This window comes from Vulpes lagopus, chromosome 5, assembly GCF_018345385.1.
Source record: "Vulpes lagopus strain Blue_001 chromosome 5, ASM1834538v1, whole genome shotgun sequence".
Taxonomy (NCBI): domain Eukaryota; kingdom Metazoa; phylum Chordata; class Mammalia; order Carnivora; family Canidae; genus Vulpes; species Vulpes lagopus.
In genome coordinates, this window is record NC_054828.1 from 125,957,327 (window position 1) to 126,028,904 (window position 71,578).

General features: G+C 51.1%; 1 protein-coding gene across 1 annotated transcript; it reads right to left on the reverse strand.

The window, feature by feature from the left end:
* Positions 1-37,017: 37,017 nt before the first annotated feature.
* Positions 37,018-39,035, reverse strand: KCNF1 (potassium voltage-gated channel modifier subfamily F member 1). Its single transcript, XM_041754227.1, has one exon. The coding sequence runs from the start codon at positions 38,889-38,891 to the stop codon at positions 37,350-37,352; it is 1,542 nt and encodes a 513-aa protein (XP_041610161.1). The 5' UTR covers positions 38,892-39,035; the 3' UTR covers positions 37,018-37,349.
* Between the last annotated feature and the right edge of the window lie 32,543 nt (positions 39,036-71,578).

Below are 71,578 nucleotides of genomic sequence, written 5' to 3' on the forward strand. Positions count from 1 at the left end.
CAATGAGGTGAGAGGTGTTAGGTGCTTAGAACAGCTCTGGGCACAAATGTTAGCGATTGGTATTAGTCTCAACAACTGTCTGCGTTGTTCTTCCTCCGGGACTGGCCTCAACCCCACCTCCTCCAAAGCATCTTTATAGATGCCCTCCTCCAGCTTCCCATCGCGGTCCGTCTCTCCCTCTCACAGATCCCACAGTCTATGAGCCTCTATTTTAGCCCTCACGGCCATCTGCCTGGCCCACGGTTATTTTTGTAGGAATCTTTCTCCTCCGACGGAGCTTCTGGAATACTGGCCCAAGGCTTATTCACCCCCAGCCCCAGCGCAGAGGAAGCAGCCTCCTGTGGCTGGCCCGGAGGGTAGGGACAAGCAGGGCTGAAACGGGCAGGAAAGGTTTGTCCCCGTAGCTGTCCAGGCCAGCAAGAATGAGGAGTGGGTACGAGATGTATGGAGGAGTGTCAGGTGGCCCTGGGGCCCATGCAGTCACTCTATGGGACCACTCAGGGCAGCGCCTGGGCCCCACCCAGCAAGGGGCAAACCGTGTTCCCCTCTTCACTGCTTCTCTCCATAAACCAGCAAGGAGATTTCAGCTTTTTTCTCTTTATCTCTTTATAAAGGTCATCCAAATTCAGTATCAAGACCAGAGTTTGTGGACGGGGTGGCACCTGGGTGGCTCAGTGTTTGCCTTTGGCTCAAGCCCTGATCCCAGGGTCTTGGGATTGAGTCCTACATCCTGGGATTGAATCCTCCCCGCAGGGAGCCTGCTTCTCCCTCTGCTATGTCTCTGTCTCTCATGAATAAATAAAATCTTTTTAAAAATCTTAAAAAATAAAAAATAAAAGACCAAGATTTGGAATGCTTGGGTGGCTCAGTCGGTTAAGTATCTGCCTTTAACTCAGGTCATGATCCTGAGGTCCTGGGATCAAGCCCTCCATTGGGCTCCCTGCTCAGTGAGGAGCCAGCCTCTCCCTTGGGTGGTCATGCCAGAAAACCCTCCCTGCAGGACTGTGTCTGGAGAAATCACCGCTCTCCAGGTTTGCCAGAAACATAATATAGCCCGGGCCACAGTCGGAACGCTTCAGTCCTTTCTGGATGTGCTGGAAATCGTCACAGCACAACACCCACCGTGTCGGCTCCGGAAGAGAGGGAGTTACTTCTCCGGTCTGGTGATTGCCTCCAATGGGAAGTGGCCTCGCCAACGGCCCCTCGCTGATGAGCTTCTTAATGAATCCATGGCTGAGTGAGGCAAATGACTTGCTTTCCTCCCAAATGGGAAGGAAGTCTCAGAATTATGCTAATTGTCTAAGGTTTAATGGGCGCATTTAAAAATAGTCCCAAATATCAAGTGAGCTGGGATGACCCTGCCCAAAGGGAAGTACTGGGCGGTTGGGGGGAGCCAGTGGGGGGCGGTGGGGGAGTGATAACCAAACAAAGGAGAGACTGGCACCTTTGAAGGGGGTTCCAGGAAAAGGGGAGGAAACTGTAAAAAGTTTAATATCTGTGCTTTTTGTTGGATAAGAGCACCCATTCCTACCGGCTGAGGAAAGAGAGAGACTATCGTGAGGATTTGGGATGGGGGGATGGGGAGGCAAGGGTTAAGGGAGATGGAACCTCAGGGAGATCCAAAATCAGGGATCAACTCAACTACAAAAAGATGAACAGCCAAGTAACAAATGGGCAAAGGGTCTGATAGACACTTCTCCGGAGGAGCTCTCCAGATGGCCCATGGGCTCGTCGAAGACGCTCAGCATCGTGAGTTGTCCGGGAGACGCAAGTCAAAGCCACAAGGAGCCACCACTTCACCCCCACTGGGAAGGCCACAATCAGCGCCATGAGAAGTAAGGGGTGACAAGGACGTGGAGAAATCGGGACCCTCATACATGCTGGTGGGAGCGTAAATGGGGCAGCTGCTGGAAAACAGTCTGGTTCTTCCTCAAAAACTGAACCCAGAGTTATCCTCCGACCCTGGAATTCCACTCTGAGGGGTACACTTATGAGAAATGGAAACCTACGCCACGCAAAACTTGTGCACAAACGTTCCTCCCGGCAATATTTGTTTCGAATAGCCAAGAAGTAAAAAGAGCCCAAGGGTACGTCAACAGGTTCCTGGACCTCCACACAATGAGCATCGAGAGCTGGAGAAAAGCATGCGGTACTGACACACCGTCCAACGCGGATGAGCCTTGAAAACGTATGAAAGACGCCGGACACAAGAGGCCACGTGTCACATGACCCCAGTTACCTGAAATGTCTTGAAGATGGGAAATCGATTACTGTTTATCAAGAGCTGAGGATGGGGAGAAATGGGGGCGCTGAGTGCTTAACACAGTGGGGTTCCTTTTGGGGGAGACGAAGATGTTCTGGAAACAGACATATAGTGGCATAACACTGTGATTGCACCAAAGGCCCTTGAACTATATACTTTAAAATGGCTGAAATAGTGAATATTGTGTCATATGAACGTTACCTTAGTAACAACTAACAAACAGGGGCTGTGCTCATCACTCAGGATTTGCAGGGCCCAGTGCAAAATGAGAAAACAAGAGCCCTTGTCCAGAAGTTATTAAGAATTTCAAGGTGCTGTGGGGAGCATTGCTGGAGCTTGGGCCCCGGGGTGTGGGCACAGGTCACACATGCACGTGGGAGCAGGTGCCAGTCCTGGGAGCACCTGGGGCCTCAGACCTAGAGCCAGGATGCCCCAGCTCCTCAGCCACATGGCTCTCCTACGGCAGCTCATGTCTGCCCTTCTGGGCCCCCACGCTGCTGCTCTTGGGGCTTCCGCTAGCTTGTCTCTCTTTGGTTCCCTCACTGTCATCTCCCCCTGCTACTTAGGGTTCTCTTTGTGCTGCCACATTCACATCCCTAAGGCAGGGATCCGATGGGCCAGCTCACCCGGGGGCTGGTGGCCGTGTATGTGGCATTGTCCCCAGCAGCTTCCTTCAGCTGTATCAGGGATGGGGACCCCGTCGTCCAAAGTCTGAGTGAGGCTCCTTCAGCACAACTTGGGGTGGGACCATATCCCACTGTCAGGATGGGGACCCATGTGAAACGTCTGTTCTACCCAAGGTATCACTCTCACGTTGAGCTTTATCTAGCAGAGAAAAGGCGCCCCGTCTCTTGGATTCCAGGCAACTCTGTGCGCTGTGCTTGAGTCTGGAAGCCCAGGGTGATCACCTGTGGGTGACGGGAAGATCCCCATCAGAGCTACCTCCCTGGACCCAGGCGCCAGTGACCAACTGGCCACCCCATTTCCATCCCCAGGTGCCAACGATCTCTCACACCAGCTGTGCTTCGGTGCAGCCCTGGGCTGAGCCCATTGTCTCTCTGAAGGGGATCTCCCAGGATCAGGGGGGCAAGGAGGCCAGGGGAAGGAAGCCAAGCCCACACCTCCTGGGGAGGCTGCAAGTTGCAGCACATACATCCCAAGCCCTCGCTGTGACCCCTGCCCTCTGTCCTGGGGCCACAGCTCATCTTCCCGGCACTGGCTTCCTGTGTCGCTGGAGCTAGTTTTCCAGCCTTGCAGCTTTCCTGCCAGTCCCCACCCGACTCACCCAACCCTGCTAGTGGCCACCTGACACTCACGCCGTGATTGCCCATCTGGACGGTGACCACGGCCAACTGACTGGTGAGAGAACACAGAGAACCTATTTTATACCCAGATGGGACTTTGGAGGCCATCCTTGGTCCTTCATTATTTTTTTAAAATTTTAGATAATTTACTTTTCCAATTACAAGAAAATATTATTTAAAAAAAAGATTCTAGGGATCCCTGGGTGGCGCAGCGGTTTGGCGCCTGCCTTTGGCCCAGGGCGCGATCCTGGAGACCCGGGATCGAATCCCACGTCAGGCTCCCGGTGCATGGAGCCTGCTTCTCCCTCTGCCTGTGTCTCTGCCTCTCTCTCTCTCTCTCTCTGTATGACTATCATAAATAAATTAAAAAAAAAAAAATTTAAAAAAAAGATTCTATTTATTTATTCATGAGAGACACACAGAGAGAGGCAGAGACATAGACAGAGGGAGAAGCAGGCTCCATGCAGGGAGCCTGTTGCAGGACTCGATCCCAGGATCCGGGGATCATGCCCTGAGCCAAAGACAGACGCTCAACCACTGAGCCACCCAGGCGTCCCTACAAGAAAATATTCTTAGATGAAACCTCTAAGTCAGTGGTTCTCAAGAGGCGCTGTCTCTCTAGAGACGTTTGGCATTATCTAGAGAATTCCTGGTTGTCGCAACAGGGGCATAAGAGGAGATACTACTGGTTTCCAGTGGGCAGAGGACAGGGGTGTCGCTATATTCTGCAATATACAGGACAACCTTCTGAACAAAGAATCATTTGGCTCAAAACGCCAATACTGTCGAGATTGAGAGAACCTGCACTAAAGTCATGAAAATTTTTAAATTGAACAAATAATTATAACCATGTGTTTAAACTTTAAATAGCATCTCAACTGACTGATACAGATGATGAGTTTACATTCTCTTACTTTTGTACAATGTATAGTTTTATTATTTTTATATCTTATAAAATACAATTTATTTTGGGGGCCCCTGGGTGGCTCAGTCAGCTAAGGGTCTGCATTTGGCTCAGATCATGATCCCAGGGTCCGGGTCCGGGATGGAGCCCCACATCGGGGTCCCTGCTCTGCAGGGAGTGTGCTTCTGCCTCTGCCTGCTTCTTCCCCTTGCTTGTGCTCTCCCTCTCTCTCTCTCTCTCTCTCTCTCTCTCTCTCTCTCTCTGTCAAATAAATAAATAAAATCTTTAAATATATATATATATCCAATTTATTTTTAAATCATAATACTCATCTCACAATGTTCCCAAAATTCTTTAATCCTGGCTCTAAATTTAGATGACTTGAATATGGCCCTTTACTTTAACATATGCTCCTGTTTCACTCATTTTTTTTTTTCCAGAGTGGAGATTTTGTCACCAGATGTTCTGTTTTACTACCTTCTGGAGGAGGTATTTTCATCCATAAACCCATATTCACTTTGCACTGATCACCTTCCTGAACTTACATTTCGGAGATATACTTAGGACGATATAATCGGCAGTAGTCAAAGTGGAGCATTCTTTTCTTTAAATAAAAATTTCTTAAAATAAAAATTTTGTCTTGTTGCAAAGTAATAAATATTCATTGCAGAGAAAAGCAAAAAGATGCTGAGAACCGAATAGTACAATATGAAAATGATTCTCTTGAGATCACTGCTGTCAATGTATGTACAGTATTACTCTCTCTGCATATATGTACTCAAAAAAATGAATTAGGGTTTATAATGAACACCTTACTAGTGTGTAACCTGCTTTTTTTTTTTCAGCTAACAATATACAATAACTTCTACCTGTGGTGCTGACTATTCACCCATATTATTTATATACATAATCATATGTACATGTAAATGGCAAAGTGTATATGAATAATATACACATGTATGTTCTCCTGTATATTATGTCTCCACTATATTATTTTAACAATCACATAACATTAAAGGTAGTGTCACGTCAACCCTCTCTTTTGTGTACATTTTTTGCTTTGATGAACAATGCTGCCACGAATGTACTTGTAGCTAAGCCTCTCTATATAATCATGATTATTTCCTGGAGATGAAAGTACTGGGTCAAAGGGTATGAAAAAATTAAAAATTTTAAAATGTATCACCAAAATGCTCCTATAAAAGGTTTATCCATTTATATACCCAAGAGTGGTTTATGAGAATGTCAATTTATCTCCACTTTTGCTCACCAAGTACTGCCAACTGAAGAACAGGGCAAAACAATAATTCAGCACTTCTTTGATTAATAGATGGTTGAACATTTATTCATATATTGACCAATTATATTTCCTCCTTGTGAGATTTTTCTATACTCTTTCCTCATTTCTTACTGGAGTATTTCTTTTCTACTTATTTTTACCAACTATTTATATATCATGGCTGTTGGACCTCTTACTACCCATGTTACATTATAAATATTTTTCCAAGGTTCTAGATTGCCTTTGATTGTATTTATGACCAGTTTGGGAAGTAGAACTATTCTCTTTTTATGATCAAATCTACCTATTTTATCTTTGATGGTTTCTACCTTAGGCATTACGCTTTGAAAGTCTTTTTTCACCTCTAGGATATTTAGATGTTAAACAATATTTTCTCCTGCATTTTTAAAGATTTCTTTAACACATAATGTTTAATCCAGTTCAAATGTATTTAGTTCTATGGTATGAGTTTCTTTTACTTATTTTGTTTCACCACATATTTCAAATGAAGATAGCATATTTTGACTTGTATGTCTTCCCTCCACCCCAAACTCCCATGGCAGGCAGGTATTCTCTGCTCTGGTTGCATATCTGGTTTTTGGCTGCTATTTGAAAACCACCTTTGGTTTGTGCAACTGATCCTTCTGATTCTCAAACATCCCCTGGTCCTGGATCCTGGCCCCAGCCCTGATGTGAGCCACAGCACCTGTTAGAAGCTATACCCAGGTGGGATGTGAAAGGGAAGGAGAAGCAGAGTTTATTACATATTATTTATGTGTTAGACCCATACTTAGGTAATTTGGGGGTTGAATCCTCAGACAACTGTGAGAGTATTACTGCTTCATTTTATGAAGAGGAGACACTAGTGAACAAGATCTTATAACTCACCACTGTGTTCCTTCAGGCCAGTGGCTGAACTAAAATTCATCTCCAGTTCTCACTCTGGAACCCCCCCAAGACCCTTGATCTCATAGACCTCAAAGTGACCTCAGAGTGGGGTCAGGAGAGGAGGCAAATTCTCCACTTCCTGTGCTGACTGCTGCCTGGAAGACAGGACCCATCTGGGCCCAGCAGCTGACGTGGACTGAGTGTTCCACAGGACACAGAGGGGACCCTTGGGAAAGAGAAATGTCATATTAAGGACATGGTGTGTTTCTCAGACTTCATTTTCCTTTGCAGGAAAGGAAGATGTCTATAAATTCTGTATTGTTGCAAGATGACAGAAATGGGATCCTGGTGGGGAAGTGAGAGGATTGGGGAGGCCATCTGTTTGGTGATTTTGTATCTATTACTCCTCTGGAGTCAGAAAGTTCCTGTATCCACTTTGCAACCTTCCTGGCAAATGGAGCCAAAGACCCATTTCTGATGTGGAATGTCCACATGTCCCTGCCAATTAGCTGCTTCCACTACCTCTGATTTCACAGTGGGGCGGAAGGGCAAGTGTGGCCTTTGCATATCCTGGAGATGGAATGAACCCCACTGCTGCGCATCTCGTGTTCTCAAAGCCCATCATGACTGATGAGGGCAGAGAAGCCCTCCCACTGGGCAAAGGGCTTCTCACAACATGGGTTGTGGATTTCAACTTGGGAGAATCCAGTATGTCTCTTGCAGCCCCTCATCAGCCAACAGGCACCTACTAAACTTGTGCCCTGTACTAGGCCATGGCCAGGTACAAGGAGCTCACAGGCTGGCCACCCCAGCTCAAAGGCCGAGGACAGCTGAGCAGGGGATGGGGTGAATGGCAAAGGGTTAGGCCAGCCTGGGGAGACGATCGGCAATCAGTAAGGCTTTCTCAGAGGTGGCCTATAGTAGCCCCTCAATAAATGTGCATTGGGCCCGACTGAGAAAAATCTCGGAAAGAGGAGAAAGGGCAGGTGTGGCAGGCAGAGAGAGCCTGCGTGTGAGATCGAGGCCGGCAGAGGACATGAGCTCTGGGGGACACAGAGACATTGAGGGGTCCCAGCTTGTAACCCTAGTGACTGTAGCTTGGCCACCCCACTCTTCCTGCTTCTTCCTTAATATCCCATTAAGGCGGCTCAAGCCTACATCTGAGGGCAGTGGGGAGTCCTGCTAAGAGCTTCCATGGGCTCCCAAGAGGGCTTTGCCCAACTCAGGGTGACTCTGGCCACCCTACCCTCCCAGTGCATCTCCTGCAATGCTGTCTCCTCCCTCGCCTCCTCCATGTGGGGACACCTCCTCTTCCCTAGTCCCCAAAGCTCTGCTTATACAAGGGTGCCCAGCAGGCTTCTAAAGTTCTTTCTCTTATACATTTTACAAAGGTTATGTATGCAGAGAGAGACAGAGACTCACCTCCCAGATCCCCCACGCTCACCAAGTCACATATTCAGCCACTGTTGGATCAGCATACACGCGAGCATGCCACCCGGAGTCGAAGCAGACCCAGACCGTGGCCTTGGTACATTCCTGGCCTGGACAAGGGTCCAGAAGCACACATGTCCCGGCCACCCTGGAGAGATGTAGGAAGCACAACTAGGACAGTGGAGGAAGGGACTGATGAGCGTTGGCACCAGAGCCGTCTGTCAGGAACGAATTGCTCGGATAACGTCCAGCCGAGGTGTTAGCTAGTGAATGGGAATGTCCCCAGAGCCAGAGAGGTGCCAACAGCAGCCCCAGCAGAGGCAGTGCGTGCAGAGACCTGGAAGAGAGGGTGTGGCAAGTTGGGGAGCATCCCGTGAGCCCAAGGACTAGGGCCCAGCTGGCGAGGGGCAGGGCTAGGTCCCTGCTGGCCATGGAGACAGACAGGGAGTCACACTGGAGAAACTGAGGCCCAGAAACTCATATGTCTGTGATCAATAGCTGGTGGGGGGTGTGGGAGCTAAAAGAGGCTCCCTCAGGGCCAGGAGTCCAGACTCAGGGTATGTTTTCTCCCCAGATGAGTTTGTGCAGAGACGCTGAAGGCGTGTGGGGCTGTGAACAGGACTCTAACTCTTGCAAACAGATTCTCCAGTGAGTCTTTGAGTGCAGATGGCAGAGGAAGAGGAGTCTCGCAGCTGGAGCTGGGAGGAAGAATGGGTCATCCAGCAGGAATTGCTTTGCAACCTCAAATAAAAGTCATTAGGTATTCAGGGTCCTCTGTCTTAGTGTGTGGGGGAGCCATGGGGCAGCCACAGAAGCCCGCAGCCTGCGTGCCATCGGGAGGCTCTTCCCTCGTCGGGCACGAAGCTTGCGCAGCCACCCCTTGGGTCCCACCGCTGCCAGCGGTAGCCTCCCTTGACCAAATCCAGCCACCCCACCCCCCAGGAAACTCACGATCATCCTTCCAGTCTTCGAACTTTCGTAGTGCTTTTCATAGCATCTGTGTGTCCGGGGGTAGGCGGTAGATCTTGCTATTTAATTAAAAAACAAAACAAAACAAAACAAAACAAAAAGCCAGACATTAAGGAGCAGGAGAGAGAGTCTGGGTCTCCCAGTAAATGATGAATCCTGTTTTGTCTTAGGCAGGTTACTCATTCACTTAGGGGCTCAGTTCCCTCATCTGTGAAATGGGAACAAAGGTCCCCAGTTTGCACGGTTGTTGTGAGGACACAGGTGGTGTATTTGACGTCCGTGACTCGGGCCACGCGCGTGCACACATCTTGTCTTCCTCCGCAGCTGGCTCCCATGGGACGAGGACCATCACTCAGCCTCCTGGCCCTTCCCGCTCCCCTCGCCTCGTGCTCAACAAGGACAGCATCGTGCTGGGCACCTGGTGGGAATTTCGTGGCTATTTGGCAAATGCTGCCCACACTCAGCTTCTCTTTCTCTCCTGTGCTCTAACCCCTCGTTTCTTCGGGGCTTGGGGCAGCACAGCCCAGGTGTGCCACCAATGTTTCAAATCCAAGACGGCAAAAAAAAAAAAAAAAAAAAAAACAAATCCAAGACAGCAAAGATGGAATGCATCCTCCGGCCTGTGGCTCCTCCTCCCGACCACCCTTCCCCAGACGTCCTTGCCACACCCTCGTCATCTCCTCTTCACCCTGTTTCTGGAGTCTGGGCTGCAGGGGGCCGTCACTCATGAGCAGCGCAGAAAGGCTATCCATGGTGGGCATTGGGAGGACTGCTGGCTTAGCTAGTTTCTGGAACCTTCCTTGTGTGGCAGGCCCCAGACAGCATTAGAGCTGCTCTCTGATGGCAACTACTCCCCAGATCTCTTGGGTGATCTGAGATCATCATGTAAGTGGTGGCAATGAGTGTCCAAGTAACTTCTGAACCTGCTTCCTCCCCGATAAGCAGGAATTGATAACAGAACCTATGTCTTTGGGGCACCTGGCTGGCTCAGTTGGTTAAGTATCTGACTTTGGCTCAGGTCATGATCCCGAGGTCCTGGGATTGAGCCCCACATCAAGCCCCACGTCAAACTCCGAGTTGAGCCTGGGGGGTTCCCTGCTTAGCATGGAAGTCTGCTTGTCCCTCTGCCCCTCCTCCTGCTTGTGCTCTCTCTCTCTCTCTCTCTCTCAAGCAAATTATTAAAATCTTTTTTTTTTTTAAAGAACCTCGTCTTTAGGGTTTTTACAACAATTGAAGGAGATTATTCTTATAAAACGCCCAGCAGAGACTTAGGTACAGAGAAAGTAAACATTAGCTCTGGTCACTGGTGTTCTTACCATCACCAGCATCACCAGCATCATCACCAGAGTGATTTCACACCCATACTCTCAGCTTTGCCTACTTTATAGGATTCTTTTGAGAATAAAATGTAATAATGAGCACAGAGCATTCTGAAAAGATCCAATAGAGCTGTAGAGGAGCTAGATAAAAGGCAAAGATCTGGGCCAGCACCCCGCTGTGCGACCTCCAAAAAGTTACCTGCCTCTCTGAGGCTCCATCTCAGAGTCCTCCAACTCTGACACGCTGTGGTTCAGGGGTTTGTTTCGTAATAGGGACCAACAAAAGACTGGTGGTTCCTGATGCAAACAAACTGTAGTCACGCCAGCTGCCTCCTCAAGGCAGGAGGAAAGGCGGGCAGACACACGGGCTCCCTGGGAATGTGCTGGAACTCTGCTGGGATAACTTCCTGCTTCTGCACATTGCACCTGCAGGAAGCAGTCCCAGGGCAGGGGTCATTGCCACGGTCCCCCCACCTCCCCGCCAGGCCTGGTACCCTCAGGCCAGCTGTAAGAGGCTGCCAGAAGCCCAGCTGCCTGATTGCTTAGTAACAGGAAATTGGTGAAGGGCTTAGAAGCAGGGAGATGGCTTTCTGTGGCTTGGTGGGGTTTAGCATTTAAAGAGCTTTCAGGGACGCCCAGGTGGCTCAGTGGTTGAGCACCTGCCTTCGGCCCAGGGCGTGATCCTGGAGTCCCGGGATCGAGTTTTGCATCGGGCTCCCTGCATGGAGCCTGCTTCTCCCTCTGCCTGTGTCTCTGCCTCTCTCTCTGTGTCTCTCATGAATAAATAAATAAAATCTTAAAAAAAAAAAATAAAGAGCTTTCAGCATCTCAATAAAAAGAGATGCCGTTTTTGCCTTTTGCATTTGCAATGTTTTTTTTAATGCTCAAGATGGGCCATGCTGTGGAAAACAGGCGCTCCCTTTCAGGTCTGGGAGGGGGGTGAGCGTTCAGCAGGTGCCCTGGCCTTACGGGATCCCACCCGCACCTCTGGTCCCTGTGTAGCACATTCTCCAAATATCTGCCGAGGTCGGGCCCTTGGCCCCAGGAGGGGACAGCACAGTGCATTTCCCACACGCTGCAGTATTTCTGGTGGAGAAACACAGCACACCCCGGCGCGCACCAGTGTGTTTTTATATGATGGACTATTGTCGGGCCGTCTCTAAAAGTTATGTTTCTGAGGAATTTTTTATGCCCTCCCCCCAAAAAATACAAACGATGTTACAATATGTTATCAATTATAAATAGTTTATGCATATGGACATATAATCCATGTGTTGGATGTTTATGGAAAACACGTATGAGAGTATTTTGTAGATATAGGTAAGGTTGAAAGTATGTCAACAGCACTCATCTAGCTGGTTCTACTTTCTTCCTTACGCTTTTTTGCATTTTTACTAAATGCAAATTACTTTCATAATGAGAAAAATGTATTTTTTTGAAACTATGTTCCGAGTAGTTCGTCACATGGCACCCAGGGGCAGCAGTACAGGGCCAGGCGTCCTGGGGGCCGGTGTGACTTCCCTTGTCAAGGCCCCAGGGAAGGAGGGGGTTGAGGAAAGGGCCCCTGGGGTTCCCCTCCCTCCGCAACATGGTCCGCATCCCGTCTAGAGCATGCCTCGAGGAGCATCTATGTGATATTGAACAATAGTCGGTGACCATCTGGATTTATACCCACGATACCCACGTAATCACATGTGCCAGATGAACGTTTCCTGATGGCCCATGAAAATACAGACGGGTCTGCCGTGCAAACCTTTTTCTGCCATCAGCGCTGCTGTGCAGAGAGAGAGGGCTAGAGCCCGGCCACGGGCTGGTCGGAGCTGACACCTGCTGGTTCCCGTTACTTTCTCAGCTGGTCCCCCACCTCGGGGCTGGGAGGTGCTCAAGCCGACAGCCAGCTTCCAGCAGCCCCCCTGCAGCCATCGTAGGTGGCCTGCAGCTCCTGGAAGGGGTGACCGCTCTCTCAGCTCCAGAGCACCCCCTACCCCCACTACCTCCTTCCTCCTTTCTCTCACCCCTGGCTCCTTACCCTTGGGTGCATGTCACCTGCTCCAGTGACCCAGATGCTGCTCCTTGGAGGACGGGGCCTGGAGACTGTGTCCTTACCTCCCTTCCAGAGAGCTGGGAATTTGGGCCGGTGGGGAACGCCGGCGGTGCCCTGGACATTCCCTGTGCTGGGCTGCAAGCCCCAGACAGCTGCGCTCTCTGAGCAAGAGCATCACCGTGGCAGCTGGAAGGAGCCCAGGCTTGGGATCAGGAGCTCTGGGCTGGAGTCCTGCCTCTTTCCCTCACTCTGGCTGTGTAGCCTTGGCTAAGCTGCCTTCCGTCTCTGAGCCTTGTTTCCTGTCTGTAAAAGCGCAGCCTAGACACAGATGGGGGAGATTCAGGAGTTGAAGGGAACGCACTTGGCCACAGTGACTGTTTATTAAGTGCCAGTTCCCTCCACCTTTTCCTTCTATCTTTTGAGGTCTGAACCAGGCATTTCAACCCTCAAATCCCTGAGCCAGTGTAACCCTCACATCCCCAGCTAGTGAGAAGGACTTCCTAAAATAGTGGGTTTTGTCTTTGTATGTCTTCCTGTGCAGCAGTGGGATCCCCGGTTTTCCTCGGGGACGATTTGGGTTGATTTTTTTTTTTTAAGGTTTTATTTATTTATTCATGAGAGACACAGAGAGACAGAGGCAGAGACACAGGCAGAGGGAGGAGCAGCCTGCCTGCGGGGAACCCAATGTGGGACTCGATCGGGGGACCCAGGATCACAGCCTGAACTAAAGGCAGTTGCTCAACCACTGAGCCCCCCCAGGTGCCCCCAATTTGGGTTATTGAAACAGAAATGAGAGAGAGGAAGGCAACATTCAGAGTAGGATTTTGGGTCCATAGTAAGATAGTCTCCCTGAAAACCAGGATTTGTCCAGAAATACTTTCTGAATCCTAACCTCTTACTAAATATCAAGAACTAAACCTGGCCAGTAGACGGGGAGAGAAGTGGTAACTGAGGATTTGCCAGCTGGGGTCCTGGGAATGGACACCTGCCCCTCTGACCTGCAGGAGAGGAGCAAGGAGGGAACAGGGCGATGAGTTGTGCCCCATCCTCCCCACCCTGTACCTAGCCTGGGTCTGGGGCAGATACACAGACATCCAGGAAGGTGTGGGGAGCCTGTGTGAGCAGAGACCCTGTGCCCACACCCCTGGTTCCTCTTGGTGTGCTGGAGCCAGCGTGTGGCCCTGGAGAGGGAGGCGTCCTGGCTATGACAATGGAGCAGACACCTGTGGGCACTGCAGAGGGTCTGGAAGTTCCCAGGCTCCCTGGGGAGGGGACACCCAAGGAGGCTGGTGGACCAGAAAAGGCCCGTGGACAGAATGGAGATGCTACTGGGGCAAGACAAGGGCCAGAATCCCACGTTTGGCATTGTGGGCCCTAGAAGGTGGCCAGACGCAAAGCCAGCACCAGAGCAAGGCCAATCTGGGGACTGCAGCAGAGAGAGCCAGGGACCCAACCCAGCTCCGTGAGGCCACAGGAGGCTACACTCACATTCGTGCAGACGCACACATGCACATGCATACACACGCACTCACCCTCTCGTACTCACACACGCAGGCTCACACTCACAGACACACACGCTCACACATTCACACACTCTCAGACACACACATCACCTACACACAGTCGCACCACATCGAAGTCTGAGCCTTTACTCAAACAGAAAAAAAAATCACCCTGAAGAAAGCAGGCCGGAAGAGATGAGATGCATTTATTGGCAAATTAGTTTCTTTCTCCACCCACCCATGCACCCATACACCCACCCAGCCATCTGTCCCCCCATCCAAGCAGCCGCCAGCCACCCCTCGGCCTCCCCTGCCTATGCCACACCTGAGTCAGTGATGCTCCCGGGGCGGGGGAGGATCGTCGGCCAGGGCCAGGAGGGGGGAGTTGAAGCCTGGCATTCCCACTCACTACTGGGCAGCCTTGGGCGTGTGGGCCTGAGTCCCGGCTTACTCACGTATACAGTGTGGACAGTGGTACCTCCCTACGGGGTTGTGCAAGGACGAAGAGAGACCCTCTGCCCAGGCCCTCGGTGCCCCCCAGCCGTTCCACTGAAGGCAGGTCATGGACTGAGCCAGTCCCGGAAGCGGAGCCCAGAGAGCAGTTGGAAGTTGCCCAGAGCCCAATAGGGAGCTGACCTCGGGCCTGAGAATAGATGGAGTCGTCATCCGCCAGCCCCGGGTGCCTCTGGCCCGGGGTCATCACTCCCAGGACAGGCTCCCCTGCACCCTTCCCCGGTGCTCAGGCAGCCTGGCTGTGCCCTGCCTCTTCCCTGCAGCCGCACCCACGCCCAGGGCTCTCCTGGCCCTCAGGAAGGCTGGGCCTTCACCTTACCACCTCCGCTCACTCCTCAGCAACCCCCACCGTGTCCACCCTCGCCACTGACCCCCCAACAGGTTCTCAAAGCCTTCGCATCTCCGCGTCTCCGGTGCTCCCTCTGCACCTGACACCTGCCGCTGCCCTCGCCCTCTCCTGGACCTGCTCTGCCGGCTCTCGTGCTCCTCTTGGTCTCCTGAGCTGTGCCCCCCTCCAGCCCCTGAACGCAGGCGTCCCTAGGACTCCCATCTGCGTGGCCTGTCCTCCCTCTGGGAAGACCACCCGTTGCTCGGACTGCAGTCACCACCCCTGGTCACCACTTGATGGAATGTGTTACTGGGGCGGGACACAGAGGTCCCAGATTCTCCAAAGTCACATGGAAACAAAACTCCAAATGATTCCCCCATTACCCATGCTCTGGCGAATGCCCCGGTAAGGTCCGCAGAGATCTGCCTGCTCCCCTGGGCAGGTCCCTGACGCCGCCCCCCACCCCGTAATCACTGCGTGGAGCCCTCACAGGTCTCCCTGCTGTATTCCCTCCCCCGCCACCCCCCCACCCCCCGCACCTTCCAGCCCCACTGCCACCCTTTCTTGAAAATTTTCCTTTCAACCAATGATCTGATCCCGTCCGTTCCCTGCTTTAAACTTCCCAGGCGCTCCCCGTGGGTTCAGGATGGAGTTCACCCTGGTGTGAGGCCCCAGATCCTTCTCCACACGATCCCCCCCCCTCCCCCCCCCCCCTTCCTCGTATGCACCCCCTGGACGCGCTGTGCTGCTGCTTGCAAGATCCTGGCTGCTCAACTCAAACGTCCGTGCCCGCACCTCTGACGCACCCAGGACACCCACTGCACCCCAGCTAGTTGGCAAGGGCGCAGGTCTGCAGGGTTGGAGGTGAAGTGCCGGGCAGGGAGTCAAACTGAGTCTCAAAGAGCCCCATGCGCTCGGTGAGCAGCAGAGCCTGGGCCTGAGGCTCTGGGGTTGAAAATGCTCCCGAGAAATCTCCAAGGGGTTGGTGTTGATTTTCGCAGGAAATAGCTGGACCGGCTGCTGCAGTAATTACCATTTCTCTGCTCCCCGAGGGGCTGCTATCTTTGGCAAACTAATTACTAATAAGGTTTACTCAACAGCCAGTATAATCGCTAGAGAAAACTATCCTTAAGGACTTATTCTACTTGATTTGAGGCTTGATGTCACAAGCCACAACGTTCTGAGAAACCCCTTCTATGACTCGAAGGGTCAGTGCAGGGCGTCTCCTGGGCCCATGAAGCATCTGCACCTGCCAAGCAGCCTCCTCGGTCCATTCCTCCGCAGGGGAGCCTCTCTGTGGGCAGAGGTGGGAGGGGAGGGTGCAAAGGAGGGGCCAGAGCTGCCCCCCAGCCCTCTAATAGGGCAGCTCCTTTCCCTTGGGGCCATTTTGGGATTTTCTTTTTCATGAAACCACTTAGCAGCAAAAGGGGCATCCTTGTTTAAATTCCAACTTTGCCTCGAATCTTCATTTCTTTTTTCATTTTATTTTATTTATTTATTCATGAAAGACACAGAGAGAGGCAGAGACAAAGGCAGAGGGAGACACAGGCTCCCCCTGGGAGCTCAATGCGAATTCAATCCCAGGACCACAGGCTCGTGACCTGAGTCCAAGACAGACGCTCAACCACTGAGCCACCCACGTGCCCCAAACCTTCATTTGTTGATATGTAAAATGGGGACAGTAAGACATGCTTTTCGGAGTGTTCGAGGACAAATAATCCAGTGGAAGCAAAGCAGCAAGCACCATGCAGGGCACACAGTCGGTGCCTCATAGGGCACTTCTGTTAGGGACAGAATGTTTGCTTCTCCTCAAAATTCATATGTGGAAGCGCAAACCCCTACATGATGGCATTTGCAGATGGGGCCTTTGGGAGGTACTTGGGGTCAAACGAGGTCATGGGGTGGGGCCCCAGGATGGGGTTAGCGCCCTTATGAGAAGGGACACCAGAGTGCCTGCCCTCTCTCTGCCCCTGTCACAGCGAGGACAGGGACCACATGAGCACCCTGCAAGAAGGTGGCCACGTGTGGGCCACGAGGAGCCTCACCAGACACCAACCCCTCTGGTGTCTGATCTCAGACGTCCAGCCTCTAGAGCTGCAAGAAAACAAATTTCTGTTGTTTCAGGCACCCAGTCAGCGATATCTTGTTATGGTGGCCCATGCTAATACCTGCCCGGGGGAGACAGCAGTACGGCTGTGGCCTCCTCCCTTCTCGCCCTCCAAGGCTCCCTGAGGGCGGAGGGGTGGGGGGAACTGTCTGTGCCTGGAGCGAGATCCCAAGAATGTTCTCCAAAATCGCCGAAATGTGCGTGATGCCTCCTTATCTCCATGCAGCTGAATTTACGCTTTTAATTTATACCTATAGGACTTATTTAAATTTTGTATAATAAGCATATAACATGTTTCCAATAAAGAAAGAAAGCTGAGGGGCGCCTAGGTGGCTCCGTGGTTGAGCGTCTGCCTTTGGCTCAGGGCGTGAGCCCAGGGTCCTGGGATCGAGTCCCACTCCCCATAGGGGGCCTGCATCTCCCTCTGCCTGTATCTCTGCCTCTCTGTCTTGTCTCTCATGAAGACATAAATAAAATATTTTTAAAAAGGAAAAGAAAAGAAAAAGAAAGCTTAGTACTCTGGGTGAGCCACCTAGAGCGCTCCCCAGAGCCCGCTGCCTTGGGCTGGAGAGACCCCCGGCGGCTTAGGAGGCACAGAGGGGATGCACCTGTGGGCGCCCAGCAGGTGCAGTTCCCAGCTGCCAGCATGGAACCAGGCTTGTCGCTCCTATTCGGTCCTACTCTGCCCTCCTTCTCCTTGGCTCTTCACCGTGTTCAGCGCGGCACACAGGGCTGGTGGCCGGAGCCTCCCGTGTCGCAGGTCGCAGGCAGAGATACAGAAATCACAGGCTTCTCTTGTCAAGTGCTCAAAACCCAACGGAGATGACTGACTTTTCGTAATACGTGCATATTTCCTCCCCCAAATCAGTGCCTATTGATCTGTTTCTAGCAGTTGGTGTAGATATTCTTTCTCGTTGCTATTACAAATCATAAATATGGATTTCAGATGTTTTTTTAAAAAAGGCTTGGAAATATTTCCGTGTCCCCAGAGTTCCCTTGATGTAAGAAGGGCTGACTGTTTTCTTGTTTGGCTTTGTCTCCAGACCACTCCCCCCACCCTGGGGTTTGGCCAGGCCCTGGGGCCATGCACACACACTCTGCTCCCATTGGTGTCTGGCCTGGTGGGGACCCCCTGGCCCTTGGAACCTCGGGATCCTCAAGTGCACGAGAAGCAGTGAGCGGACTGAGCCCCCTGCCCACCACAGGGCTGGAGCCCGAGCAGCTGGGGCCAGGAGACCTGGTGGGGAGACCCAGAGACCCTAGCCTGGGAGGATGGCAGGCCTGCTGTTCTCTGTGCGGCCCCAGGCTCAGACCCAGAGGGCTGGAGTCCTGCTCACCTCCAATAAGCTGTAGGACACTTCTTTGCACCCAGGTTCCCAATTGCAAAGCAAAGATAAGCAAAATAATACTGCGGGGCGGCGGAGGCTGCGGGGCCGGAGGGCACAATCGGTTAAGTGTCTGACTCTTGGTTTCAGCTCAGGTTGTGATCACATGGTCGTGAGATCGAGCCCCACGTCAGGCCCCACACTCAGTGCAGAGTCTGCTTGAGATTCTCTCTCTCCTTCTCCCTCTGCCCCTCCCGCCAGTGCTCTTTTTCCTTCTCTGAAATAAATAATAAATCTTAAGAAAAAATACCGCCTGGGAAGGGTTTCATCCGGACTGGAGTGGGGGTGGGTGATACATGTCGCTTGCATCGCCTACCTGGAGCTCGTAAGTGTTAGCTGTTAGCATCAGGGGAAGGTGGCCCGGGGTCAGGTGCAGGCAGCAAGAGGCCCACCTCTGCTTAGCGTCTCCGCCTGTCTCCTCCCCTGCTTCACATCCTGTCATTTCCTCCGGTGTCTCTGAAGCAGAGCCCTACAATTCATGTCAGTGCTTCACCTTTCCAAATGTTGAAAAGGCTGCACTTCTGGGGGCTGTGCTGTGAGTGGGGGAGTGCTCCCTCTCTGGCTGCTTCCCCTCAGTGACACTCAGGACTCCAGAAACCCCAATCTCTGGATTTTGGGAAGCCGGCTACCCCCCCACCCCGAAGCTGGGATCAGGACCAGGAGTCCCCAGGCCAGGTTCTGGGGCTGAGAGGGAAGCTGAAGGGGAACCTGCAGGGGCAGGAAGCTGTGGGAGCTGCATGGATCCAAGAACAGGGCCAGCAGCAAGAATGAGCAAGGCCACACATGAAGCAGATGAAGAGCTGATGTCCCGGGGTCTAAGCCCTCGGTCCCATTGGTGATCATCAGTCAAGTGGTGAGCAGGGTCTGTAGACGTCTCTGGAGGGCCTGTGGCATAGTCCAGGATGGGGAGAGGTCAGGGAAGGGGCCAGAGGGAGGAGTGGAGTGGCCACCTCCTCTGGCTCGGACACTAGGCCCTGCTCCCTCTAACTCACTCACACAGCCCCTTGAGGGCTGCTCCTTCCAAGCTCAGAGAAATCCAGTAATCCCTCCAACGTAACAGAATCAATAAGTGAGAGTGTGAACCAAGGCCTCTTGGCTCCAAAGGCTTTGTTCTTTCCAACAGACCCTGTTGTGCCCGATGGTCCAGCGGCAGGTGGTTCCAAGGACCACGTGCCCCATCCACTGCCTTTATTCAGGATCAGGAAACTGTGTACACAGATCAGACGGCCAGCATTTTCTCAGACAGTCTTTATTTCAAACGATCTGTTTCATTCACCTCATAATCCATGAAGATGTCTTGGAAACCCCAGTCTGCGCAGAGCTTTCCTGTATCCAGAAGTCATGCGGTTTGTCACCAGCCCAGGGCCCTGAACTTTGGCTTAGGGCTCCGAGCCTCTTGAGGATCCAGGGCCTTTTTTTCATCTTGACGTCCTCCCTTGGAATGGAGGGACACCCTGCATGTGTGATGTTTCTCTCCCGCCTTTCTGAGGCCAGGGCTCATGCCTTATTCATCTCAAAGCCCTGGGCCCAGGCAGCATTGGGTTGGCTGTGCATGAATCTCATGGATGACCGTGATCCATGGGTGATCCTGTGGAGAGTGGGTGATTAAGGCTGGATCCCAAGAAGCAGTTCCACCTGTGTGTCCAAGGGAGCTACAGAATCAAGAACTTCAACACTTCTAGCCCGTAAGAGAAAAGAGGGCTGACACCAGAAGTGTTTATAAGGCAAGTGTCTCCTCTTACAAGTTGGGTTGCCAACGGCGTTGGGAAGACCGGACCAGCGCTGAGGAACGTGAGGGCGTGGAGCCCTCCTCCCTTGGACTATCGCCACATCCCCTGACAGCTCACCTCCCTACACAAGAACGTACATTTCTAGAAGTCATGTAGTAGTGCCACCTGGTGGTCCCCACCATGTTATATGTCACGTGTCAGATAAGACAATTTATTAGGTTGAGCCCCCCACCCCCGACTGGATTCTCGACCTAGAGATAACCCTCAATTTTCCAGCCCTGAAGAGGATTGAGGAGCGGGCCTGATGTAGATTCTCCAGAATGGTCCTTCCCACCTCTCAGTACCAGTTCCTCCATCCCTTCCCATGACCTACAGACCCTGACAATCCAGGCCCTGACCAATCGGAGCCCCAACTGCCAACTGTCCCCCCACATAGGCCTTGCTTTCCAGCAGCCATCTATTCACAGCCCCCACCCTGTGTAGCCCAAGCCAGAGCCCTTGTGAGGTGCCTTTTGGGGTCTCCAGGAGAAGAAATGGAGCCATCTCAAGTTTATTCAAATGCTTCCTGAGCTCTCCAGAGTTCTGAGCCCAGGGGTCGGGGGCTGGGGATGGGACATCTGGGGCACACAAAGTCCCACATGGCAACATGGTGCTGTGCATGCCCCTCTCAGCCCAGCGCCTTCTCCTCTGCAGAGACTTCCCTGGCCTGGCCGGCCCCCTCCAGCACTGCCAGTCCCCTCGGGCCTCTGCACCCTTTCCTGGGAGACCCTTGATCCTCTGAGCCCATAACTCTCTGGGGGTCGGGGAAACAGTGCCTCATTCTTCTCTGCCACCATCACGTCATGAGCCAGCCATAGTGTAGACAATGTGTCAGAGCCTGCTGAATAGAAGAATAAACTGTGTCACCCTGGGCCTTTGTCTTTCCATCACTAAAAACGGAAAGATTGAACTTGGTGTCTCCAAAATCTTCCCAGCTGAAAACTTCTAACTCTGTGGTCTGAGGCCATGAAGTGGAGGCCTGCGTGTAAGTGCACTTTGTGTCTGTGTGTGTGCGCGCACACGTGTGCACAGGTGCATGTGTGCTGACGAGGGTGGGAAAATATTATTCCAATGTTAGAAATGTCTCCATCTTCCTCCAGGACACAGGCCAAGGGGCAGAGTTGAGGTGCACCCCTCTGGTCATCAATCTAGAAGTTTAGGGATTTTTTATGAACATAAGAAATCATTAACTCAATCTCCAGCCCCTTCTCATTCCCAGAAAATGGGACTGAAAGTCCCAAGCTTCTAATCATGGTGACTGGCCGGAACCTGCAGGTACTCAGGAGCCACCAAGAGTTGCCTCATTAGAACAGAAGATGCCCCCACTCCCTAGGGACTTCCACGGGATTTAGGAGCTCTGTGTAGACATTCCTATCAGCCCCCCTTACTCAAGAAATTATAGGGGTTTTAGGAGCACTGTGTCAAGAACCGGGGACAGAGACCAAATACATATTTCTGGTGGTGTCCCAGTCCCCATCCTCCTTGGAGTCACTGTCCCCTCCAGGGGCAACCAGAAGGTTAAGAGGCTGCTCTGTAGTCTCTGGACTTAGTTCTATAAGCAAGTGTTTGCTAAATGTCAAAGCTGCGGATGGCAGGTCCCAGAGCCAGGGTGGCCGGGAGCTGCTTTCCTGACCTCATCCAGGCTCCCACGGCCCTAAGCCAGTGGTTCTCAAAATGAGGTGCCCAATCAGCAGGATCAACATCACCTGAAAAACTGTTCAAAATGCAAATGATCAGCCCCACCAGCTCTGGGTGGGCCCAGTGAGGTGCGCTTTATCACACTCTCAGGGGATCCCAGTAAAGGCTCAAGTGTGAGAGCACTGACCCAAGCTGCCCCTTTATGCAACTGACCAGCCTGCAGGCTCCATCCCCAGAGATGATGCTCATCCAGGCCGGATGCAGGGTGCTGTGCAGCCTATAAACCGGGGGACCGGGTGCCCAGAGGAATGGGTGGGACTGCGGATTTGAAGGTGGGATTTGGGTTGAGTCCTGGAGGACAAGAACGAGGAGACCTGTAGGTGAAAGGAAGTGGGCTGGATGGGAATAGAGGCCCGAGCACGATGGGCCTGGAGCACTAGAAGGTCTGGGGCAAAGTGATGGTTGGGGGGTGAGGGCTCCCCTGGGAGGGAAGGCGGGAGGGCTGAGGGGAGGGGGTGTAGGGGTGAGGAGTGGAGCCGTGTGAGGAAGCTTCCATCATCCCCTCCCACCCCCACAGGATGCCCCGTGCAACGCAGACCTTCCTTCAGCACCTGGGTCCCCGTTTGAGGCCTTGATGATGATGACATTTTGGCACGTGGGACCCCATGCTCGCAAAGGCCCACTGCCCCTGCGGTTACAGAGTAGATTCGCAGTTCCTGCTCTGCCTCCACCACAGCCTCCAGTTCAGCCCCGTTCCTGCCGCAGACACTGCTGAGCCGGCGGAGGGCCGAGTCCCGGCAGCCAGCCCGCCCTGGCCCGCACACGGGCAGGCACCTGCAAGTGCTTTATTTGCTTAGGCTCAGCACTATTGCTACCACCCCCATTCTATAGAGGGGAACATCCGCCCCAGTTCGCACAACTGGAAGCTGCATGTGACCCCAGCACTTCCCTTACACTGAAGCCCCTCCCAGGCCATGGTACCCAGAGGAGGAGGTGGATGACTTGTCCCAACCCTCACACTGGGAAGACTGGGCAGGAAGAGCTGCTCCCTTTCCATCAGGTGACCTACAGCGCCCCCTTTCCACTTCCCAGGGGCAGCCACTGGGCCTGCGATGACAGAAGAGCTGAATCCAGGGCCTCAGTGGAAGGAGCTGGCTCAGCCCAGAGCTTAGAGACACGCAGGATCTCTCTGCTCTTCCTCTCCACTTCGGGGCATGGGTGGAAAGGGTGATGAACAAAGAACCAGGCGCTGGGTTAAAAGAAGAACGAAAATCCAGGGGGATGAAAAGGGCTCCTCCAGCCCTGCCAATTAGCCTCCGTTCGGCCTGAGGGCGGAAGTGTATCCGGTTTGTTGATCTTCCTAGGCCCAGACAGGTTGCGGGGGCGTTGAGGAGGCTGGCGGTGAACCACAGCCTTTGGTGATCGCAGCTATATTAAGATCAATTACACGGTGCAACAAACATTTGAATCATTCTCCATCCTAACTGCTTGGACTTGAATATGCATGAGAAGCTGCTCAGAAATGACTAAAATACATACATACACATATATAGTCAAAAAGCCAGACAGGTCTAGGGTGAAGACAAACAAAAGGCAATTTTCCACTCTGGTGAAAGGGTGTGGGAAGCGTGTAGAACCTTGTGCTGGATTGATTGATGAAGACTCATTCACAACCAATGTGCAAATCCGAGGGCCCACTGGGAGCTTTGCCCACAGCGGCCCTTTCATCCAGGTAGGAAGTATTTTCCCATTTATAGACGGGGAAGCTGAGGCTGCAGAAGGTAAGGTCGTGCTGCTGGTCTGTGCCCAAGGAGGAATTTGAGCTGTGATCTCTCTGCACCCAGAGCCCTGCCTTTTCCATGCAGACATGGCTCTGACACTGGAAAGACCCCAGTTCCACCCACCAGGCTCATGCTCCACAAAAACAATGTTGACTTCTACTTCCTGAATGTGTCTGTACAAGAGAACAGCGTCACACAGGACCATAGCCAATACAGAACAGGAGTGATCAGAAAAGAAAGAATTCCTGGAAATAAAGAGTCATAATTCTAAAAAACATTCAGGTAATTAGAAGAACTATAAAACGGGCATTAGCTGAACACCAAATCAATAATATAGGTGGTAGAGCCAAAAAATCTTCAAACATAGGACAGAAAGGCTAAAGAAAACAGAACTACCTGTGCCACACACACAAAAACAAAGTCACAATTAATACCCATGTAGAATTGATCCTCACTTTTTAAAAAGGCTTTATTTATTTATTTGAGACAGAAAGAGTAGGTGTGGATGGGAGGGGCAGGGGCAGAGGGAGAAGCAGACACCCCCCTACCCTGCTCCCTGATACCCTGCCCCTGAGCAGGGAGCCCGCTGCAGGGCTCCATCCCAGGACCCTGGGATAATGACTTGAGCCAAAGGCAGATGCTCAACCCACTGAGCCACCCAGGCGCCCCTGATCCTCACTTTCTAATAAGAGTCCTCGAAGGAAAAAAGCCCAGCAGAAACGCAGGAGGAAAAAATAAAGCAATAATGGAAGTGAATTTCTCTGAGCTGAAGAACATCTTGAGTTTCCAAACTACAAGTCTACCAAGTGTTGAATGGGAAAAGCTTAAAAAGATGCACACTTTCTAGGTGAAATTTCATGTCCTGATAGAGCTTCAGAATTCCAAAGATATAGAAAAGTCCCAAAAGCCTCGACAGTGAAAAACCAAATGACTGGTAAAAGAAGAATAAGCAGCTGTCTTTCGGCGAATCCGCCTGGCAGGTGTCATCCAGCCCAACCAGCAGTCCCATGCAAGGGCAAAGTAAAGACAAATCCAAACAGACATGGATTAGAGAGTTTAGCATCCTACCTGGTGGGTGGAACTGGGGTCTTTTCCCACCTTTCAGGTCTACCCTGAAAGATACACCCAAGGATATGTCTCCGAGAAAACAAAAAAAAAGGGATCCAAGAAAGAGGATGACGTAGCAGGCAAGAAACTAAAAACTATCTTCCACACCCAGGGGCACAGCGTGAACAAAGATCGCAGGATGACGACTGGGTCACAAACCTTGACAGCAAATGGCACAAACCCAGTCAGGAAACTGGAAGGCTCTGGAAAGAACGCCTCCAACAGGAGAAGCACATTCATCTTCAGCAAGTACTGTGTTGAAAAACCGGACGATCCCAGTGATCACACAAGAAGGCAAATCAGATTGGAGTGGTGAAATAAAAAAAAAAAAAAATTGTGTGCTGTCCCCTTCACCTGTGCTCATCTGCGGTGAAGAATTACCCACTGGTGGTATTGAAAATGCTGACTATCAGTCTAGATTTGTTTAGTATCAGTTGACGGTCAAAGCACAGAATTAATCACACAGGATGGAATATATGGTTCCATATATTCACAAACTAGAAGCATGGGGCCCAGAGAGGGAGGGGAGGCAGAGAGAACCCAATCCCACTTGTACGCCGTGGGGAGTCGGGAGATACCAGAACTGACGTGTTGAGAAGTAGAAGGTTATCACATGAAGCCCTAAGGGTGACGACAGAAGTGAAACTTCTAAAATAGGACTTTCAGAGATTGGGGTTGCTGGGAAGTGATATTCCATAAATAAGCTAAAGTGCCTCATTTCCTTGGGGGGAGGGCGGCAAATTCTTTCAATCATTCACTACGTATTTATGAAGGACTTATTAGGTGCTTGGCCCTGTGCTGCGTTCTGGGAGTTTGGAGGTAACCAAAAACCCAGGCCCTGTCCTCAAAGAGCTGGCAGTCTAGTGGGAAAGACGGATGTTCATTGTCTAAAAAAAAAATCACATAAGTAAAGGTGAAACTGCAGATGTGGTGAGCGTACGAAGAGAGGCACGTGGTGCAGGGAGAGTATAGCTCAGAAGCCTTTGACCCAGACACGGAGCTCAAGGAAAGAGGCTAATGATCAAGCCTCAGCTGGAAGGACATTGAGAAGCCAAGTAAGCAAGCAGAGGAGAGAAAGCAGAGGGAGCAAGCAGCGTGTGCAAAAGTCCTGTGGCAGGAGGAAGTGAAAGCCTGAAAGAAACCCAAGGTCCTAGAGGATAGAGCGAAAGAGAGAGCAGGCCGTGGAGGCCGAGGCTAGACGGGAGGTACGTAGGGGATGCACAGCCCCGTGGGCCAGGAATTGGTTCTAAAAGCACTGAGGTCACTACCATGTTTCATTCCAAATAATGGAACAACATAGAAGGTTTCCCAGCTCGCTCTATGAGGCTGAAGTAAGCCTGATACCAGCCTCTTCAGGGAAAAGGATGACACAAAACAAGAAAACTGTAGGCCAGTCTCACTTGCCAATACGGAGGTAACAGTCGTAAATAAAACGTCGGCGGGCAGCCTGGGTGGCCCAGCGGTTTAGCGCCACCTTCGGCCCAGGGTGTGACCCTGGAGACCCGGAATCGAGTCTGCGTCCAGCTCCCTGCAGGGCCGGGAACTACAGACGGGGCCTCCCAAATCCTTCCTGGCTCCGGTCGCACCGGGGGCAGGCGCAGCCCCCTGCCCAGTGCCGTGCAGCCCCCATCGACACGGCTGCTGACAAAGCCATGGACAAAACCCGTTTTTCTTTGCCATCAGCCTCTCAGGTGTTGGGCTCAGGTGCACACCTCATGGACTGCCCCCCCTCTGAGGGCTCTAGCTCCCATCCCTCCCTGCTCCGAAAGAGCCAGGTCCCCCCACAAAGCCTCTGCTCACCCACCTCCTCGTTACCTTACTCACTCCACGGACACTTGAGCCCCAGCTTGGGCTGCTCTGGGCCTAGGGATTGTCGGAACCCCATCCCCCTTTCAATGCTTAGTGGGCTTCCTGTTAACTCCGTGACTCAGGGAGGAGCTCACGGCCAGGAGGGGAGGCTCGGCCCCAGCGTCAAGACGAGGCTGGCGCTCTGCTAAAGGGAGGCCAAGGAACTCAGAGATGAACAGCGCACCCAGGCTGTGCTATCAGGGAGGGCTTCTTGGAGGAGGTGACCAGGAAGCCGTGCCTTGTAGAAGGAGCAGGAGGTAATCAGGTGGAGATGGGGCCGTCCTACCGCATTCCTGCAGAAGGGGAGGGAGCATTAGAGACTTTAAGGTTGGGTGGGGCCGGGCCTTGCCACTGTTCCAGCGTAATGGACACCGCGGCCGTGTGGGCTCAGCATCCTCCCTCCTCCTTGCTGCAAGCCTCCTCCACTGGGGATTGTTTCTGGAACCCAGGCCTATGGCAGCCAGGGCGTGGCCGTCCCCTAACCGCAGGGATGACCCACTTCTGGCCGGTGAGAGGCACAGGGGTGTTTGTTAGGGACGAACTCATGCCTGAGGCTCGTGTCAGCAGAGAAGAGCCAACAGTTGCTGAAAGCAATGAGAAGGGACAGGCCACTAGCGGACAGTCCCCAACCGTGTCCTGGAGGCCCGGGGACTGGGAGGAGCTGGTACCTTCCCATAGAACGGAACTGCTTTGATGGCTCATTCGGGGGCCAGCGGGGATGGGGAGGCCACGGAGCCAAGGCTCCGGGGGCGGGGGCAGGGACAGAGCCCACGGCCAGGAGAGAGGGGTTTCCACACCAAACAGGCTCAACGAGATCCTTGTATCGAACCCTGGAGCATGGAATAGACTGGAAGCCCACGAGGCAGGGAGGAGGGAGGATGTCCCGGAAACTGTAAGCCCAGCTGGCAGCAGCCTGGTCTACTCAGCAAGGAAAACGGACCCTGGGCCCCATTTGGGTACCTGCTGCACATGGCCGCGGCCTAGGAGGGGTCCCTGCAGCCACCAGGGAGGACCGAGGGCAGACCGGGGACAGTGGGGGACAGTGGACGAGGACATATCCGCCCATCCCTGCCTGGATAGCCCTCCACGTGGCTTTGCTTGCCCAGCGGCGTACGACAGGTCCTAGGGCCCATGACCACTCAGCTGGGCAAACCGGAGCTTCTTGCTGTCATGTTCCCCCCTCCCTCCAACACTGTACTTTGGCGGTGTTGGCAATACATGGCCCATCTGAGGCCACAGGTCACCAGACCGTGAGGCTCGATGTTCAGCCCTGCAGGGCACAGAGGCCTCTCACAGAGGCCTGGTGGGCCCCGGGGCAGACACAGAGGCGAGCTGTGCCTTTGGGTGCCTGGCCCTGGGAGGGAGTCATGCGAAGGTCATGTACATGCCAGTAGTTCATACGTGACACAGGCCCTGAATACTCCAGCCTGATCACAGTAGCCCTAGCCCGTGTCAGCGAGGACTGCAGAACCCAGGCCTCGGCAAACGACCTTCCCCTGGCCACAGGAACAGATCCAATGATGGGCGTAGGACCCAGTTCAGGCCCCTGGAAAGGGGATGATGGGATCTTCTGGGAGAGTTCTCTTTATTCCGGTCGCCTTTTCTCCTGGTTGTCCCTGTAGAGGTGAGCACACACCTGCTGCCGCCACCCTATCAGAGGATAGGGCCCACCTATGAGGAAGCAGGGCTAGGAGAGCTGCAGGGAGAGGAAACCAGGCTCCTGGATCAAGCCAAGCCTGAAGCCCACCTGCCCTCAGCCTAAAGCATCACCCTACTGTTTAGGTCCGTGTGGGTCCAGGTTCCCGGTGGCTTGGAGCCCAGAGCATCCTGCTGGATGGCCCGTGTGAGAGTGGAACAGAAGGGGCGAGAGAGGAGCAAGCCATACTGCCTCATCCCCAAGGCCTCCAAGGGATGACAAGGAACGTGGACTTCACCTCAAGGGCCGAGCTTGGTGGGGGAGGAGCGGGGAAGGAGGAGGGTAAACCAGGTGACAACTTGTTGGATCAGCAGTTTTGACAAATGCCTTTGTTGCACAGAAAATGGATTTCAGGGCCACGACGGGAAGCAGGGGACAAGTTCGTGAGCTCTTATAGTAAATGGGCTACACGGGATGCAGCTGCGGCCCCCGAGGTGTCCTGACCCAGACCCCTGAGGGGCCGTTTTCTCTGGGGGATGCTGGCTTTGGGAAGTGAGGGTGGCAGGGGGCTCCCCTTGTATTCTGAATGCTGCTTCGGAACATCCTCTGGGAAGAAGGTGGCTTCCCAGCCAGACCCGAAGCTCAAGACCCACCGGAAGCAGAGAGGGGACGAGGGTCTAGGGAGTCACCTGCCCAGCTCTCAGACGTGATTCCACTTCCCACAGGCTCCCTGAACCGAGTGAAGGCCCCCGTTTTGCAGTGAGGCTTCCCCGAGGAGCGGCAGAAACAGCGTGGCCTGTGCACTGGGCCGGAACCCACTTCACCCACCAGGCCCCGCTCCGGGCTCTGCTCCGGGAAACTCTGCTATAAATCCCTCATTGTTCGTGGTAGGGCCAGGAGGGTGCTGGCTTTCCTCCAGGAAGGCCCTGAGTGTGGGAGCAAGCAAGGTCTCGGGTGCCCGGTGGACCGGGCCTGGTGGACGCAGCCCTGTGGACACGTCCCCGGGTGTGTCGCAGGCTGAGGGCCCCTCCAGCACGGGGCGGCCAGGGGGCCGGGCACGAGAACAGAATCAGGAGAGTCGTCCGCACTGGGCCGAGGCTCACGGTACCTCCCACATTAGGGCTTTCTGACCAAAACGCCTTCCGACTTCCTCAGCGAGGATTCGGTGAAGCGCTTGCTCCTTCGGTGTAAACACCTAGCACCCCTCTGGGCCGGGCAGGGGCTCCTCGGGGCACAGCCACAGAGGCAAGGTGCTGTGATATTGTGATTTAGAATCAGAGTATGTGTATTCGGTCCTGGTCCCCACGGCTGGCGGGGCTCCTAAAACCCTTGGGGTTCCCGAAGTGATGAGAGCAGTCAAGGTTCCTCTGCTGTGGTATGGGGGTGACTTTTGGAACTCACCGAGGACAGAGCCAGCTGCTAGCGGAGTCAACCACGTGATCAGAGGTTGGCACATTCAGGCCCACCCCGGTGAGGGGAGGGGCACTGGAAGTTGAGTCCACTCGCCGATGGCCAACGAGTGAATCAATCACGCCTGTGTAATGACGCCATCACACCCCCCCCCCCCCCAAATAGGGTTTTGAGAGCCTTCATGTTGGTGAACACGTGGAGGTTTGGGGAAAGTGGCTGGTTCAGAGAGGACATGGAAAGTCCACGCCCTTACCCCGTGCCCTGCCCATCTCTTCCACCTGTTGTTCTTGAAGTATGTCCTTTTATAATCAACCTGTAATCTTTTTTTTTAAAGATTTTAATTTATTTATTTATGAGAGAGAGAGAGAGGGAGAGAGAGGCAGAGACAGAAGCAGGCTCCACGCAGGGAGCCCAACGCGGGACTCGATCCCGGGTCTCCAGGATCATGCCCTGGGCCAGAGGCAGGTGCCAAACCGCTGAGCCACCCAGGGATCCCTCAACCTGTAATCTAATAAGTAAAGTGTTTCTCTGGGTTCTGTGAGCCTCTCTAGCAAATGAATCAAACCCAAGGACGGGGTCGTGAGAACCTCTGATGTAGAGCCAGTGGGTCAGAAGCCAGTGACAACCTGACCGGCATCCTGAGGCAGAGGAGGCCACTGGAGCTTCCGGCCAACCCACAGCTGGGACAGCTCCCACAGCTGGGAGTCTTCTCATAGGACCAAGCCCTTCACTTGTGGAATCCGATGCTGTCGCTGGGCAGAGGGTATCAGAATTGTGTTAAAGTGAAGACACCCAGGTGGTGCCACAGGGAATTGTCAGGTTAGGGAGCCCCCGTCCCCTGCACTGGAAACTCATGACCTGTCCCCGAGCACCAAGCAACAAGACAGGCCCCTGTAGAACATAAGGAAGAGAAGGTCGAGGTCTGGCCAGGGGTCTGGCCACCCGCAGCACGGGGCCAAGCACAGAGCAGGTGACAATAAGTTCATCTCCTATTTTGTGATGCACCCACCGTGTGCCAGGCACTGCTCTAAGTGCCAGGAGATAGACCTGGGACCCAGATACAAACCTGCCCTCGGGGGCTCACAGCACAGGTCACTCACTGTCCCCCAACCAGCAGCACCAAGGAAAGGCAGTGTCCTCAGGGAACGGCACCAGTCCAGGCCCAGCCACTCTGCCGCCGTTAGTGGGAAATTGGCCGAGGCGTTGAAGCTTTCCCAGCCTCCAGTTTTTCTGGAGAATGTGCCAAGTGCTGGGCGCAGAGTGGGTTATTGGGAGAGACTTGTCCCTGCCTGCCCACTCCCTGCCTGGGCTCTGGGCAGCCGGCTAAGAAGGACATTTGGGGTCCCCTGTCACCCACGCTCCATGCCTGTCTGATCCAGGAGCAGGATGTGCTGATGCTCCTGAGGAGGGACACTGGATCTGCCTGCAGTCCCTGCCTCTGTTGGCTGGGAACCAGGTCCTCGGGGAGGCAGAGAGCTGGAGTGGGAGCGCGGGGTTTTGGGGTGAGCCAGGAGCCTTCATATATTCCTTTGGTTTAGAAGACAGGAGCTGATGTATTTTTGCACAAGAACACATCCACGCACAGACACACACACACACACACACACACACACACAGTCTTGCACTTCCATCATGTGCTCCCAGGTCTATGAAAAGTAGAAGCATGTAGACCCCTCATTCTGGCTGAGAACTTCAAAAGGTGAAGATGTGGCTGCCTGGGTGGCTCAGACGGGTTGAGCATCTGCCTTCAGCTCAGGTCATGATCCCGGGGTCCTGGGATCGAGCCCCACGTCGGGCTCTCTGCTCAGCAGGGAGTCTGCTTCTCCCTCTCCCTATGCCCTCATGTTCTTTCTCAGTATCTCTCTGTCTCAAGTGAATAAATAAAATCTTAAAAAAAAAACATAAAGGTAAAGATGTGGGGGTGCCTGGGTGGCTCAGTCAGTTATGCATCTGCCCTCAGCTCAGGTTATGATCTCAGGGTTCCAGGATTGAGCCCCACGTCGGGCTCCCTGCTCAGCACAGATCCTGCTTCTCCCTCTCCCTCTGCTGCTCCCCCTGCTTGTCAAATAAATAAAATCATAAAAAAAATAAAATAAGTAAGAGGTGAAGATGGGACAACCATAGTTTGAAAATAACTGTCTGCAAAGCATATTCAGATGGTGAACCCTGAGCTCTGCCCTAGTGCCCGGGCCACACTGTGTGCATGTGACGGGCAGATTGGGGGCAGCTTCGGTTCTAATTCCTAAAACCTCAGTTTTGACACTTGGCCCAAACCTGTAGCTAGGAGCAGCTGGGGGGCCGACAGAGAGGGAGATGAATGTGGAGACAGGATTGGGGGTCTGGTTCTGGTGACTTTTGGGAGCCCTGTGACTCCCGGGCGGTCTCTTTCCCCTGGTGCAGGGGGTAGTGGTGAGACTCCAGAGTCTCTACAGAACGGTTGCTGCCCGTCTCTGGGCCGGGGAGGGGGCAGTGTCAGCTGGGGGAAGGGGGCATCTCAGCCTGGTCTGGAAGCAGGGGTGGAATCCTGACGGTGGAAAGTTGCAAGGGCCATAGGAACGGCAGGAGTCCCTCGTTCAAAGGAGTCAGTATAGAGGTGCCAGTGTCTGGGATTTGAGAAGCCTCTGGCTCTGCTGCAACAGAGGGGTGAGGGGGTGGGGGCAGTGAGAGATGAGGCTGGAGAGGTACTCTGAGCCTGCCTGAAGGGCCTTGAGTGCCACACTATTTATGTGGGGCTGGAGGGGTGCCGTGGGCTCTGGTTCCCACCTCCCACACCCACTCAGGTGCAAGACAGGGATGGCAGCCAGTGCGCCTGGAGGCTGCAGGGCACCCGTGAGCTGGCCAGGCCTCCCCTGAGGCCTCGAGGCCAAGGCCAGGTCAGACCCAGCCCTCCAAACCCAGCGAGGAGCCACGCAAAGCCCAATGTGGCAGAGACAAGGCCCCTGGCTTCCAAGCCCAGCTCGCAACCGCTGAGACAACACGTGTGCCAGCAGCTGGCCTGTGTGTGACCCTCTGCCCCCTCTTGCAGAGCTGGGCTGCCACCGTAGCAAGCACACGTCCCGTTTAGCCAGCCAAGCCCTTGCCTGCAGGCATCACACCATGCGGGGCTGCCCTCTCCCTCCCAGCTAGCCCGACGGAAGGGCCGGCAGCGGCGGGGACAGACGCTGCTGTGCAGGGTGGCAGGCACCCCGCCGCGCTCCGCCGGACGCCCACACTCCCCTGCCTTCAGCTGCGTGACCACAGGCACCTGACACGCGAGTGTCACACCTTCCCAGCCCGTTGTCCAGAGAGGGAAATCAAGTCACGATGATGGCAGCCCTGGCTCCAAGTCCGGCCGGCGGACAGTGACCACATCAGGAACGGTGACATAACAGAGCGCCAGCCCCTTGTCCTTGTTTTAATTTCTTTCCCTTTTAGAAACCCGCAGCGTCCCTGTAGCAACGTCTTAGGCGGCTACGAGTGGAGAAAAGCATTTCAGAGGGGCTCCCACCTCAGATTAGGGGGACGGCTGAGATCCCCTTACGAGCCTGCCGCCAGATACATCCCTGCGAGCGTGGTGCAGAGAGCCGTCTGTCTGCAGTGGGAAGGTAGGAGGCCGCTCTGCAAACACCTGTCCCTCGTTTCCCAGATGTCGGGAGGCCCCGGGAGACGTTTCATTATGGTCCTGCAGGGCGGCGGGGAGGCCCGGGCTGGGGCTGAGGAGGCCCAGGGGCAGGCAAGGACCCCGGGCCTCCCAAGCATCCCCGGCCTGGCCCGTCGGCCGCCAGAACTCCCCCCTTAGCAGGACCCCTTGCAACCAGGCAATGTGCACCTGTTATGGAAACCACGGGCAACTGCTGGAGTCTTACCTGCCCCTCAGGGCTTTCCAGGAAGTGTATGTGAAATAACTCCAGGTCTTGCCATTTTCACAGATTTTCTCCCCCCACCCCGTTTTCTGGATATTTTGTTTCATTGTTTTAGGTGGTACCTCCAGACCCCAGATGGCAGGTTTTATGCTCCAGACACCTCCTACAACTGCCAACATGGATCTTGAACCGTGCATGGCCCGAGCATCTGATCCAAAGCTGCTTGCTCAGGAAATGTGTTTTCCTTCTCAATCTTTCCTTAAAAAAAAAAAAAAAACCCACCACCAGAACCAGTCCATCTGGAGTGATGGCTTTCCAAGAGATCAGATGACAGCATCTTGCACCATTAGGAAGCTCGGGGCACAAACACTAGTTGGGGGCCTGTGGGGACCTGGGTTCTGATGGAGACTGGGAGCGCTGTGGGTAAGGGAGGGCTGCAGACCAGGGGCGCACCAAGGGGCGTTCCCTCCTCGACCACCAAGCCTGTTGCTTCTACTCTCTGGGGCTCAGGTACCTGATCTGAGGTGAGGATAATTAATTCACTGCATTTGTTTTTATACACACACACACACACACACACACACACGGGCTTACACACACAATTCTATTTTCAAGATGGCACATTGCTCCCAACGTTGTGAGAACGAAGGGGGGGGGTCTCAATCCAGCTGTGAATTTCAGGCTCCTAAGGAGCACCCCCAACTCAAGTGCACAGGATGCTGTACCACATTTTCCCACCCGTGTGGTGGCGGGAGACCCGGACTAGACAGTGCCTAGTTTCCTTCTAACTTGGATATTCCGAGATTCCAAGAAATGTGTCTTTCTTTCTCTCTTTCTCTCTTTCTTTCTTTCTCAGAAACTAACAAGTCCCAAGAAGTTTGTGAGAATCACCCACGTCAGAGAAGAGGACGTGTAGACTCTGGTCCCAGGATAGGCGAGATTTGGAGACACTATGGAGGAGAGGCCAGGAAGGGAGGGACAGAGGTTTGCAAAGCAGTTGCCTGCGTTGGCAGAGAACCCAACGCAGGCAACCAGGACCTGGGGATTCTCAGAAGGAGAGAAAGGAGAGCAGGTGTGACCCACACACACACACACACCGGGACACTGCGAGGGACACGAGTCCCGCCACCCTCGGAAGTGGGCCCCATGCTCCTGGGTCTTTGCTCATGATGCTTCTGGTGCTTGCACAGCTCTTTCTGCTTCCAGGAAAGCTCCTACTCATTCTTCAAGGCCTAATTGAGATCTCATTTCCCACAGCCCCGGGTTGGCGCACTGTCACTGTAGAGGGCCAGGGATGAGAAATATTTTAGGCTCTGAGAGCCATGTGATCTCCTTCACAACTACTCACCTCCGCCCTTGCAGCTGAGAACAGCCAGAGATGATCTGAGAAATGGGCGTGGCTCTGTCCTACTAAGATCTTATTTGAATCTCAGACACTTTGCATGTGTCACAAAACGTTATTCTTTCTTTGGTTATTTTTTTTAAACCACTGAACAACGTAAAAGACATTCTTAGCTCATGGACCGTACAAACGGCAGGCTACATTTGGGCCCCAGGCCATAGCTTGGCAGCTCCTGTTCCGTCCTCCTGATACTCCAAGTGTGGCTTCAGGACCAGCTCCCGGGTTCCTGGAAGGCAGCGGCTGTATCTGGGAGTTTGGTGGAAATGCAGAATTTCAAGGGCCCAGGTAGATCTGCTGACTCAAAGTCTGCATTTTAGCAAGATCTCCAGATGACTCGTGTGCACATTAAAGTTTTTCAAAATTCTGGTGCCTGGGCGTCACCCTAGGATTCAAATGTAACGGGTGTGGGTGCAGGCTGCCCACCAGGATTTTGTAAAGCTCCCAGGCGGTTCTAATGTGCCCTGGAAAGATTCCCCAGGGAGAGAGGGCTGCCCCTCCGCCTGCCTCCCACAGCTGCCTGGCCACTCCTCCACAACTAGCCTGCCCCGCACCAGGACACAGTCTAATCCTAATTCTCGAAGTTTCTCAGACAAATCACTTGTCCTCACTGAACACAGTCCCCTCCTTCCAGTAGATGAGCTGGACTCTGAGATGCTTTCGTAGCTATAAAGATACTCCCCACCCGGCCCCCGGGTGAACCAAGGGGAAGGCACCTCCTGATCCAGGATCCTCCTGGCCTCTCCCCAAGCAGGAACTTCCTCCTCCACTTAGGCTTCAGAGCCCCCACTGAGCCAAGGTCTACACAGACCAGGACCCCAAGCAACAATCCCCCTCTCCTGACCCCTCCACCTCCACCGAGTCCCACACCCCCAGCCCCACCTCTTTCCTCTACCTCCTTTGGTCACCTGACCCACTATTTCCCTGGTGAAACTCAGGGGAGGGGCACACAATATTGGCTCAGGCCTCTGCGCCCCACAGGGACGGCCCTGACGCTCCCAAGGCCTCCCTTCCAAGCCCCTTACCGCAAGGCAGCCTCCCCACCCCCTGGAGTCCCTAACACAACACATCCTAGGCTTTGAAATCCTGGAAGGAGCCCAGAGAAATCATCCCTCTGTATCCATGTGGGAAAACCAGGGCTCAGAGAAGAGGAAAGACTGGGGGATCACCTACCCCATTCCCCTACCATGGCTCCTCTCTGAGCATCAGCTGCTTCATCAGGGGAAGGAAGAACAGAGTTCTGGGGTTCCTGGGAGATCGACAACCAGAAAGAAGGGCCTGCCGGGACCAACCCTGTGCCAAGGGACTGCTTTTGACTACAAACAGTGTGGCAGTGCCCTGTCCCCTCCCCTTGCTGCTATGCAAGCCCAACCCAGACCGTGGAGGCCAGAGTGGACGGCTGTGGGTCCCACCCCCGTGTCAGCACACAGCCACAGACACGGCTGCCATTTACTGAGCAGCTACTACGTGCCAGGCACCTGCTAAGCACCATGGTTCTCTGAGAGATTCTAATGAGTCCCCTTTAACGAATGATCCCAACGAGGATCAGAGGGGCTCATCAGCGGGCCTGAGACCACACAGCTACCAAGAGAGTGGAGGGGGAGAGAAAAGTGTTTGAGCTGGAAGACATCTCAGAGAATCTCCCTCACTCCCTGGGCTTCAAACCCAAGCCGATCTGGCTCTGTTCCTCTGCGGGTTATCAGACCAGGCTGGAGGTGGGCCACACTCGGGTTTGTCCATCCAGCCGATACGTCAGAGGCACTGGTTCTAGACGGAAGGATGAGCTGGAGGACAGGCATATCCACCCTGAGGAAGCTCAGAGCTTCTCCTGGTCTACAGACCCCCCTCCCTTGTACACCACCGTTCCGAGGCCGCCTCATAGCAAAGAGAACACATGGGCTTTGGGGTCTTCACACCTGGGACTGAATCCCTGCTCTGTGTGGTCTTGGGCCTCAGTTTCTTCACCTGTCTAATGGGGATACCCATCTAGCAGGGCTGCTGAAAAGACTGGAAAGAAGTTGAGAAAAGGGCCTCCCACAGGTGATAAATAAGTGGTAACCACGCCGCTTGGCGCTTCTAGCTCTGTGAACTCTTCCCCTCCTGGGAGCAAGCTTTTCCTCAGAAGGAAAACAGAAGGCGGGAGTCGCCAGCACAGAGCCTCCTGGAATGTGGCAAGGCTCCCCGCGCAGAGCCCTGCGCATGAACCCTTTAATTAGCTCTCAACTAAAAATAGCCCCCCGGGGCTGCACACCTACCTCCTGGCCTAGCACAGGGCATGCCTGAGCTGTGCCTGAGGAGTGGGGGGGGGGGGGGACAGCCAGCCTGTGACAGAACCTACGACACAGGTGGGATGAACAGAGCAGGAGGCTTTATTGAAAGAGATACAGAACCGGGCGAGGGCTCCTGCCATCAAGCCAGACCATGGCCTCCATCCCTCCCCACCCCCCCAACGCTGCCCGGGACTCTCGGACACCCCTCTGTCCCCACCGGCTCCTGAGAGCTGGCAACATAAAGGGGTCTTACCCAGCCTCACCAGAGGTGCCCCAGGGGGCCTTCAGAGAGTTCTGTTCAGGAGTCGGTGGAGGGGACAAAAGACAGCCCCTCCCAGGAAGTCAACCGACAGGCCCGTCACACCATCCGTCCCGTCCACTGGCCGAGTCCGTCCGAGCCCGGAGGACCCTCGTCACTTGCAACTCTGGAGCCGGGTCCTATGATGTTTCTCCTCGGTCAGGAGAGGGATGAAGGTGTCGCTGTGGGAGAGCTTCAGCCGGCTGCTCCAGCTCGGCCCCTCCTCCCCCACGGGCTCGGGCGGGAGGCTGTCCAGGTCACTGCGGGAGCACCCCACCTTGCCCTCGCCCCCGCTGCTCGAGGTGAGCTCCATCAGCTCCAGCTCGTGCTTGGCGGCCGTCTCCAGGACCCGCTGCTTGTTGTAGTACCTGACGAAGTTGTTGATGATGGGGTGGATGGGCAGGGCGATGGCAATGACCCCACACAGGAAGCTGATGGCCGCGTTGAGCTTGCCCAGGGTGGTCTTGGGGTAGATGTCCCCGTAGCCCACGGTGGTCATGGTGATGATGGCCCACCAGAAAGACTGGGGGATGCTCTTAAACAGGGTCTCGGGGTGGCTCTGCTCCATGGTGTAGCCCAGCGCCGAGAAGACGAAGATGCCCACCGCCAGGTACATGAGCAGCAGCCCCAGCTCCTTGAAGCTGCGCTTGAGGGCGTAGGTGAGGGTCTGCAGGCCCGAGGAGTGGCGCGCCAGCTTGAAGATGCGGGCGATGCGCATGATGCGCAGGGCTTGCACCGCCTGCTGCACGTTGGTCAGCTCCATCATGCGCGCGCCCAGGTGCGTGAGCGTGAGGCTCACGTAGAAGGGGAGGATGGCCAGCACGTCCACGATGTTCATGAAGGACAGCGCGAAGTGCAGCTTGTTGGGCGAGGAGAAGAGGCGCAGCAGGTACTCCAGCGTGAACCAGCCGATGCACGCCGTCTCCACGTTCTCCAGCGTCGGGTGCTCCACGCGGTTGCCGTCGGCGTCCAGGACCTGCAGCTCCGGGATGGTGCCCATGCACATGACCACGGACGAGACGAGGATGAGCAGGAAGGACAGCACGGCCACCACCCGCGCCGGGCACGACGACTCGGGCTTCTCCAGGAACTTCCAGACGCACTTCTGGCAGCGGCGCCAGCGGCCCTCGGCCGAGTCCACGCCCAGGTCGTCGAGGATGAGCTGCACGCGGCGCGCGATCTCCTCCAGCTCCTCGCGCTTCTCGCTCAGGTGGCTCTTGCAGCAGTCGTCCAGGAACTTGAGGTCCACCTTCCAGAAGTCCATCTCGTTCTTGAAGCAGATGGGACAGATGCCCTTCTTCATGTGCACCTCCCCGAAGTAGTACACCTCGATGACACACTTGAAGGCGTCCGGGTCCCTGTCGAAGTAGAATTCGCGCTTCCCGGGGTCGTAGTCGTCGCACAGGGAGAAGATGGTGTCGTAGCCCCCCGCCAGGCAGCCCATGAGCTCGGCCAGCCGGGTCTCGGGGTACTGGCTGAGCAGGTCCCCGTACAGCACCTGCCGCACGCCCCCCACGTTGACCACGATCTCGATGTCGTCGCCGGCCCGGGAGCCCCGGCTGCCCCTGCTGCCCCTGCTGCCCCGGCTGCCCGGCTCCGGCTCCGGCTCCGGCTCCGGCTCCGGCTCCGGGAGGCTGCGCTCCGCCGCCGCGTCCATGCTCCCGGCGAGCGCGCGCTCAGCCTCGGCTCCGCGCCCCGCCGCCGCCGCCGCCGCGGGTCCGGAGGGTCCGGGGGTCCGGGGGTCCGGGGTCCTCGCCCTCGGGGGGGCCGGCCCGGCGCCCGCCTGCCTGGAGGGGTCACAGCGGGCGGCAGGCGGCGGGCGCGCGCCGCGGGGGGGGCATGCACCCGGCGCCCGGGCTCCTGCGGCCGGGCATGCGGGGCCTCCGGGGCGCGCCGGCGGGGGGCTCTCGCGGCCGCCGGCCTCGCCCTGGGCGCTCACCCCGCTCCCGGCCGGCGCCGCCCGCCGCGTGGGCTCGGCCTCCTGCACGCCCGGGGCGGCGGGGCGCGGGGCGCGGGGGCGGGGGCGGGGGCCGGGGGGCGGGGGGCGGCGGGGTCGGCGGGGTCGGCGGGGTCCGCGGTCCTCCGCCCCGGGGCGCGCGGGCAGCGGCTGGCAGGTCCCCGGGGCGCGCGCGACGAGCCCCGGAGCTGCCGGACCCACGCCGCCCGCCGAGGCGCGGAGAGCGAACTTGGGCTGCCTGCGCCCGAGCCGTTTCCAAACACAATAGGAATTCCAGCCTGACGTCAAGAGCTTCTCCAACTGTACCCTCTTCTGGTGGAATTCTGCAAGGCACGCGCCGCAGCCGCGGGGAACGGGTTAACCCTTGGGCGGGCCGGCCCCGCCGCCCCCCCCCCCCCAGGGCGCAGGGCCCGCGGGGCCCAGGAGCTCCGGCTGCAAAGTTGCTCTCCCCGCCGCGGAGACGGGACCGCTGCCTGTTGCTCCGCTTGCACGCGAGCCCCAGGAAGCCCCTTCCGAGGCTGCTCCGCCCGCGCGCCCGCCCCCCTAGTCCCGGACCCCCCAGACCCCGCCCGCCGGTCCTCCCGGCTCCCTGCACCCCCAGCGCTGCGGGCTGTGGGCGGCACTTCTCCGCCTTCCCCCAGGCGCGCAGCGAGCACACCCGTTCCAGCCCCTGTAGGAAGGAAGCGACTCGCCCAAGGTCGCACCGCGCCCGGGACGCAGAGCCCGGTTTGGCCACCACTGAGTCCCCGAGCTCCCTGCGGTCCTGGCCCACTGATCCACGCCCGGTTAGCAGGTTGAGATTCCGCCTCCACGTCCTCGCTGCCCACCACTCCCCATTTCTCCGCAGCCCACCGCCACTGCCACTGCCACTAGCCTCCGGAACCTTCGCATCCCCAGGCTCCTGCCTCCCCCCCATTCCCCATTCTGTCGATGGCCCTTCCCACACCCTCCCCTCTCTTCTGGGCTTGTGGCCACAGCTGTCTTTCAGCCACTCATATGCCTGTACCATTGCAATAGCTTGCAGCATGATCTACACTGCAAATTATTGAGCATCATCTGTGACCTGGAGACTATGTTTTTTAAAAAAAATATTCTAGGGGCACCCCGGGTGGCTCAGTTGGCGAAGCGTTTGCCTTCGGCTCAAGTCATGATCCCAGGGTCCTGGGATCCAGCCCAACGTTGGGCTCCCTCCTTGGTTGGGAGCCTGCTTCTCCCTCTCCCTCTGCTGCTCCCCCTGCTTGTGCACTTGTTCTCTCTCTCTCTCTCTCTCTCTCTCTCTCTCTCTCTCTCTCTCTCTCAAATAAATAATACCTTTAAAAAGTATTTGAGAGGGAGGGGTGACCAGGCAAGTACAGAGGATTTTTAGGGCAGTGAAACTACTCTGATGATATTGTAATGGTGGATACATGTACATTTGTCAAACCCACAGAATGTACGGCAGCAAGACTGAACACCAATGTAAACTATGGACTCTGGGCAATAATGCTGTGCCGCTGTAGGTTCATCACTTGTGACAAATGTGCCACCTGGCGCAGGATATAGATAGTGGGGGAAGCTGAGCATGTGCCGAGCAGGGTGTATGCAAGAACTCTCTGTACTTTCTGCTCAATTTTGCGGTGACCTTAAAACTGCTCTGAAAAATAAAGTCTATTAAAAATATATGCTGTAGACTCACCATCAGGGAAATGCAAATCAGAACCACTACAACGTATCACCTCCCACCTGTCCAAATGGCTAAGATCAAAACCACGAGAAACAGCAAGCGTTGGTGAGGATGTGGAGAAAAAAGGAACCCCCGTGCACTATTGGCGGGAATGCAAAGTGGTGTAGCCACTGTGAAAAACAGTGTAGAAGGTCCTCAAAAAATTAAAACTAGAGCTATCATCTGATCCAGTAATTCTACTACTAAGTATTTGCCCAAAGAAAACAGAAACACAAACTTGAAAAAAGATACACACCCCCCCTGTGGGTAGAGCAGCTTTGACAACCATAGCCAAATTATGGAAGCAGCCTGAGTGTCCATTGACTGATGAATGGATAAAGAAGATGTGGTATATCTATACAATGGAATATTATTCAGCCATAAAAAAGAATCAAATCTTGCCATTCGCAACAAAATGGATGGAGGTAGAGAGTATAAGGCTAAGTGAAGTGAAAACCATGTGACTTCACTCATGTGTAGGATTTAAGAAACAAAACAAATGAACAAAGAGAAAAAAGAGATCAACAAAAAAACAGGTTCCTAACTATAGAGAACAAACTAATGGTTACTAGAGGGGAGGCGGATGGGGAGAGGGCGGAAATAGGAGATGGGTAAAAGGACACTTTCCTTAATGAGCGCTGAGTGATGTATAGAATTGTCAAATCACTATATTGTATGCCAAAAACTAACAGAACACCAGTTATGTTAACTATACCGGAGCTAAAATTTACACACACACACACACACACACACACACACATTCTGTAGGCTGGGATTTTTAATCTTAAATTTCTATCCATGAATGGATCATGAAATCAGTTTGCTGGGCACTCGTCTTTTTCTTTAATGAGCTGGTATAAAAATGAATGTATGAGAATACCTCACGCAAAATGAGTCTTGTTTGGTGAAATTTCTTCTTACAAATTTATTTCCTTTCCATTTAAAAATCAGCCTGCAACCTGTTACTACAGAGTAAGAAATTGAGATTCAGAAAGGTTGAGTAATAATAATATTTATTTTAAGCGTGCCATGAGCCAAGTACTTTCTGAGCGCTTTGCACTTTGCTCATTTAACTCCCATACGCGACTCTCCAAAGGAATAAGGTGTCAGGTAATCCATCAAGATCACTCAGCCGGCAGGTGGCAAAGTTGGGGGTCGGAACCCCCACAGCCTGTCACAGCCCACACGCCTCACTTCGCATGTTCTGGTCATACAACTGGTAATGATGGAGCTGAGATGGGATGTGAGGCCTGCTTGGTGCAAGGGCTAAATTTCTGTACCGTGTGTGTAATACAGCACCCTCCCTTCTACACACACCCCGTATCTGTGTTCCAATCCCGACTCATATTCCTGCCTTTCTCGGTTGCTCCCTAGTTAACCTCCGGGTTATGTTCAAATTGCATCTTGGTGGAAGCTTAATGGGCTTTAAAGCAGCCCTTTATTTATTCAAATATTTATCGAGCTCCAATGGAACGCTCACACACACAGATACACACACACACACACACACACACACTCCGCCCTGGGTGTGGGAGCTGGGTTCATACTCTAGTAGAAAATATGTTTTTTGAAGCTAATAATTAATTTGCAGTAATCGGTATAGCTGAGAGATATGTGGAAGGAGTGGTGGTTCCTGAATTTCCTCTACAGGGGTCATGGATGAGACCCCCAAAATCTTGGGAAGAGGTTGGAAGAGAAAGAGGCTGCATTTGCTTAGGGCCTTTGCCTGATTTAGGTGGGCATGTGGGGTGTGTGACGGTGATCCCCCAGGCAGGTAGAGGGCCACCCGCCACCTCCCAGAGCGGTCTCTAGGTTCAAGGCGCTGCCAGAGTGCAGGTGTTTCCAGATACCTGGCCAGCCCTGCAGGGCTGCAGACTCAGCACTCTGGAAGAGCCTGGGCTGGATTTGACCCCTGAGGTCTGAGGCCCTCCCGTGGCATGCCTGTCTCACCTGGGAGGGAGTGGTCTGTGCAGAGGAAGACATGTCTTTTGGAGGTGGGCTGGTACTGATGGCTGAAGCTGGAAACAGACCACACAGAGCCATGCAGATTCTGTAAGGAATTTGGACAAAAGTCAGTTTTTCAGAGCTCAGGTCACCACTCAATAGTTGATTGGTAATGCAATTAATTTACTACCAACCAGCATTTTTATTGAGATAGTATAGAAAACATCGGAGTACATCAACATGGTAAAAAAAAAAAACGGGAGTACAGGATACAATATAGAGTTGAGAAAATGTTTCACAGCAGCCCATGGCAAAGCAGGTGTCCACTGGCCGCGGGTGCATGAGAGAGAGACAAATCACAGGTCAGGGCCAGGGAGGAGGACCCCTCCTGGAGGCACTGAAGCCATCTGAAGCCAGAACTTAGAAGTGGGCCCCCAAACTCTGCCCTTTGGGGAGCGGTCCCAGGATCTGAGAGGGGAGAGCAGAAGGCTTCATGCACTCACCCCCCAAACCAGCAAACCCCATGCCCCAGCCTCTTAGCCTCTTTCCCAAAGGCTCACAAGCTTCAGAGCCTTGGCTGCCAACAGGCCTGAGCACAGAATCCTCTTCCTTCCCACCCCTCCAAGCTTCATGCACCCACCCCCCCCCCCCAGGGCCCTCTCTACCCACCTGGCCTGAGAAGCACTCACAGGTCATTTGTGGATTCATTCCCTCAGGGTACTCTCTCCAGGTCTGTACCACCACCTCCACCAGGGGCTGAATTGTGTCCTCCTGCCCCTCAAACTCATATGTTGAAACCTTAACCCCCAATGTGACTGTATTTAGAGATGGGGCCACTCAGGACATAATTAGGGTCAAAAACATGATCTAATAGGATTCCTGTCCTTTTAGGAAAAGATACCAGAGTCCTCCCTCCCTCTGCACACACACAGAGAGGAAAACTAGGCAAAGACGGAGCAAGAAGGTGGCCATCAGCAAGCCAGGAAGGGAGTCCTGACCAGAAACGGAAACAGGATGTTCATCTTGGACTTCCGGCTGCCAGAAGTGTTTTGTTATAGCAGCACAAGCAGACTAAGGCACGCTTCCTCCTCTCTCACACCTGACACGTCTTCCCTAGACCTCCCCCATCTCCACAGCTCCAGGCACAGATTCTTCCTCATTGAATCCCTAGACCCTGTCTGAATTTTTGTGGAGGGTTAGACTGGAATGCCATAGGTTAAAAAAAAAAAAAAAAAAAGCTCTGTAGGCTGTCTTCTCATCAAGGGTCACTGATGTGTAGAAACTTGAGCAGGAGGCTAGATCCATCAAGAATTTCCTGAAGGATCAAACCAGGGGAAAAAGTCTGGACTTTTTGGCTAAAAATAGAAAGTGTCATGCTGTGGTATATTCAGTCCTGCATTTGACTTCTATTAGAATTGTACATTTCATGATATTGGGGGGATGGGACACACAAAACCTTCCATTAGGCCCAAGGAGCAGCAGCAGCAGCAATTTTGACTCACGTAGGCTTTTCATTTAAATAGGGATGGAGAAAAAAACCCACAGCCTATTTAGACATTATGAGGAGTGATTGTTTGAACCATAGCTTTCTTTATTAAATATGTATTTTTTTTATTTGTTGAACAATAACATTTTGGGCTATGGAATGCTCCATTTCCACAGCGCTAATTAAAACCAGCACATGTGTATCTAAGTGATTTGTCTAGACAACGAATGATGCAAGCTGTAATCTACTCCTTTTTTATGGAATAATCAGTTCTGCTCAGTTAAAATTTCTTTGTGTTTTGCTGAATCTAATAATACCTTTCATTAGGATTTACTTCTGTACTCTCCTGGAAATTTACATTTCATTATTGGCTGTGTACCTATCAGTGCAGCAAGCTACCCCTGGGGCCCTGAAGAATTGATTGACCAGAAGCCTCCTGACTCCTCCTGTCTGAATAAAGTGTCCCTGGGAGTCCAGGGCAGGAGGTCGGCTGGGTGGGAGGGGTGTTGGATCAAGAACAGGGGTAGCGGAGAGAATGATGTAAAACATCAGGAAATGTCAGTTTTGCCTTGGCTCCTGAGCTGTTTTTTTTTTTTTTCTTTTCTATGCCTTGGTTTTTTCATCTGCAAAATGGACCTAGTGACCTTTCCTTCCTAAGTGCAAGACTTTATAAGGAACAAGTAAAACAATGGGTGTGAGCAGGCTTTATGAACTGTTAAGATGCTTAACATGTGAAGGCAAAGTGGGGAAGAAGGTGGGGACTTGGACTTCTTGGATGCCGGTCCTGCTGTGGGCATGTGCCTTTGCGCCCACACACGTCCGCCTCCCTGGCTCCATTCACTGTGACTCATCCAGCTCAGGTCGAGAGTGGGAGGACTGTGCACATGACAAGGCCAGCGCACGTCCCAGATATGTATGACGATGTCAGAGATGCTGGATGAGTACAGCTGCCCTAGAGGCTGGCAGGTAGTACCCCCTCTGGGCCTGAGATTCAGTTGCTTTGACTTTCTTAAAAGAAAAAGTACATTTAGAAGACAGATGATGGGAGGACTCTCAAGCTTCAGTCCTCACCAGTTCAGAGTAGAGCATTCACCAGGAGAGGGATGGACGCTGTTTGCTTTTGAACTTGCTTTTCAAGTACACTGAGAGTATAAAAGAAGATAATTCTTTTTTTTTTAAAGATGTATTTATTTATTTTAGACAAAAATAGAGATAAAGCACATGAGGGGATAGGGGAGGCGGAGGGGGAGAGGGGAGGGGAGAGGGCAAAGGTGAATCCCAAGCACTCTCCCTACTGAGTGCAAAGCTGAACATGGGCTCAATCCCATGACCCATGAGATCAAAACTTTAGCTGAAATCACTGGTTAGAAGCTTAACCACCCAGGCACCCTGAAAACTCTTTTAAAAACAAGTCCCTCAGCATTTTCCTTTTCTTTAATTACAAAATTAGCATACACATATGATAAAAAATTGAAAAGTGGGGAACCCCATATTTGCATTCCCCAACTTCCTATTCCCCCAGAGGTCAGTGTTATATATACCATATTAGTTTTTTGTTCCTGTGTAATGAATTATCACAAACTAAGTAATTTAAAATGATACATATGTATTACCTTATAGTTTCCATGAATGTTGCTGAGACCTAGTGAGGTCTTCTGCTCCAGGTCTCACAAGGCTGCAAAATGTTAGCTGGAGCTGGGTACTCGTCTGAGGCTAAGGTCCCTCTTCCCTGCTTATGTGACAGAACTTTCTTGCAACTATAGGACTCATGGAGGCTTAATCTTCTTTGAGCCCAGTGTCAGAACCTCTCTGATCTCAGCGAAGACCTAACTCCTCTTTCAAGAGGCTTACCTAGTTAGGCCAGGCCCACCCAGAAGAATCTCCCCTTAATTAACTCAAACATACACTATTACATTATTATTTACATTAGCACCCCCCCCAAGAAATACTTAGCTATAAATCTGACAAAATTTAAACAAGTTCTGTATGAGGAAAACTATAAAACTCTGAACTAAATATATGGAAAGTTATCCCATGTTCATGGATAGGAAGGTTCATTTTGTCAAGATGTCAGTTCTTCAAACTGGACCTATAAATTTGATGCAATCCCAATAAAAATCCCAGCAAGTCCTTTTATAGATACTGACAAACTAATTCTAAAGTTTATATGGAGAGTCAAAAGGTTCTCAATAGCCAACTTAATATTGAAGAAGAATAGTCAGAGGACTGACATTACCTGACTTTAAGACTTACTACATCTTTATAGTAAGCTATAGTAATCAAGGCAGTGTGGCTATAGGGAAACAAATCAATGGATACATCAGTGGAATAGAGAGCCCAGCAATAAACCCACATAAACATAGTCATCTGTTCTTTGATAAAAGGGCAAAGGCAATACAGAACAAAGATTAGTCTTTTCAACAAACGGTGCTGGAACTATTGGAAATCCTCATGTGAAAAAAATAAACCTAGACACAAACTTTACAACCCTCACAAAAATTAACTCAAAGTGGATCACAGACCTAAATGTAAAACACAAAACTATAAAACTTTTGGAAGATAATGTTGTAGAAAACCTAGATGGCCTTGGGTATGGTAGTGCCTTTAAAAATATAACACCAAAAGCACAATCCATGAAAGAAACAGCCGATAAACGAAATGTAATTAAAACTAAGACCTTCTGCTCTGAAAAAAACAATGTCAAAAGAATTGGAAGATGAGCCATAGACTGAGAGAAAATATTTGCAAAAGATACATTTGATAAAGGACTGTTATCCAAAATACACCAAGAACTCTTTACAATTCAACCATAAGGGATGCCTGAGTGGCTCAGCAGTTGAGCATCTGCCTTTGGCTCAGGTCCTGACCCATCCTAGGATCGAGTCCCACGTTGGGCTCCCTGCAGGGAGCCTGCTTCTCCCTCTGCCTATGTCTCTGCTTCTTTCTCTGTGTGTCTCAAGAATAAATAAATAAAATCTTTTAAAAAATAAAATAAAACTCAACCATAAGAAAATGATAACTTGATTTAAATATAGGGTACATGAGAATTTTATACTTTCCACTCAATTTTGCTAATAACCTATAACTGCCCTAAAAAATTAATTTTATTAAAAATTTTAAGTAAGTAATGATTTTAAAGCAAATGCATCTGGATGTGTATGTCTAAGTCCAGGGTCTTCACTGGAGATCATCTGCCATGTAGGAAATCCCATCCCTAGCTCAGCACAGTGGAAAGGAAACTTGAGACAGACAGACAGACAGCACCCCCTGACACCCTATGGAATTCAGCAAAGGGCCCACCACATATGTGGGCTCAGCGCCTGACATTAATACACCTTCAGAGCCCCTCAGGGTCCCGCCCTGTGAAGTGTTTGACAGATGCTTGTCTCTCCATCCCCCCAACGCTGCATCTGCTCCTGGCCAGACAACGGGAAGGGAGGGGGCATTATGGGTCAGACAAGGAGAGAAAGGGCATGGTGTGGAAAGAGGGAAGTGGTGTAGGCTGAACGGGGAGCAGAGTGGGAGGGATAGAGGAAGGGAAGGTGGATGGGAATAAAGAGAGAAAATTCAAGAATGTCTTCTCATGTTTTGAAGAAAATGTCATGTCAGGCAGGACTTGATAATTACTGTCATTTGTGGGATGTTTCCGTGCAAGAGAACCAAATAATTATGATGTCATGAGCTCAGTGCCTTTCCCCCAAGTCAGCATCCAGTCATCAATGTCTATGGTGTAAGTGTCCTTGGGAGCCTCCTGTGCATTAGTCACATCATGGGCTGCACAGTGGAGCCCCGCGGGAAGCAGAAGTTTCTTCCTCATGTAGTTATGACAATCATATAGGACTTCCCAGGTGAACCACTGGGCCCTGGGAGGCACCAGGTTTCAAGAAAGCTGGAAGGAAGCAGACCATTTAGGCCAACTTCTCACCCACGGTATCCCTCCTACCAGGCACTCGGTCTCGACTTGGATGCCTCTAGTGATGGGGAGCTCATTCTACGAAGGGAATGGGGAGTGGCACAACATGAAAATTCTCAAAAAGAAACGAGGACTTTTTCTACTTCCTGATGGTGGAGTCATTCCCTACCCCGAGACCATGAAGGCACAATCTTTCCAGACAGGTCAGATCTCTAGTGGAAAACTAAGGTTTGAGTCCCACCTCTGCCATGTACTAGCTGCGTGACCTTGGACAACTCACTTTGCCTTCCTGAGTCTCAGTTGCTTCTTCTACAACTAGAGATAATACTAGACCCACATCAGATGATTATTTTGAGCAGTAAAGGAAGCACATTGTGAACTATGATATGAAGAGTTGCTATCATTGCAACTATTTTTTATAATATTGGCAGTGAAATGAGACCTAAGTAATCAGATTCAAACTTCTTTGCTTTCCAGTGCCAATATATAAGCAAGCTCTAACGTCCTTGTCTGTAAAAACATGCTAACAGTCAGATGGAAAAAGAAGCAGAAAGAGACTGGGTATGGGGAAGATGCTCACGTTCATATTTTGTTCTGGTGCTTTTGTGAATGCACTAACACAGCATTGCTCACTGTGTGCTCCTCTCCAGCTTTCATCTGACTGCTCTGCAGTGTGTAGTAGCCACAGAGTCTGGGTAGGATGACTCCCACCCCAGCTTCAAAGGGATCCCCCTCAGTCTGGGCCACTAACATCACCCCCTCGACATGTATATTCCCCTTGCCCCCACTAATGCTCTAGACAAAGGTGAGTGGCCCAGCCTCAAATCTCTCACGGTATTTTCCTGGCCATGGGGATGAGGAGTGGACAGGATCTAAGTTGCTCCAATCAAAGTATAGCAAAAGATTTTTGTTGGATGGATTGAGGCAAGAGAAGTTCTCTCCCCTTCTGGATATGAACGTGCAAGGATAGTTTTTCTGAAGCTGGTGGCATTCATCTTGTAACTGTGAGAACTGCCAGCCATCAGATGAAGTGGACAGAGGCAAAGACAGAATGAAGAGACAGACATGAATGTCCTTGTAGCGTTAAAACACTAGATCAAACTGATCCTGAAGCCAGAACTAGTCTTGATTTTTCAGTCGAGGGAGTCAGTGGCTCTTTCATTGCTTAAACCACTTTAGGTTGCAAATTTCAGCATCACCATTACCAAACTTTGTGCAAGGGAATGTAATCATTACATGAAACTTAAAATCTGCAATTCGATGAATGGAAGCTAGCAAGTAGATAGGGTTTGGGGTTGATAGGTTGGCATTCTTGGTTTGCAAATGTAAAAACGAATATTTTAACAGTGATCTGTGGTTCCTTGGGATACAGACCATGATTTACCAGGGCGATAGCCCTGGGGTAAGCTTCGAAAGGAACTGTTAGACATTGACGTGAGCTGGGTGCTTCTCACAGCTTTCTGCAGGGTCCTCCAACGGGACAAGTCTAGGGTTGAGGGGGAACCACCTGAAAGCAGAAAGTAAGAGAGAAAATGGAACTTTGCTAAGAGAGGATTTCTCTGCCCTTTTTGCAAAATTAGACTGCCATCCTAAAGAGCCAAAGGCCCAGGAATCTGGAGCTTTTCAGAGCTGGAGAGTCGGACTCTCTTAAAAATTCTTCTTAAACTGTTACTAGAAGCAGAAACAGGAGGCAGGAAGCATAGCAGAAGAGAGAATCCAATTGAGTCTGGTGTTTCTTTTTCTTGGACCCATTGGACAGGGCTGGGGACAAAGTATATGTCACTGTCATGGCCACTGGTGAGTGCCCAGGCAGCCATCCTAATTGTCCACAGCTGATCTTGGAGCAGATTTTACTAGGTGGGATGTGATGGGACGTGGGGAGGACTAGATAGGAATGAGCCTGAGCCTGGACAGGCAGAAAATAGAGAAAGCCCACCGGAAGGCTCTAGAAAGACAAGAAAGACTTCAAACAGTAAAATATAGTGGCCAGGAAATAACCCCTGGTCAATTTGCCTACAATCCAGCCCGGGGCTGCCTATGGCAAAGAACACAGCTCTCGCTGATCAAGCTGAAAATTTGGGCTCAGGGTGTTCACCAAGGGCCCCAACGGCCAAAGCGGGATGGAATGCTCAAGCCTGGTGTGAGGGCCAGCATCGAGGTGAATGCTAACTGGGAGAGAAGGAGTGTGGCTGCAAATGGAAGAAGCAAGTGAGCAGATGGTGACCGGAAGGTCAAAAGAAGGACAACATGGGCGGTAGAAAGTGTGGCAGGTGAGAGGTCTGGACAAAGCCCAGCATGAGGCCACAGTTGTCCCTTTGATGTGGGCCTGGTGCGGAAGAGGGTGGCTAGAGGAACTACTACCCCTGCAGGGCCACTTGTCCCAGGCTCCACGACCCTGAGGGCTGCAGTGCCCAGAACACAAGACCTTGACCCCCAAGGGAGTGCAGCCCAGTAGAATGAGGGCAGAGTCCTTTCCCTCTGAGCCTGGTCCCGTTAACTGCCTGTCTGCCGGTCTCTCTCCCTGGCCCCCATCCAGTCAGGACCTTAACAAAAACCACTTTCAAGCAAAAAGTATACAGATCTAAAATCCACAAAAGCATCCGTGCATGTCTATAAATTACACCAAATATTTCCAGTCATGTATGCAGGGAAACGGCAGAGCAGATGAATAGAAGGCCCCCCCAAAAACCCATCATACATATATATATACACACACACATATATATTCCTATGGATGTGCCTACAAATAATCTGCATGTTTCCACCTATGAAAAGCCTCCAGGCTTCATACAGCCATCAGACTCCCACCCCACCCTCCCATGAAAGCACGGTTTGGAGAAGCAGTGAGAAGGGATATTATTTTGGGTTCATGAAGAAAGAAAGGCTGGGACTCAGGTGGTGCCGTCCTCTGTGGAGAGACCCCCCCACCCCGTGGCAGATTCCGCACGTCCAAAGTCAAGTTCATCCTCACCCCCTCTCCTGGGCCCCTACCTCCCAGTCACCCAGGCCAGGCTCTCTGGTTCACCCTCCACTTGCCAAAATGATCTTTGAAAATTGGAGTCTTTGGTGGCACCCCCCACTCTGAAGCCTTCGGTGGCTCTCTGCTGTACACTGAGTCAAGTTCAAGGCTCTCAGTGTTGCTCTTGAGGCCTCATTGTGCCTTGGCTCCCTAACTGGGTGCAGTTCCTGGCTCCCTGGTCTTTGTCTGCATATCCTTCCTGGCCCCTTCTGCTAGCTGCCCAGCGGATTCCCCTTCAACCTGCAACCCTGAGCCCCATCTCCATAGACCTTTGACTGATCTCTTAGACATAGGGCATCCTCCCAGGTTCCCTACCCCTCTTCGACCTGGGGTGATTATTGATTATACATGTCTGTTTCCTTCTCTAGGCAGTGAGCTATTTGCAGGGCAGATGCCCTCCATTTTGTTGTTGTGTCCTCAGCATCCAGAAGAAGATCTGGAGGATGTTTGAGGAGTGAAGGAAAGGATGGATGGGTGGATGGATGAATGGATGGATGATGAATGGTGAATGGATAGATGAATGGATGGGTAGGTGGATGGATGGATGATGGATGAATAGGTGCCAAAGGCTCTGATTTTGAGGGACTTTGCAGATATAAGTGGAAAGTACGGGCATACCCAGTGGCTCAGAGGTTTGGCACCTGCCTTCGGCCCAGGGCGTGATCCTGGAGACCCGGGATCGAGTCCCGTGTCGGGCTCCCTGCATGGAACCTGCTTCTCCCTCTGCCTGTGTCTCTGCCTCTCTCTCTCTCTCTCTCTCTGTGTGTGTGTGTGTCTCATGAATGAATAAAAAAAATCTTTAAAAAACCTATAGAAGTGGAAAGTACATAGAAAAGAGAATTTTTTCCTACATGGCATGTGCAAGACATTCCATAATGAAGAACAACACTAGGCTTCTGTAACACACTCTCTTGCAAAGGAATCACCAGGAGGGTAGCATGGGAAATGAACAGGAGGGCAGTAGCCTGGGCAGGCAGAGACCTGCTTCCAAACATGGCTCTTTCATTAAGCAGCCATGTGATCTGGAAACAAGTCACAAAACCTCCCTGCAGCTAAGATTTCTCACTGGTAGAGCTAGCTGCCTGAACCAGCATGGTCTTCTTTGCTCTGAAACGCTGATGGTCAAGTGCTCCACACTGGGATAGGTGATGCTTGGGTTTCCAGATGGGGAAGAGTCGTCCTAGTTCCACTTCCATGATCACTGGCTGTGTGGTTCAGTGCCTTGCCCATCCTCTCTGAGCTTCCTTTTCCTCACGTCTAGAATGGAGATGTAACAAGCCCACCTCAGAGAGTCCTGCAGGGGCAACAGGAGATCAATCAGAAAGGGCCAAGGACATGTGTTGCCCTCCAGTTTGCAGGTGGCGGGGGAAGTGCCCATGGGTGCTGGGTGGCCCACGCTCGCCACCTGAGGCGCCCTGTATCCATCTGCTCCGATGCTCTCCAAGGCCAAATTTGTGCCAGCATCCTAGGAAAAGTCTGGAAGCAGGGCTGTGGTGTGCCAGTTTTCATTGTGTGTCTAGAACAAAGGCTCCCAGCAGAGGGGCTGAGTGGAAGCTGAAAGCCAGCACAGGAGTGCCCCCCTGGCATAGCCAAGCTCCCGGGGCGGGGCTGCCTCTGCCTCCGGGATGGAGCACCATTTTTCTCACTTCCAAGCCATGGCCTGCAGGTGTGGCTCCATCCAGGCGATGCCTTCTCCTAATGAGCACATAGACCCTCTCTGGACTGAGTGCCTGAGAGAACTCTCAGAGTTCAAATTCATTGCTTCGGAGGGTCACTTAAGTCCCAGGTCTGGGGCCTGAGGCCTCGCCTCCAAAGCCTTCCTAGCACTGCCCACCCACTGTTGTTCCTCACGGGATATCCCAGATGGGGATAGGGATGACAGCCCTATCCTATCATCCCCGGTTGGTCCTCCCTGGCTGGTCCTCCCTGAAGCCAACAACATGATGATTCGCAGACAGCACCTCCCGCACCCCAGGGTCCCCGACCTAGCTTGCCTGCACCGCTATCTTCACTAACTCGTTCTTTCAACAAGGGCTGGCCAGGGCCATCGCCCCTTCCATGTCCGGCATGTCCCACGACAGGGAAGACAGCCTGGGACCACACAGTAGCCTGTTGCATTCTCTGGAGGCAGCTGCCGAGGAGGACTCGCTGTGCCAGAGGTCAGTGGGGAGGGACACCTGAGGACCCTAGAGGGAGGATGGAGAGAGAGGCTGTTCTGCCCAGCCCCGTGGGGAGCCCCAGGGTATATTCAGCCTGCAGAACCGGGCAGGATGGCCAGACTCTGAAACTCTCCTTGATCAGTCACTGAAAGTGGACAATCCTGGGAACAGTGTGCCCTGGGCCCAAGTCCCTCTCCGTAGTGCAGCGGGCCTGGGAGAGAGCGGACAGCTGGAGTCACAGCCCTCGCTGGCAGGGGACCAGAGTGGCGGAGCTCCCGGTCCTCTACAGAGCTGAGGAATTGCCAGGTCCCTGATCTTTTTAAGGAAGATGCATTTCACCCAGCTTTTGAGCCAAATAAGGGCAGCTGTATCATGGCTCTGTCCTCTAGGGCTTTAAAACTTCAGGTCTGTGCTTCGATCTAAGGAAAGGCGGGCACGCACTTGGCAGACTGTCCCATGTGACACTGGATACAGGCCTCAGGGGGGGCTTCAAAGAGTGGGTGGCTTCCATGCACCTGAACTCTCATGAAGAGCCAAAGAGGGGGGCGTGGCAGGTCTGAACCCTCATGTTATGGGCAGTTCACGTTTCCCACGACCCCCGAGATAGCTTCACATTCATGAAATATCCACAGACTAATGACAGGGAGGTGTTAACAACCTGCAAAAGGGTTTCCAGTATAGTCAAGACACTGAGAGACTGAATCAGTTCAGATCTGTCCCTCCAGGTTGGCTTAACCTTCAGCTCTGGCCGTGTGCAGGGCTGCAGCCAGGGGCACTCACTTTGTCCAGCCTTGGCCACACCTCCCCCAGGGAGGCCACGGGTGTGCCTTACACCTACCTGGTTCCTCCGACCACCTCTGGGCTCACATCTGAGGATGGAGCTGAGTTCTGATTTCCCCGGTGGTGGCCCATGGGGCTCAACCATACAACCCAGAACTGTGGAAGAGTAAAAGCCATGAGGGTAAATTTAACCCTGGGAGACAGGAGCCGGCCTGGCTGGCTAATGACTTCCTTGCCCTTCCGAGGACCCCCACCCTCCAGTGGATTGTTCCGTGACGCAGTGGTTCATGTGGCTTCTTCAGATGTATCCAGTAACTTAGAAATCAGCTCCCTTTTTGGAGGGGAAGGGAGCTGTTGCTGGCCTGCTCTTGCATTCCCTCATGTTGGCCTCTCCACTTTCTTGTCTCACTTCCTTTCCACTCCTCCTTGCTTCCCTGGAATTGCAATATCTCCTTCTTCCCCAAAAAATCTTGCCGCAGGCTCTGTTTTCTAGAGAATCTGGGCTAAAACAGAGCTATTCCTAGACAGAGCTAAAGCTGGGTGTCCTACAATTCGACTCCATCCTGACACTGACAGCCTGGAGAGAGCATCAGATCCCTCGGGGTAAGGGCTCAGCCCCACAGGACGGTCGGGCACCACCATTTCAGATGTTAGCTGCAGGTCCAGGGCATCACCTGTGCTTCTGACCGACTTCCCACAGATTAGAGGTTCCCATGACCCCCTCCTTGGGTTCCATCAATTGCTGGAACAGCACTCAGAACTCAGAGAAATATTTTACTCGCTAGATTACCAGGTTATTATAAAAGGAAATAACTCAGGAACAACCAGGTGGAAGAGATGCACAGGGCCAGGTATGGAGAAAGTGCGAGGAGCTCTCACGCCATCTCCAGGTGTTCCTCAACCCAGCAGCACTCCAAACCCTCTCCTTCTGGGTTTTTATGGAGCTTCATTACATAGACACAACTGATGAAACCATCAGCCATTGGTGATTGAACTCAATCTCCAGCCCCTCTCCCCTCCCAGAGGTCTGGGGATGGAAGAGTCCCAACCCTGTAATCACATGGTTGGTTTCCCTGGCAACAAACCCCCATCCTTAGGTATTTTCCCAAAGTCACCCCGTTGAAAGGAGGGAAACTGAGTGAGGAAAAATTAGAGAGGAAGACAAACCATGAGAGACTCCTAACTCTGGGAAACAAAGGGTTGTGGGTGGGGGATGGAGTGACTGGGTGATGGGCACTAAGGAGGGCACTTGATGGGATGAGCACTGGGTATTATACTATATGTTGGCAAATTGAATTTAAATTTTTTTAAAAGCCACCCATTAACGTAACGAGATGCCTTTATTGCTCTCATCATTTATGAAATTCTAAGGATTTGGGAAGCTCTATGCCAAGAATGGGGCAAAGACAAAAATTATAAGTGACTTCATTTCGAAAGAGGGTCTTTGCAGGTGTAATCAGTATAAGGTGAATTATGAATTGTGCTGCACATTTATCCACTGTGACTGGTGTGCTTGTAAGGCTCATGTCACCATTCCCACTGCCACCGCTCAGTGCAGCAGAATGGGGATTCCTCTCTAGGACAGTGTGTGGCTTCTAATATCAATTCCTCCCCTTCTTCGGTCCAAGTCATTTAATCCATCTGATCGGTATGCAAGTCTATAAACTGGATGTGTCAGGATAGAAACTACATCGTAAGGATGTCATGAGACACACAGGAGATGATGAATGTGAAAATTCTTGGGCACCTGGGTGGCTCAGGGGTTGGGCATCTGCCTTGACTCAGGTCTTGATCCCTCCTGGGATCAAGTCCCACATCGGGCTCCCCACAAGGACTCTGCTTCTCCCTCTGTGTCTCTCATGAATAAATAAATAAGATCTTTAAAAAAATGTGAAAATTCTCAAAAACCAAAGGTGCTGCGGGCACCTGGGTGGTTCTGTCCGTTAAGCACCCAACTCTTGATTTTGGCTCAGGTCATGATCTCAGGGTTATGAGATTGAGCCCTGTGTTGGGCTCCACGCTGGGTGTGGAACCTGTTCGAGATTCTCTCTCTCTCTCTCTCCCTCTATCCCATCCCTGCTCACTCTGTCTCTCTTAAAAATAAATAAATAAAAACAAAAAAACACAAAGGTGCTGCACAGCATGCTTCAGTAGGTTATTATTCTGGCCATGTCAACTTACCTACAGGAGACCAACTCTGGTGGGTCTACTGTCAAGGTTGGGAAGTAACCTGGCGACATGTGCCACTGTGTCCCGTAACACCACAACCTTCTCAGCAACCCATTTGCCACTGGGTGTTTAACTGGTTCCAGAGCTTCCTGAAACAATTCATAAACAGAACTCCTAAGGGAATCTTTTTGTTGTTTTGCATTGTACGAAATAACTATGGAGATAAAACTGTGAAGAAAGAACTCGCTTTGCCCATGGAAGGTTCTCTTGACTCAAGAGGAGCAAAGGCAAACGGCAGGCCCAGGTCTGGCACTCGCGTGTGCGGCTGCAGGTCCCTCCCGAGCAAGCTTCCGCAGCTCACCAGGCGCCTGACAGCCCGCGTGCTGAAATCCAACACGTAAACTCAGAGACATCAGCCCAGATAAACACCACCTGCCTCTTCATTTTCTAAGACGGCTCTTTAATCCCTCCAAGTTGGAAGGAAATGTTCTTCCTAGACGCCGAGCACTTCTTGAGGAGCGGTTCCTGCAGTGAGACTGGGCCCCCCCTCCCGCCCTAGCCCCCTGCTTTGACAGGTGTTAATTATACCCTCGATCAGAGAGAAACATCTGCACGCTCCAGCATGGAGGGAGGCAGCAATTTGCAGCTCAGCAGGCAGCGGATGGGAAATTGCTGGAGTCTTGTTGGCCAAATGGGAACCATCACCGTGGCTCCCCACCCTCTGCAAACAGGCTCCCCCTGTGTCTCTGGGGCACACAGGGGTGCTCAGGGGAGCCTGCAGGAGAAAGCCCCCAGAATCTCCAACCTTCCTGCTCCTTCTCTTTCCACCAGAAGAGTCAGATCCATCCAATTGTTATACTGCACAACCCTCAATCGGCCGTCCTGAAAGTCTTTCCATAGGTTGGCGGCATTCTCCTGTGGCGGCTGTACTAGCCCGGACTTGATGTGCCTTGTATCTATCCCACTTGATGCTTACATTTCTCCCCCAGAAATATTTATGTGTTTGATTACAGGGTGCTGCCCAGACCACTAGACCTCCTGGTGATATTGTGCAACATACAGAATAGAGGCTGCATTACTTTTTTTTTATTTATTTTGAAAAAAACTATCTCATTCCAAAATACATCTGGTTCTGAGGAATTATCAGGTTGTATCCAGGTGATATTTGAGACCTGACCTGACTCTGTCTACCTGGACTCAATGAACACATCCCAGACAGACAAGATCGCAGCTTGAGAGCTTTCCTGGTCCTTGCACGTTGGCTATTTCTATCCACACACTGTTCCCTGAGAGTAAGGATTGGGTCGCACCCCTCCCTTGCTGTACTCACTTCCCCATCAGGGACTCAGCATCCCTGTCCATCAGGTGAGGACCTCCACTTCCTAACATCTAATCCTTGAGTGCTCTTGGGCTTTGAAACACCACCCATGAATCCCAGTGCTGTAGACTGAATACGTGTGATCCATCAAAATTTATGTTGATGCCTTAACCCCCTGTGTGCCTGTATTTGGAGATGGGGCCTCAGGAAGTAATTCACGTTAAATGAAGTCGTAAGAGTGATCAGTAGGATTTGGTGCCCTTATAAGAAGAGACACCAGGGACTCCCTTTCTGTCTCCCTGCCACGTGAGCACACTTAAGAAGGCAGCTGTCCACAAGCCAGGAAGAGGGCTCTCAGAGAGACCAACTCAGCAGCACTTTGATCTTATCCATCCAAGCTTCCAGAACTGTGAGAGATACAGTCCAGCTGTTTAAGTCCCCCGCTATTTTGTGATGGCAGCCCGAGCAGACTAAGGAAGAGGATAATTATTCTAGTTTTACAGATAAGAAAATTCAGAAAGGGGTTATCGAGTCTGGAAGGCTAAGTGGGAAATGAATGAGCAGCCAGGGGAAAGGAACATTCTTCAGCTAGAAGCACAGGGGCATGGAGGTACAGAGAGAGGCTGGCATGTTCAGAGCATGAGTGGGATAGGTGCCCAGGGGATAGGACTTGGGGTGCCATCCTAAAACAGCCATATGCTTTGAAAAATATTGGGGCATGTGGCCTGGTGTGCATCTGTAAATGAGCCTCAATGTGGAAAATCCAAGTTAGGAGGTGCAGCCTGCAAGCCAGGAGTGGGTGGCGCACTGCAATAGCCTCAGTCCTGAGGATGTCAGTGGACTCCACCTCAGGTCAGCAATACCTGAGGTTCTTTTCACCTAAACACACTGTTATGAAGACAACCAAAGGGGTGGGGGGCATCTGGGTGGCTCAGTCAGGAGCCGGCTGAGTGTCTGACTCTTGACTTCAGCTCAGGTCATGATCTCAGGGTCGTGAGATTGATCCCCCCACCCCCAGTCAAGCTCTGCGATCAACAGGGAGTCTGTTTGAGATTCTCTCTCCACCCCTCTCCCTCTAAAATAAATAAATAAATAAATCTTAAAAAAACAAAAACAAAAACAAAAACAAAAAAAAAACAAAGGAATAGGGATAGTTGGGGAACGCTGAACCCACAGCACAAAATGAGTAGAGGTCACTAAGCCATCAGTGCAATATCCCAAGTAGGGATCCCCTGTTAACAGCTACTCTCTCCACCATGATAATTGGTATGTCATGTCCTTCCCTCTTCCTTGCTACTGTTTTCTGTGTTAACCAAAAATCTACTTCCTTATCTCAGGACAATCCATCGGAACATCTCAGGACCTGAAGCTGAAATATGCCAGAAAAGAGTGCTCAGTATCTTCCTCTGGACCTACCTTCCATTGGCTGATTTTCTTGTTCCCAATGGCCCTTTTTCTGCCCTTGAATAAATGTCTGCAAGGCCATCCCCCCTCCCTTACAAATGGGCACCTCCATTCCTCTGAACAGCCACCTTGAGAATTGTGATTTGGGATTTAGAAGAAAAATGACATCTGGGCTGATTCTCTAAAAGTTCCCCAATTACAAAAAGCCCCTTAAATGATAATTGCTGACTTTTTCCCATTATCAACCACCCCCACCACTCCCCCAAGCAGCTGGGCCTTAAAACCTGTCTGCTGACTGCCTCCTGGGGTTGGCTCCTTAACTCTTCCATCCCTGGTAGCATCACACATGTTGTATATATGCACAAATGCCCATGCACACATTTGCACACGCACCCTAGAACTGCAGGTATTAATCCAACACTACACATAAGGCAGTAGAGGCCTGATAAGCACAATGCCTGCCCTCAAGCCATGACAGTCCTCTTGGAAAGGGAGTTGTAAATATGTGAAAAACAAATCTGCAAAGAGAGTTCAATAACACTAGCCCCCATGGAAGAGACAATCCCTCAGACAGATAGCTTAATCTTTAATGAAACTGTCATCCCACTAGCCCATTGGGTCCCACAACAGCTCCAAGAAATGCTCCAGGCTAAAAAAGCAAAGACAACAGAGTGGTGAAGGAAGGACGAGGGGTTAAACGAGGGGCTTCTGAGTGGTGAGAAGGCTGATTGGCCTCTGAAAGCCATCAGCAGGCACAAACGGTTCATTTGTAGTCTTGGCAGCAGTCTGTACCAGATAAATAGCTCAACAAATAGACCTTGATTTTGATGGTTTTTTAAATGGGAGCGGTGTTGATCTATCCTGTGTCTGACTTGTGCAAAAATCAGCCGTTTGAGCTCTAGTCACCCTGTTTCCCATCTCCTGGGGCATATGGGCTTTTCAAATGAACCAGCCAAACAGCCAAATCTCTGGAAGCAGGACAAGGCTGAGACGTGCATTCCTCTGACATAGTCTCGCCAGTTCCTGCAGGGGTTTCTGGACAATCCTCAGGCTGTGGGTGCTGAGCCCTTTCCAATCCCAGCAGGCACAAGAAAGTCAACAGGGATCAGACCCCAGCAAGACCAGGCTCGAGGCCTGAGAAGCTGGGACAGGGCAGCTTCTGATCCAGGACTCAAGGAACACCAGGAAAGCCAGTTCTCCACCCCCACCCCCACCCCATTTTCTCTCCTCTTACTTTTCTCACATCAAAAGGGGGAAGGATTGAGCACTTAGAGTGGTGGTCCAGCCCATGGTATGGGAGCTCTTGGCGGGAGTGGGGTAAAGGCTGCTGGAAGCATTCTCGTAGAGAGAACATTGATATATCATACCAACGTGTATATTAATATTGATCCAGCCACCAGTCACTGCCATGGCTTCACTGAACATTTCCGAGCGCCCCCACCACACTCCTCATCCTGTATTAGGGGCTGTTGAGAAGGTCTAAGTGAATCTGATGAGATGCCTGCCACCCAGGACCTCACACAAACACCCATAAGGATATAACTTAAGTAACCCCCCCCCCCCCCCCCCCGCCCAGAGCAGTCTGCTCAAAACGGTGGCATCAGCTACAAAGCACTGTGAGGTCAAACAGACCCAGGTTCAAAGCTCAGCTCTGCCACTTACCAGCTTGTCTTCGTAAGCCTCAGATCTCTCACTACAAACCCCCACGTCAAGTAACTGAAGCTGGACATGATCATGTGTGTGAAACCATTGAGCACACAGTAGGTCCTCAATAAATGTTCATTCCCATTCTCCTTCCTGTTAGATGACAACTATGAGCCTGAGATTGGTCTACAGGATGGAAAGTGGAGGCGGGGATATAACAAATCCTGACGGGATTGGGAAAGACCTGCTATGACTTACCTAAGAATTTCATTCTTCTGCTCAGAGCACTCCACTTCTCTGCTCTCCGATGTCTTAGCCACATACTCCCAGGTGCACAGCGGACGTCAATAAGGGTTTCATTAAGTAAGATTCTTTTGGTATTTCCAAGTCAGTAGCAGCTTCTGCATCTTCTGATGCCTCTATTGCTCTGTAGTGCTCTTTTATTAACTGTCTTGAGACCTGCTGTCCATGGTCACCTGCAGTGTCTACTGTAATCCTCTTAAGAGTGACGCTGTGGCTATTCGAATGTCTGTGTCCCCACTACCTCCAATAAGTATGTTGAAGTCCTAACTCCCAGTGTGGCTATCTTTGAGGAGTTTCTAAGTGAGTAATTTAGGTTAAGTTCATAAAGGTGGGGTCCTGATCCGATAGAATCAATGCTCTTATAAGACGAGACACCAAAGAGCTTGCCTTCTCTTGCCACTGCCCGCCCCCACACCCCCCATGTGAGGCCACAGCAAGGAGGTGGCAGTCTGCAAGCCAGGGAGAGTGTGCTCAGCAGAAAACCAACTCTGTGGCACCTTGATCTTGGACTTGCAGTCTCTGCAATTGTGAAAAAAACTAATTCTAAGCCCTCCCAGTCTACTGTATTTTGTTAGGGCAACTCAAGCAGATGAAGACAGAAAGGAATTATTCTAGTTTTACAGGTAATAAAGACAAGTGCAGCAGGTAACATGACCTCCCCGAGGCCACCCACTTGCTATGTAGCAAAGCCAGTTCTTGGGCTTGGATGTGCCAGGCCTCCGAAGGCCAGTGCTCCTTGTACAGCTTCACAACTGCCTCTCTTCATGGCTACATGCTGCATGTGCAAATGTAGTTGGAAGCCTGAGGACCTGATGTGCAGGGCAGCATTATCCAATGAGGGTCCTAAGACTCCTAACTCCATGGGATGTGCTATGGATCCAACTGCATCGCCCAAATAAGGTATGTTGAAGTCTTCACCCCCAGTCCCTTAGAAAGTAATCTTTTTTAAAAAATAGGTCTTTGCAGATTTTGCCAGAACATACCTTGGTTCATCTAGACAATGGAATATTATTCAACATTAAAAGAAATGAGCTATCAAGTCACGAAGGGACATGAAGATGAAGGTCACTGGGCTGGGCCCTAACCCAATATGAGTGATGTCCTTATAGTACATGGAAATTCGGAGACAGATATATGAAGAGACACAAGGAGAAGGGTCTGTGAAGGTGGAGAATTGGAACCATGCATCAAGGCAAAGAACACCTGAGGCTGCCAGAGGCTCGGAGAAAAGCCTGGAAGATGTCCATCCCCAGCACTTTCAGAGAGAGCATAGCCTTACTAACACTTTGATCTGCTTGCCAGTCTTTTCTATTTGTAACAGTGGGGAAAATTCAACTTTAACTGTGTCCAATCACTTCTGATTTTAGACTTGAATTCTTCTGGATATTTAGTCAAATTCAGATTCTTCCCTTTCCCCTTATCCCCAAGGGGATATCTGTGTGTGAAGGCAGCTCAAGTCACATCTGATGCCTGGCATGAGAAGGTGGATACCTATCTCAAGCATCACGACCTGGCACCCATGGGCTTCTCCTGCAGGCACCTCACACACCACACAGCCTCCACATTACTGCTCACCCCTGGGCCTCCTCTGGTCTATGACCCTCACATCAGATCTGCTGGGCCTGCCCCCACCCCCAGCCAAGTGATGCTGGGGTCCATGCAAACTTGTGGGCAAAAGACCTGAACAGACACCTCAGCAAAGAAGATATACAGATGGCAAATAAACATAAGAAAAGATTCTCAATATCATGTCATTAAAAATTATAAATTAAAACCACAAAGTGATACCACTACACCAAAATCTAAAAATCTAAAACACTAACAAAATCAAATGCTGGTAAGGATGTGGAGAAACAGGAATTTGTATTCATTGCTGCTGGGAATGCAAAATGGTATAATCATTTTGGAAGACAACTTGGTAGTTCAAACTAAACATATTCTTACCCCATGATCCAGCAATTGTGCTCCTTTGTATTTACGCAAAGGAGTTGAAAACAAATGTCCACATAAAACCTGCATGTGGATATTTATAACATCTTTACTCATAATTGCCAAAACTTGGGAGCAACCAAGATGTCCTTAAGTGCGTGAGTGGATAAACATACCTTGGTTCATCTAGACAATGGAATATTATTCAACATTAAAAGAAATGAGCTATCAAGCCATGAAGGGACGTGGAGGGATCTTAAATGTATAGTGCTAAGCAAAAGAAATCAATCTGAAAAGACTACACACTGTATCATCCCAACTCTACGACATTCTGGAAAAAGCAAAACAATGGAGACACTCAAAATATCAGTGTTACCAGGGATGAGGGAGGAGAGATGAATTGGCAGAAAATAGAGGATGCTTAGGATTTTTAGGATGAAAACACTCTATATAATATAATGATGGATATATATGTTTCTGTACATTTGTCCAAACTCATAGAATGTACAACACCAAGAGTAAATCCTAAGATAAACTATGAAACTTCAGGTAATTATAATATGTCAGTGTAGGTTCTTCCTTAGTGAAAAAGAGAATTCTATTCTGGTGAGTGGTGTTGATAATGGGGGAGGCTGAACACATATGGGGACAGATAATATAAGGAAGATCTCTGTAGCTTCTCTTCAAATTAGTTGTAAACCCGAAACTGCTCTTTAAAAAAAGTCTTACAAAGCTCCTCTCTACATGCTAGGTTGGGATGCTGCTTTATTCGTGAATCACTTAATAAAACCAATTAGGCCTTCCAAAAAATAAAAATAAATAAAAAATTTTAAAAGTCTTTTAAAATAAAGTCTGTGAAAATAAATAAATCAGCCTACTAGGAATTGAAGAGATGTCTCAATCTGATCAAGGGCATCTATGAAAAGCCTACAGTTAGCATCCTACTTAATGGTGAAAGATGGAATGCATTCTCCCAAGGACTTAGATTAAAGTGAGGATATTCACTGCTACTACTCACATTCAAGGAGACTAACCAAATGCCAATGAGGAGGAAAAATGAGAAAGAGGAGAAAGACATACACTTTGGAAAGAAAGTAAATTGTCTTTATTTACAGATGATGGGATTATCTATGTAGAAAACCACAGAGGTTACACCAAAAGCTACTAGTTTAGCAAACTCCCAGGACACAAGATCAGTGTACAAAAGTCAACTATATTTCTATGCACTACCAATGAACAATCGGAAATAGGAATATATAAATATTCATCTATAATATAAATAAACATTTATTTAGAATAGAATCAAAAGCATGAAATACTTTGTAATAAAGTGTTTAATATATGTAGTTTTCTATATGTTGAAAACCACAAAGTTAAGTGAAATAAGAACAGGCTTAAGTAAATGGAGAGATATGTCATGTTCAGGGATCAAAAGACTCAATTTTATTAATATGTTAATTCTCCTAAAATTTATCTATGTATAGATTCCAGGTGATACAAATTCAAATCCCAACAGGCTCTTTTGTAGAAATTAACCAAAAATTTGTGTGAAACTGCAAAGAAACAAAATTAAAATGGTCTAAGAATTTTGAAAAATAAGAAAAAAGTAGGAGGAATAACACAATTTGATTTCAAGATTTATAATAAAGCCACAGTAATCGAGATATTGGTGAAAGAAAAGCCATATAGATCAATGGAACAAAATAGGGAATCCAGAAACAGACCTGTATGTGTATGGTCCACTGATATTTTACTGAGGTGAAAAGATCATTTATGGAGATTCGTTTTTTTTTTTCAACAAATGATGTGAGAATGATGGGTTATCTCTATGCAAAAATAAATAAGTAAATAAATAAATAAATGGATCTCAATCCCTACCTCACACCATATACAAAAATTAACTCAAAATACCTCATAGACCTAAATGTAAAACCTAAACTAGTAAAACTCTGAGAAGAAAACATAAAAGGAAATCCTTCTGAGCTGGGAATTAGGCAAAGGTTTTTTTATCTTACATAAAACACAAAAAGTAGTAATCAAAACAGGAAAAAAAATGAGCATCAAAATTAAAAACTGCTCTTTGAAAGACACTTAAGAAAATGAAAAAAACATCATAGACTGAAAAAAAATATTTTCAAAACACATATAACAAAACACAAGCCATATCCAAAATACTTCTAAAATCTCCAAATTCAACAAAACAAGCCAATTTTAAAATCAGACAAAATATTTGAACAGACACTTCAGTGAAGAAGAAATATGGATGGTAAATAGGCGCATGAAAAGATGTTCAGTATCATTAGTCGTTATGGAAATACAAATTACAACTACAACGAGATACCACCACATACCTGCAAGAATAACTGAAATTAAATATATATATCTTGGGATGCCTGGGGGGGGCTCAGTGGCTGAGCGTCTGCCTTTGGCTCAGGGCGTGATCTCGGGATCCAGGATCAAGTCCCACATTGGGCTTCCTGCATGGAGTCTGCTTCTCCCTCTGCCTGTGTCTCTGCCTTTCTCTGTGTATGTCTCTCATGAATAAATAAATAAAATCTTTTTAAAATAAATAAGTAAATATAGATATATATATCTTGACAATATTAAGTACTCAGAAAGGCACAAAGCAATCAGAACTCTCACATGCTGGTGAGTGGTCACTTTCGAAAACAGTTCGGCTGTTTCTCAAAAAGTTAAGCTCCCACCATATGATCCAGTCATTCCCCATCTAGGTATTTATCCAAAAAAAAGGAAAGCATGTCCATAGAAAGAGCTGTACACGGACGTTCATGGAAGCTGGATTTGTAATAACCCCAACCTGGAAACAACCCAATGTCCTGCGATGGGTGAACGGATAAACAGGTTGTATTCGCATCCATGGCCTCAGCATAGAAAGGAAGAACTCCTGACATGTTCAACAACACAGATGAATCTTAAAAGCATGACGTGAAGAGACAGAAGTCAAACAGGAAGAGCTACTGCATGATTCCACGTACATGCCATTTAGAAAAAGGCAAAAAAGGGGCACCTGGGGTGCTCAGTGGTTGAGCACCTGCCTTTGGCTCAGGGCGTGTTCCTGGGGTCTGGGATCGAGTCCCGCATCGGGCTCCCTGAGAGAAGCCTGCTTCTCCCTCTGCCTGTGTCTCTGCCTCTCTCTGTGTGTCTATCGTGAATGGATAAATAATATCTTTAAAAAAAAAGAAAAGAAAAAGATAAAAGCAAAAAGACTCTGAGGTCAGCAACCCAATCTGAGGTTGCCCGGGGCTGGGGGAAGGAGGAGTGATTGGCTTCAAAGGGGACACGCTCAACTTCAGGTGTGATGCAAATTACTCTGCCCAGATCTGAGATGATGTTTGCATGACTGTATACATTTGACAAATCTCACAAAACTACACACTTCAATTTTATGATGTGTCATTCACATCTCAATAAAGCTGACTTAAAAGATGTTTTATTATTATTACCATATTCAGAGAATGTTTCCCTTTTTTTAGCAAAAGTTTGTCATTAAAAGAGAGAACGGAGACGTTACTTATGCTAATTTCTTCTGATTAATACATGACTAAATACATATTTTTGTATAGAAAGAGCTATAAATAAGGATATATAACGCACTCACATGGTACATTCTGCACATTGCTCCCAACAAGGAACTTATAGAGAGTCACGGCTTCTATAATAGTCCCTGGCACGGAACAAGGACGAGGAAGGTGATAGTTAGTAGCCACAGCCGGGGGACGGAAGCAAGGGGGGTGTAATTGTGTCCATTCTATAAATGTAAAGATGACGTTAGATTGTGGGCTAAAGGTCACACAGCAGGTCCGTGGCAAACCCTGAACTTGAATCCATGCCTTTCTTACCACAGAGAACACTGTCAGTTTTCCTTCATCTTCTCCCCACATGCCACCAAGCCAAAAGCGTGACATGGGCGCCATGTTCCTAATGGCAAGCCCGGTTGAGGGGAAAATCGATAAGCAGGAAGGAAACTTGTTTATAGACACTGTGGTTTATTCTTGGTGCTTTCCATAAACTAGCTCAGTAGGTGTGAAAACGCCACCCACATCTCAGCACCCGGTGCCTGTGAGGCGGCTGGGCCCAGGTGTGACAGGAGCGGGGACACACCAGATGCTGCACTTCTGTAGCTTCCTAGCTCTGGCAGGTTCTGAAGTGGAGACAGATGACCTGGGGCCAGGTCCCCTGCACCCCACATTCTCTGTGGTGTCTTAACCAGGCAGGCGGCCTCAGGACCCAGGGCGGCCTACTCCAGAGCCCTCTCCTCCCCAGGGCAGGCCGGAAAGCCTTCTGAGGTGAGGTCCTGGAAAAGCTGACTCCTGTGTCCCCGTCCTGGGGACCTCCCCTTCCCCCCACTCCAGGGCCTCAGGGAGGAACCCGAATCCCCTCCCAGCCCCGGGAGGTCTCCCCTGTGGTCGCCTCAGCCCTTGGCTGGCTCCTCCATCTTGGTCATCCCAGGTAGCATTTCCCAAAGTGAGCTACTCTTGCCACCAGCTCTGAAGGATTGTCAGGGAGGATTTTCGAAAGAATTCTGAGGAATAAAAATAAGTTCTTAGGAAATTCTGAGCTAAACAAAGTGTCGTGGGGTGAATTGTGTCCCCCTCAAAAGATATGTGGAAGTCCTAACCCCCAGCACCTCAGAATGTGACCTTATTTGGAGATAGGCTTGCTGCAGATGTAATCAGCCAAGATGAGGTCACGTTGGAGTAGGCTGGGTCCTTAATCCCATATGACTGGTGTCCTTATAAGAAGAGGAGAGAGGCACATCGAGGGGGAAGAGGGCCATGTGATGACAGCGGGGAGGCAGAGATTGAGGGGCTGATGCTCCAGGCTGACGAACCCCAAGGATTGTAGGCCACACCGGAAGCTGCGGAGACGAGGGAGGACTCTCCCTGTGGGTGTCCCAGGGAGCATGGCCCGGCCAACACCTTCGTTTGGGACCTCCAGCCTGCAGGACGATGAGAGAATACATTTCTGTCTTAACCTACATGGTTTGTGGTACTTTGTTATGGCAGCCCTGGGAAACTCATACACAAAATTTAACATATTTACTCCTCAGAGATTTTAGTAAGCTAATCTGTAAGAATTTCCAAGAAAGAGGGAATAAGCCCCACTTTCTCAATTTATTTTACCACAGAACTTTTTTCCTCAAAAAAAGAAAAAAAAAAAGTGTTCCATGATGGTCTTTGGGAAACGGGAATTTTCAGGACTTATCTGTGGTATCTCAGGGAAATGACAGAGAGTAAGGGGCCGAGCTGGTCCATAGAGCCTGGGCACCCCTCCAGGGAAGGTGCTCCCTCCCATAGACCCACCACCAGATCCCACAGAGAACCCTATTCCTGTTCAGGGAAAGAACAGATGAATGAATGAGGCCCCGTGATTGTCAGTGATATCAGTTGATGGATTGCTGACCCTCCACCTTTGGGGGTTCATTGTCAAAGGGAGGCACCACAGGACATTTGCTTGCGTGTCTGGCATCTCCCACTGCTCCTTCACCCTGTGCATACCCAGGGCTTTAGTTACACCAGATTAAAATGCTGTGCTCTCTCCCCTCTGGGCCTTTGCTCCTGCTGTCTAGAATGATCCCCACTCCCACCCTCCTCTCATACCTCTCCCCCAGCACCTGATGGATGGCTCTGTCACAGTCTTCGTGCCGGGTCTCCAGCCAGGGTGGCCTGACTAGTGGGACCCAGAGCCAAGAGATGGGCCTCAGCGTCCTCATACCCAGCTCAGTTTGACCTTTGGCAATTTCTTTGCCTCTTCCAATTTGCTTTCTCACCTATAAACAATACCAATTTGCAAGGTTTCATGAAAATCAAATAATACATAAAAGCTGCCAGACATCTAATAGATGTAAATACAATAGTGTTGTTAGTACTATTATTATTATGGCACTTCCTCAGGGCATGTCGTGCCAGCTGGACTGTGAGCCCCCCAAGGGCAGGGGTAGTGCATGTCCTTCCTCCCCGAGTCCCAGCCCCCAGGGTCCCAGAAGCTGGTTTGCACACACAGTGAGGGAGGGAGCAATCCCCTGGGGCACAGCAAGCTGCAGGGTGAGCTGTCTGCCCTTCCTCCTGGTCTCCCCACCCTCCCCCACAATGAGGGTGCACCTGCGGCATTACAGCCCTGATGCTGCTCTGGCCCTGCCCGCAGCTCAGCCATCCTCTGCCCCTTGCCCCACCGCCACCAGCAAGCCTGACAGCCGAGGGGCAGGGGCAATTGTGAGTGTGCCCGCGGCTCTCCTGGCACTCCACTGAACATCCTTCCTCACCTGGGCACCCCTTTCAGAGAAGGCAGCTTTTCCCACTTCTGAAAGTCCTTGTCATTTCCAGAAGCAAGCTAAGCTGCTGTAGCAAAGCTCGCTGAAGGAAGTACCTGGAGGGGGACAGTGGGCTGAGAAGCTGCACTAGCAGGTGCCGTGGTCTGTGTGTGATGGGGAGAGGCTCCCCCCTGCCATGGGCATGTTGTGACCCTTTCCATTTTCTGGGTTTATTTATACTGGACTTCCTCATACACTGATAAAAGCCATGTGCAAAAACATGCACTCATTAAACAGGTATCAAGTACCTTCTATTCACCAAGCTCTGTGGAAAGAATGGGGACAAAATAAAAATTTAAACTTCCTACTCTTAAAAAATATATAGTTAAGGGGTGCCTGGGTAGTTCAGTTCATTAAGCATCTGACTCTTGATCTCAGCTCAGGTCTTGATCTCAGGGTTGTGAGTTTGAGCCCCATGTTGGGCTCTACCCTGGGTATGAAGGCTGCGAAAAGAAAAGAAAAGAAAAGAAAAGAAAAGAAAAGAAAAGAAAAGAAAAGAAAAGAGAGAGAGAGAGAAAGAAAGAAAAAGAAAGAAAGAAAGAAAGAAAGAAAGAAAAATATTTTAGTTAAGGGACACACTAAATGGCTAGAATAAAAATTCCCCTAAACACAATGGTTTATTTTTCTCTTGCAACAGCCCAGAGGAAAATTCTACTCCACAAGGTCATTCAGGGAAGCAGTTTTTTTTTCTCTTTTTCTTCCTGTGTCATAATTTGTGTATAATACAGGTCAGAAAGATTCAGAGGTTAGCGCCTGCCTTTGGCCCAGGGCGCGATCCTGGAGACCCGGGATTGAGTCCCACGTCGGGCCCCCGGTGCATGGAGCCTGCTTCTCCCTCTGCCTGTGTCTCTGCCTCTCTTTCTCTGTGTGTGACTATCATAAATAAATTAAAAAAAAATTTTTTTTAAAAGAAAGATTCAGAGGGTAGCTCAATTAATTTTTACTTATGTACATATCTGTGCAACTACCACCCAGATCAAAGTACAGAATATTCCCAGCACTCAAGGGCTTCCTATCTTGTTGCTGTGTCATACCCTAGGGTGTTCTCTTTGTGCGTGGTCAAAATTCACTCATATTGTCACCTTCAAATTCTAGCCCACAGAAAAATGGAATGAGATGGGAACAGGGGGCAGGTACATGATTTCCTAATTAAAAAAAAAAAATGTGATCTGGAAATGCACACATCACTTCTGTCCACACTCCAGTGGCTAACTCTTAGTCATATGGTCATAGGGGCTGCAAGAGTAGCTGGAGAACATTCCCTCCCAGGCAGCCACATGTGCCAAAACACTGGTGTGGTTCTACAACTAAGAGGAATAAGGGGAGGATGGATCCCAGGGTGTCATGTAAGCAGGATGAACAGCCAGACAGCCCTAGCCTGCTGGAGCCTGTTTACTGAGGGGACTTATGGGGTAGCATCAGGGGACACCTGAATATGAGAGAGACATGGACCCTGCCTTTGGGCTGTGAGGTTTTCTAGCTGCATGATTAGTGGGGCACAGGCTCCTCCCCTAGCTGATCGGAGGGTAGGGTCCAACATCAGTATGGCATGGTAGGATTCTGGCTCCAAATCAGCCCTACCATCTCAGCCCCCCCGGTTTGGAGAGCACCTCCTGTGTATGTCATCACCAAGGGCTAGAGTTGACGTCCTACCATTACCACCTCAGGCCACCTCAGGCATCTTCTAGAATTGATTGCTTCAAGGTCTTGTCTCCACAGAGACAAGTTGCAAGAGACCAACTTACGGGAAACTGGTCTTGGACAAATTCACCCTTTCCTATAAAGGGCACATTCAGCAGTGAGGGTCACAATAGGCTCACACTCCAGCAGGGACGCCCAAGTGCCAAAGCAAATTCAGTGTGCTCGAAGCTCTACTTGAAGTCCAGGAGGAGCACGCTCTATGGAAAGCTACCGGGGGCACCGAGAAAATACTTGCGTTGAGTCATCAGGAAAGAAGGAGCTCTTCGGCGCACAGGGGAAAGGACTCAGATGGCAGAGGAAGACCATGGGCAAGCACCGAGGGCTGTGGCAGCAGGTGCAATGGATCCCCTCTCAGACAAACAAATGTGAAATATACATAGCGGAAGAAACACGATTAAAAGAAATCTATGGTAAATATAAGTCCGTGATTGTAAGCATTAAATTTACCTAATTCTAACTTTCCTGGAAGTCAAAGCATAAAGGAAACCCATCAAATTATATAATTTCCACTGCCTGGTAAAAATACGTACTCAAGCTTGTCAAGAGAGATATCTTCCATAGGCACTGCCTCCCATACGCTTGGTT

Coding starts and splice junctions, on each gene's coding strand:
- KCNF1 (XM_041754227.1), bottom strand. CDS start 38,891: ATGGACGCGGCGGCGGAGCGCAGCCTCCCGGAGCCGGAGCCGGAGCCG.